The following is a 70,506-nucleotide window of genomic DNA, read 5'->3' as shown; positions in this document are numbered from 1 at the left end:
AAAACGAGCTAAAACGCTTTAATAGACTTAAACTTTTCTGTCAAAGGTTGCAAATATTTCAATCTCATTTAGATCTCTAACTCTTAAGTTAATGAAAAGAATTTGAAGCAGGAGGGAGGGGCTAAGCATTGCTAGTGGCTGACAGCTCTGTGTGTTGGAGCTGAGAGCAGAAGAGAGAGAGCAGAGCAGCTGATGGTTGATAGAAAAACAGAAGGATATGCCTTCATTTCTTACCATTTTCAGTGTAGCACCTTTAAAATCATAAAATAAAATCTGAATAATCTTCTAGAAAAATCCTCATGTTTGAGCATTAAGTTTAAGTTATGATGCTTCACAGATATTTGTTACTCTTTCCTACTTCTAGGTTCTCAGACATCTAGGTCATGGCAAAAACAAACAGGGTTTAAAAGTAGAGAAACTTAACAATTTATCATTTAAATAACTCATAGTTTGAATCAAGACACTGCAACAAATCAATGTTTATGAAGACTGTTTTATTAAAACTTGTTTTTATTTGGTCTTAAAGTTTTGTTGAAGGTGTTGTGCCAGAGATTAGATCAGTAGCACTGACCACAGGAATCTATGAATGCAAACCAAATCCAGATCTAAACACTTACATTTTTATTTGACTTCTGTGAGTCTCAACAGTTCATAATTAGGAAAACAACACCCATGTTTGATGTGCATGCCACTAACTAGTCATTATTGGCCATGCAGATTGAACACATTAAGACCTTTCAAGAGATATGGAACTAATAAGGGACGTCATTTAATAGATAATAATACTAATGTGACCATTAAATACATTTTAGCCATGCCATTTCAACCAGGATAATTACCAGTTATTCATTATATTCTATGCAGTGCTGATAAGCTTCTACCTGCACATTTTATGTTACAATTCGTTGTAATTTGCCAATCCTTCCCCAAAATTGCACTTAAGAAATCTCCTTGTTTATTTTGCCTCCTTTAATGAAATGGAATTTCCTCCCTTGGTTATTGCAGAAAGGACAATTGATTTTTTTTATAAATACAGGAGAACTTTATGGAGGCTCCCAGAGGGAAGAACTGAAGGGTAATGTGACTGACCTTCAGTGATCTGAGAAGCTTTCTTGACCACAGACAGAGACCCAAGACTCAAGGGCACCCCACCCTCCAGAAAAAGCCAGATAGAGCCAAGGGGCCCAGGCCCCGCCAACCAGCCATCGAGAGTGAGCCAACAGACACCTGAGCACCCAGCCCCGGATGCACCCGGTGGGGCCACCAGCCACTGGCAGCAAGTATGAGTCTAAGGCTATGTTCACAATGCAGCCTGAAGTGACACAAATGTGATTTTCTGCCCGTATGCGACCTGTATTTGATCTTTTCATCACAGTTAGAACACAGATAAGATTTTTACAAATGTGACTGAGGTCACTTGGATATGTGGTCCTGAATCCAATCCATATCTGATCTTTACAAATGTGACACGTGTCTGTATGGTCAGGTCACATTGATACTTGACACATGTCCCTATTCTGTGTCCTGATGTGCGCCAGCAGGAAGAAAAACAGCAACCATGGTGATTAAGTTGTTAATGAGCTGGCTCCTGTTGGTCAACAGCTTTAGAATGCAAGATACTCTCCAGCCTTACCATCCATGTTTACTTCCACAAACACTGAGCACGATTGATACATGTGACATTATTGCATCCTGTACTGCACATGAGAGGCACCTTTAGATTGTTTGCAGTTTACATAAGGAGATCACATACAAATTGCATAAATTTGGAAATATGAACAACCACGCAATGAAATTCAGATTTGAACAAAAATCAGAATTGAGCATTAAAGCCTGCAGTGTAATGTAGCAAAAGTCTTGACTTGACAGAGGAATGGGCACACAGAGACACAAATATTCCCACCCTTATACGTACACGCCCACACACACACAACCAACACAAAAACACACAAGAATGGACAGAGGCTGTCTCAATGCTAATATGATCCAACGAAAGAGTTCATACTGACAGTATTTTCATTTTACTAGGTCTTGATGATAGTTTTCTTACATAGAATAGTAAGAACCATGTGAACCGTGTGGGGCTCTCTTGTTCCAAAATGTTCCACACTCCCCATCTGTGACAGCTTACAAAAAGACACACTGATGCAATTATAACCAGCATTGAGGAGTGTGACATTTGATAGCCTTAGGTAACTGGAGACACACATGGAGACACATCTCAATATCAGGTATGAACTGAAATTTTGTTTGCTGGCTACAAAGCTCAGAAAGTAGACTTAAACCCACGACTGACGTTAAGAGTTCCAGGAAATGAGAATGTTTGTGGTGATGACATTTAGACATACGGGGTGGAAGTGAAACTGCAACGTTCATTTCAGCTGTCTCTCTCTGTCACCCAACAGCTACCAATGGATAGGTTTAAGACGATTCTGAATATTGCCAGCAAGCAGACCAACCTTGGTTTTGGGTTGGTTGCTCTGTTGACAGCTGGAGGCGAGCAGATCTTCTCCTCGGTGGCATTCAAATGTCCCTGCAACGAGCTGAACTTCCTGTATGGCTTGGTCTTCCTGTTGGTTCCAGCACTAGCTTTGCTGCTGCTAGGTTATATTCTCAGCAAAAAGATGTGGATATTGTTTACAGGTCTTTGGCACAACAGGGCAAAGTTGTGTTATTGGAAAAACCTGGCCACCACTTGCACAGCTTTCTTACAAATCAGTTCCACAGCCCTGGTGGCACCGTCCAGCTGGTTAGCTGTTGCTCTGCTTAATGGTAACTATTATGAGTGTGCAATGACTGGAACCAATTTGAGTGTTTACAACCAGTATTTGTGCAAAGATATGAATTTTGAGTTGGACTGTGGAAGGAAGCTTCACATGCTTCCTTGTGATAAACGTAATGAGGAGGTTCTGCGTACATTAAGATCTCAGTCTCAGGTAAGCAGTTTTCTGATGTGATCCCACTCTAACATTTATAACAAGTCTTTAGTCATCACAGCATTAAAGACTTCAGCATTCTTAATTTGTTAACTTGGTACTGAGCAGTACAGCAAATCTTTGTCAGAAAACACTGCAAATGTTTGTTAGACTATCAAATAATTAATGATTTGTGTCAAATCAGCATTTGCAGCTATTTTAGGATGAAGAAATCTGGAATTTAAATATTGTTAGTTAAAATTATTCTCCCCACAAGACCTACATTTGTTTTTGTATAAATATAACCTTTAGCTGTGTTGATTTGACGACATGTTTACACTGCAGACTATTTAGTGTCTTTAATAGATGGATGGATAATCAGAGGAGGGTAGTATCTGGCTGAGAAACCTTAAAAAAAACAAAAAGAAAAAACCTCTAGAAGTAGTTTTAAAGGGGCAGAATTATGTTTCTAGACACATAGTACCATTTTATAGCATAATCAAGTAACTATGTCACCTTCAGCTGTCATAAAAATGCTGAATATATCAAATATGACTTTAAAGAAATTTTACTTCCTGATTTGATAGGATTCTGTACTCTTTAAAAACTCCTGCTCTTTCTGAAACTGTGTCTTCAGGAAGTCATCACAACATGACTCCTCTATTAACCTTTTAACAACACTATTACCAGCGTTGCACTGAGAAGTAAGTGGTATGAGATCAGCAGATGTGCAGTTCCACCAGGTGTTTGGCTAGTCTGAAGGAGCAGAGCAGGGAGCCATGAGGGAGGTTCTGCTCTGTGAGGTAGAAGCTTGGAAACTGAAGGTTGATGGTAGACATTATGCACAGCTGAATGGCTGCCCTGTGAGATGAAAGAATTTCTCAAACATGCAAGAAAGAATCAAACACTTCAGGTATGTTTTTGACTAGAGAATGAGATTATAACACAATGTAAAGCTAAAAAATTTGCTTTTACTTGATACTGCTCCTTTAAAATCCAATACTTAATTTAATTTGATGTAGGTGTATTTGATAGGGACAGACACACATCGACATAGTCAAATAGAACAGATCAATAGTCCCATGTTTGCATCACAGTGCTTATAGCTAAAGCTAATTCACAGCACTTGTCCCTGTGGGCTTTTAAAGAGTACATCTAAAAAGTAGTAGAAAATGAAATAATTATCATTTAAAATAATGCAACATGATGTTGACAACTGTAGTGGTTTTACAGTTTTACAATAAAACTGTAAGCTGTGCTCTTTCTCCTGACTGCAATCAGCGAGCAGAGATTTCAAACAGGGCACAGTTTTATAGGAGAGGTTCACTCCATTCACATAGCAGTATGAGAATCTACTTGGTTACAGAACAGACAGCAGAATAGACAGCAAGCACACGTGTCTTCTTTCACTAGAAGGCAGGAGAGATAAAGAAACAACCCAATGACTTCACTGTAATGTTAAGAAACTAAACTTTTTCATGAGCTCATGCATCACACAAGAATCTTAATACTGCTATGCAATGATTCAGCTAATAATCATAAGTAACCTTAAAATGTTCCCACTACACAACACATACACAGTCATGCATATAAAACAGTGAAACATAAAAACATTAAGAGTGGATACAGTTCTGTTTCTGACATAAGCAAAGTTCTGTTTGTTTTTTGAACATATTAAAACTGGTTACAGACTTTAAATTGGCAGGAAGTGAGTTCCAAACTACAGATCCTCTCACAGTCAGAGCACTTTGAGCAAAAGTGTTTCTATGGAATGGAACCTTATAATATCCATGTAAAGCTGCTCTGGTAGATCTGCTGCTGCCCAGCAATTTCTGTATACAATCACTTAATGGGTTAGGCACAAGTCTGTTTAAACATTTCAAAATTAGTTTTAAAAGGTTATGACTTACAAAAGTAGGAAAGTCCAGAATGCCAGATTTAGACATCTGATTGGCTTTTAATATAAAACCTTTCAGGCCTGATTATAGAGACTTTCTAATGGTTTGAGTTTGGCTGGCTCCATAGGACAGATGTGAGAGGGTCATGGAGTTTCTATTCCTACTTGAGTGATACTATTTTGAGCTATCACTACTCTGACTTGAACTCAGTTTCTGGATGCTCTACCTACCTCTAATTACATCACTGGATGAAGAACAATGATATTTTAGTTCAAAATACATCAGACACACAGAAAAACACTTTTCAAGTTGATATTAAAAGAGGAGCTTTTTGTTTTGACCCAAGCTTTATTGTTCTGAAGATAGTTTACATCTGCTTACCTTGCTGTGCCTTTTGGGAACAAACAGCTGATATTGTCAGTAGATGTACTTTGCAGTGTTTTAACATAAATACATTAAGTATTGGTTTCAGTAGGTGGTTTATGTTATGAAAAATTTTGCAATGTTGTTACTGATTTTTACTCATTAACTTATTATTAAAAATACCAGAATTTTCACAAAGCTTAATGAAATTTTTGTCTGCCTATCACTTTGAACGGCTTTGTTGCCGAAATGTGCTATAAAAATAAACTTCATTTGATGATTGATTGATTGATTCATTCATTCATTCATTGATAATATACCAGCTCCTAAACAATTGACATTGAAACCTGCATATGTTCCAGATTATGTTCAAATTAGCCCATTACTTCTTTTATGTGTAATTTGGTGTTTTTTTGCAGTAGACTGTAGTCTTAAATACTAATGGTAAATGGTCATAGTAATAAATAATCTTTTTCTGTTCTCACAACAGATTCTAGGTTGGCTGGTCATCACCTTCATCATGTTGTCCAGTTTACTGATCATCTGCCTGGCTCGCTGCAACTCCCCCATCAGCTATCAGCAACTCAAGTTCTGGAGGGCATATGCTCAGGAGGAAAGTGAGCTCATGGATTTATACACCAATAAACACGCTAAAGATCTTGCTGAGAGAAACCTAAAGAGCTTTTTCAATCAGATGGAACCTGCAAACATCACCACTCCCTCCAACAAAGACTGGGAGAAAATTTCCTTATTATATAAGTTTAGCACCAAAGATCACTTCTACAGCACTTTGCATCGATATGTGGAGACAAACCAGGAGGGTGATGGGATTAGGATGGTTTCAGTAAGATCAAATGAGTCGACTGACAACCCTGCTGTTCTCCATTTCGTGGATGGTGGAATGGTTTCAATGTGAAAAGAATTGAAATTGATAGAAGAATAGACTATATTTCTAAACATGATATAAGTGAATTTTCTTAAATTTAGAAGTAGGTGTGTATGTTTTTGATGCTCATGGCGGCTGTAAGGAGTCATGTTTTGAAGAACTTTGGTTTGTTTTTCAGTTTTGTTATATTTTGTCTCAATTTTGTATTCTTGTGGACTTATGTTCGGAATTTCTACTTACTTTTGAATTTGATCATGTTTTTGCTATTGTTTCACATATTTTTATGTTTTTCTGGTAATTCTGTTAGGCAACCAATTGGTTAATTTCTCACCTCCAGTTCTCTCACCACTGTGAACACCAGAAATCATTCCCCTGTCTTACATCTAGTAATCACTGTCCCTGTGAATATCCTCCCTGTTATTCCCCCTTATTGCCAGATCTGTGAATGTTTCCTACGCCCTTATGTCTTTGGATTACAATGCATGTGTTAATTATTCTCTGTAATTTTGGAGGTTTTCTTCGTCATTAAAGACTCATTTATTTCCACTCTGTTTGCCTGGGTTTTTTGTATGCTTTTTTGGGGGGTGATCTGGCAAAGTAACAGTATCAATGTTTAAATTGTATTATTATATTTATGAATGTTGCTTGACAGTAATTGGAAACTAGATTCTGCTTCATCTGAGTTCATCCAACAGTCCTGACCAACAGCAATATATACAAAAATTGTTTGACACTGACAATGGTTTTTATCAAAACAAAATTATATATCTTACAATATAGATTAAGAGCCTAAATATGTTCTGTAAACAAATACACAAAACTGGTTTTGCAGGAGGGGAGCTTGAGAAATAAAAACTAAGCATCCAAGCATCTACGTTAAGACAGAAAAGCTAATGTACAGATACCACAATTATTCAGTCCTTGGTTATTAAAAGCTTTATATGTAAGAATTTTGAATTGCATTGCAGGTGTAACAGGGAATTAAGAAGTAAATAAGTAGGTGGTGAAATGGCATTACTAGCTAGTTCTTTCAGCAATCTTACTGTCTGTTTTAGAATGAGTTCATAAAGACCATGATCAGTGATGCCAGTAATTCATTCCTTAGTGACACGTTGCTCTAATATGACCACTTTTTTTATATATATAAGGACTAATCTAGTCCATTTCTATTTATAAACCAGTAATGAGATTAAATTAGGTATCCAAATCACTGTGTGTTGCTGTTTTTGTCATTTTTCTTTGTAAAGAGAAATATTGGCTACCTTCTTGCATCACGGTGAGTCACAACAAGTCATGTTCTCAGCATGAGAACAACTCACACGTAATTCAACAACACAAATGTAAACAATGGAGTGAGAAGAGAAATGCATGTTTTCTAGTTGAAAATGTCAACATGAAGCTGTATGCTCTGTGCTGGTGCCAAAAGCTTTTCTAGTTTCAAAAACGCTAGGTTAAATTTAAAGTTTCACAGTATGGTATGGTCAGACATACAGAGGAAGTTTCATCAGGTGGTGAAAAGCAGTGAGCTGCGACTAATGCAGGAAGCCTCCACTGTCCACAAACGCTGGTCACTGCCTTTCTGTGCAACTACACTCCAAAGAAGTTTCACATTCTCTCCTTTTCTTGGATTATCCCTGGTAGATAACAGAACAGAATGAGAAGTTGTAAATGATGACACTGATTTTCTGTGCTGTTTTAGAATTCTTACTCTGCCTGTGGTTTTATGAATGGCAGCAGAGGAAGTGAATGAAGCCGTTCAGTCTGTGTTGGCCATGCCTCCAAATATTGAATTAAAGTTAGCAGCCATCTGGTTTGGATTGATACTTTTCTTTTTGCAGTGCAGGTAATTTACGGTAAGCCATTTACCATACTGGGACATTGCATACATCACAGACAAACGATTTTACTCAACTGGATAAAATTGATTTGTTTCTCAATGGAGAGCCCATGCCTTCTGTACAAAGCAAATAAAGGTGGCGGCGAGGTTTAGGCATTTGTGGATAAAAATTGTCAGTACAGCTTTTGTTTTTAATTTAAGGCAACGATCACCTCCTAGAGCCTTCCTCAGTTTTGCTCGCACAAATAACTCAAAGTGTTCTGGCGAGAAATGCTCAAATAGGTCCTTCAGAAGTTGTGTTCAGCTCTCATCCACTGAGCTTTTTTTCATGTGGGAAGTGATCCAGATTCACTTTTTAAAAAATAATAGTCTAAAATTGACAAAGTGTAATGTTTGCTGTTCCCAAAGTAACTGGTTATCGTGTTATGCTTTCATCATCTGAAACATTTTCAACTGCCTTGTTTAATCCCGCCCACTATCGTCCTCAGCCAGGACTTTCTTAATTATTTTAGGTTGCTTTTCATCACAGACAAAATCTTTAGACATTCCTTGTATTTAGATATTTAGATTAGACCCAGTTTGTCTGTGGTGCTCAGTGTTCAGTTTGTTGCTGCAGAGGATGATTTGGTTTTAAAAGAGGATGTATCTGTGTGATGGACTGCAGTCGAAATGCTCAGTCCTGTGTAACTGGAAGAGTAAACCACAAGGAGGATGTGAGCACTTCCCCCAATGCCTCTTGTTCTCTAAATGTGCTTCTGCTGCAAAGGCATGTTCTACATGTTTAGTCATGTCTTTGCAACAGACTGAACCTCAATGTATTCCCTCAATACATTGAGGGAATTTGTATCAAGAAATTACTAAGGTTATTCAAGAAAAGTTCTTCTTGTATTTTCATTTTCATTTCTTTGTCCTTGATGTTGGTTCTTCTGTCAGAAGTAAATGTAAGACATCACACACTAACAGTACTTATCCCAACATCGCAGCTGGAAAGGAAAACCTATAAAGAATAACTAACCCCAACAATTGTTATTTCTATTAGTTCAAGCACAGCAGACACTTCTTCTCAGGGCAGAAGAATTCAGTGTTGAAGTGAACAAAGGAGGAGCTTGACAACAGACCACCAAAGGGAGGGGCAAAACTGGTTTGGCAGATGAATCTCTGACAAACAACAGAGCAGGAAGTAGTTGATAGAGATTTGGCTAGACTTTTCTCTGGGATAATTTTGGATAGCTCCTGGATACCAACACCATGGATAACTTCCAGACAGTACTGCGTTTCTTCATGAACCAAAAAACCACCATTGGTTACAGTTTTATGGCACTCCTAACTATAGGTGGGGAACGAGTTTTTTCCATGGTTTCATTTCAGTGTCCATGTAACCATGAGCAGAATTTCTCGTATGGGCTGACTTTTCTGCTTGGTCCAGCTGCTGTGCTTTTTGTTTTGGGTCTGTTCTTCAGCAGCAGGCTGTGGAGGCTCTACACTGGCTGCTGTCTTAACCCCATGAAGCTTTGTCCTCGAGGGAACTGCCTTGGCTGTTTCAGGGTCTTATTGAGCATTATTACTGGTGCTTGTGTGGCCCCTGTTATGTGGCTGTGCGTGGCCTTGCTCAATGGGACCTTTTATGAATGTGCCATCAGCGGTCTGGATGATAACCTGGTTGTGAATCTGTTTTGTAAAAACAAGACGTTGCCCGACAAATGTCGGGAGCAGCTGGCCCTGGTTCCCTGTGGTAACTCTAAACTCTCCAGTGATGAACGGATGAAGCTGCTGCTGATGTTCAGGGCTCAGTCACAAGTAAGACACACCAATTCCATCTTTATGTACATTTAGAGGATTGCACTTAATTACCCCTAACCTCCTGTGCATCTGAAAGGGCTTTGTGAAGTCTGAAACTTATTACTCAAATTCTTTCATGGCTTTGAAATTTTGCAAAACAAATGTTGTGCAGCAGTCTAAATGACACTATAGCTTTAAGGGCAGGAGTGTTTTCTAGACAGAGAAGTTATTTTAATTGTAACATCTGCTTTTATTGTGGAAAGTGTAAGGTCTAGTAAAACAACTACGGAATGACTCCAAAAGCCTGTGAGTTCATGGAGATAGTGCTCAGAAAATGACAGATAACAATAAATAAATAAAAAAAAACAAATTACTTATAATTTAACTCCAAATAACCCATCGATTCTGTCAGATGAGCTGGACACGCCCTGCTGTTAAGTGGAAACAGAGAAACTTAAATTACAATATTTATTTATCACAAACCCATGAGATTTATGGATGTACATGATGGAATTCGATAATGTCCTTTTTTTCAAGGCAGTAATAAAGCATAAAGTGAGTTAATAATGTTATATAGAATATTGGCACATAGTCATCAGCTGATCATTATTGGAAAATATGCATGTCACTAATTGACAGAATGTTTTGTTTTCATTACATCTGCAGATTTTGGGCTGGAGTTTCATAATTGTTGCTGCCATTGTAGGTCTTTTGGGCACTTGCTGCAAAAACTGCCGCTCACAGGTCAGTTACCTGCAGCTTACGTTCTGGAAGCGTTATATTGAGAAAGAGAAGGAGCGCTTTGATGCCTTCACTGTGGACTATGCAACAAAGCTGGCTGAGAGAAACCTGCAGAGTTTTTTTGAGAACAAAGAACCTGATCCCATGCCATTTCCAAACCACAAGGCATGGGAGGAGATCTCTGCATACTACACTTTCTCCAGGAGTGAACAGTATTACAGTACTCTGCAGCGCTACGTAGAGCGGGCAGACAGGGATTTCACACCAGAAAATCGACCCGTTCTGGACATGGAGCATGGGATAGAAATGAGCTGAACAACAACCCACTGAAGAGAAAAACGAAGGTCTGCTAACAAAATGGATATTAAAAACACTCATACAATTTACTGATGGTATTTAACTAATACCATATTTGATCATTTTCCACAACCAGCTACAGACAACAACAAATAAACAGTAAGCATCACTGACTGTGTCTTGCTTGAGAGTCTAAATGGTCACATAACTTTATTTATATATATAAAAAAAAGTCCCTAAGTTATTTTAAACAGTTTGGACTTTTTTACATTTAATTTCCACTGTAATTCTATAAAACCTTCTATGAAGCCTTTACATCAGGGGTCAATAACCTTTTTGAGACTGGGAGCTACTTCACCGATACAGAGTAACATGAAGGGCTACTTGTTTGATACACACATACATTTTCTTGGCCCAGCCTTTGTAACAATAATACATTTACATACATATGATTACATGCTGCCTGATCATATTAATGTAAGGGACTACTCACAATCAGTAATGAATTACCATGGCAGATATGGTTAATTGCTATTATGTGATCAGAGTTTTAACTTTGATTCCCTTTTGGAGCTTTTCTGTGTGAATCTAAATTGCCCACAAGTGACTGAGAGTTTGGATTGTTGCAGATGCAGCTGCAGCTGTACGGCTGGACGCACTGTGAGATTTTCTTTTAAATAAACAAAGAAAAGAACATTTATTGTATTTTTTTTATTATCCAACCCTCTTTACTATTAAAAACATTGTGGAGAGAAGAAAAAGATATTTTGTGCCAAACCATCTTGTATGGTGCACACATCAGTGTGAGTGTGTGGGGGCCAAAGGGTATGCCAAAGCCTAAATCTGATTGGTCAGTTTGCTTTTGTTTATTTCACGGCTTGGCGTTTTTCTGTAAGCTAAAAATGATGAGTGGGGCGTGCTGTGGTGGCGTAGGGGTTAGCGCGACCCATATTTGGAGGCCTTGAGTCCTCGACGCGGCCGTCACTGGTTTGACTCCCGGATCTTCCCCCCTCTCCTTCCCTGTTTCCTGTCAGCCTACTGTCATATAAGGGACACTAGAGCCCACAAAAGACCCCCTAGAGGGGTAAAAAAAAAAAAGATGAGTGGAGTTTGAACCTCCCGTAGTTCTAAGAGCTAGCCTGAGCTTTTTACAGTGTGCAGTTCTGCCGGGTCGCCAGTTTATTAGCTTTTTTTGTGGTTTCACAAACTGAAAAGCTGGCGGGTCACCCGTTGGCTGACACCAGCAGATGTCGAGAAAAAAATGTCTGACAGATCGGAAGGTATGTACAAAACTATCACTGCACCTGACCTCCAAGAGCCAGGGGTGATTCTAGGATCTAACCTTTAGGGGGGCTGAGCCCCCAGCAGGGCTAAGACCCATGAAAAGATATTTGTTGGTGTGTTTTCTAAATCTAACTGCTTATTTACATACATTGACAAACAAAATTAAGAGACATGTGAACAAAAGAACAATGTTCATTTTTCTCAAACATATACCTATAAAGTGTAAAATCAGAGAAACTTTTAATTTTTTCCAGAGGTGTATAAACTCAGTTTGAAACAAAATCAGACCACATCATACCTGCCAACATCTGCTAACATTAATGAGACACAAGCAGCCGTGGAGTGGCACAGTCCTAGTGTGGAAATTAAAATAAAATCTACTCAAAACTATTCATTTCCAGGCATTTGAAGAACATTTTGCTAAATGCATAGATTAATAAACCTAAAACCAGTTTATTATAAAGGTAGAAGTTCAGGTTAATGACTATTGAAAATGACTCTTTAACCTGAATTTATTTGAAAATCGTACTTAGAAATTTTTATCTGAACGTTATGCGGCTGTTGGCCTTTTTTACAAGAATGAATGTCCATCTATGGAAAAGTATAAATTATGAGACGGGGTTTTACTGTTTCTGTTCACAGTTCATGAAGTTGGCCTGTTATAGTTTCAGGACAAAACACCTTTTCTTCGCAAAGAAACAGCCTAACATTCTGCACTGTTCTTCAGTTTGACCTTATTTAAGTGACTCCAGAGAGATTTGGGAAATTAATTACAAAACAACACAACAGTCACTAATCAAACTTCAAAAAAGACCAATAAGAGTAATTAACAAGGCTAAGGACCGGGATCAGACTAACCCATTATTTATCCAAATATTTTGCACATATACAACATTTTGTACAGAACTACAAAATACTCTTCAAATAAAGCCAATGCTGTACACAATTTCATTCATAAATGTAAAAATAATTACAAATTAATTAAGTACTGCATTGCCCATTGTAAAAAAAAATCACTAAGCATAATATTTTACATTGCAAACTGCCATCTGAATAAAGGTGCTGATCAATCAATCAATCAATCAAATCAATCAAATTTTATTTGTATAGCACATTTCAGCAGCAAGACATTTCAAAGTGCTTTACATCATTACAAACACAGAATCACAATGCAATATAGAATCAATCATTAAGTCAAGTTACATCAATAAATTTGTAATTGATTACATTTCAAATACAATTCTAAACAGGTGGGTTTTTAGTTGAGATTTAAAAGAAGTCAGTGTTTCAGCTGTTTTACAGTTTTCTGGAAGTTTGTTCCAAATTTGTGGTGCATAGATGCTGAAAGCTGCTTCTCCTCATTTGGTTCTGGTTCTGGGGATGCAGAGCAGAACCAGAACCAGAAGACCTGAGAGGTCTGGAAGGTTGATACAACAACAGCAGATCTTTAATGTATTGTGGTGCTAAGCCGTTCAGTGATTTGTAAACTAACAACAGTATTTTAAAGTCTATTCTTTGAGCTACAGGGAGCCAGTGGAGGGACTTTAAAACTGGTGTTATGTGCTCTATCTTCCTGGTTTTAGTGAGAACGCCAGCAGCAGCATTCTGGATCAGCTGCAGCTGTTTGATTGATTTGTTAGACAGACCTGTGAAGACGCTGTTGCAATAATCAATACGACTGAAGATGAACGCATGGATGAGTTTCTCTAGATCTGGCTGAGACATTAGTCCTTTAATCCTGGAAATGTTCTTCAGGTGATAGAAGGCCGACTTTGTAACAACTGATGATACAAGTCTGGCCCCTTATAGCTGGTTAAATATATATATATATATATATATACACTGCTCAAAAAAATAAAGGGAACACTCAAATAACACATCCTAGATCTGAATGAAAGAAATATTCTCATTGAATACTTTGTTCTGTACAAAGTTGAATGTGCTGACAACAAAATTACACAAAAATCATCAATGGAAATCAAATTTATTAACCAATGGAGGCCTGGATTTGGAACCACACACAAAATTAAAGTGAAATAACACTACACGCTGATCCAACTTTAATGTAATGTCCTTAAAACAAGTCAAAATGAGGCTCAGTATTGTGTGTGGCCTCCACGTCCCTGTATGACCTCCCTACAACGCCTGGGCATGCTCCTGATGAGGTGGCGGATGGTCTCCTGAGGGATCTCCTCCCAGACCTGGACTAAAGCATCCGCCAACTCCTGGACAGTCTGTGGTGCAACGTGACGTTGGTGGATGAAGCGAGACATGATGGCCCAGATGTGCTCAATCGGATTCAGGTCTGGGGAACGGGCTGGCCAGTCCATAGCTTCAATGCCTTCATCTTGCAGGAACTGCTGACACACTCCAGCCACATGAGGTCTAGCATTGTCCTGCATTAAGAGGAACCCAGGGCCAACCGCACTAGCATATGGTCTCACAAGGGGTCTGAGGATCTCATCTCGGTACCTAATGGCAGTCAGGCTACCTCTGGTGAGCACATGGAGGGCTGTGCGGCCCTCCAAAGAAATGCCACCCCACACCATTACTGACCCACTGCCAAACCGGTCATGCTGAAGGATGTTGCAGGCAGCAGACCGCTCTCCACGGCGTCTCCAGACTCTGTCACGTCTGTCACATGTGCTCAGTGTGAACCTGCTTTCATCTGTGAAGAGCACAAGGCGCCAGTGGCGAATTTGCCAATCCTGGTGTTCTCTGGCAAATGCCAAGCGTCCTGCACGGTGTTGGGCTGTGAGCACAACCCCCATCTGTGGACGTCGGGCCCTCATACCATCCTCATGGAGTCGGTTTCTAACCGTTTGTGCAGACACATGCACATTTGTGGCCTGCTGGAGGTCATTTTGCAGGGCTCTGGCAGTGCTCCTCCTGTTCCTTCTTGCACAAAGGCAGAGGTAGCAGTCCTGCTGCTGGGTTGTTGCCCTCCTACGGCCTCCTCCACGTCTCCTGGTGTACTGGCCTGTCTCCTGGTAGCGCCTCCAGCCTCTGGACACTACGCTGACAGACACAGCAAACCTTCTTGCCACAGCTCGCATTGATGTGCCATCCTGGATGAGCTGCACTACCTGAGCCACTTGTGTGGGTTGTGGAGTCCGTCTCATGCTACCACGAGTGTGAAAGCACCACCAACATTCAAAACTGATCAAAACATCAGCCAGACAGCATAGGTACTGAGAAGAGGTCTGTGGTCCCAACTGCAGAACAAAATTGATTGTCAATCAGTGTTGCTTCCTAAGTGGACAGTTTGATTTCACAGAAGTTTGATTTACTTGGAGTTATATTGTGTTGTTTAAGTGTTCCCTTTATTTTTTGAGCAGTGTGTATATATATATATATATATATATATATATATATATATATATATATATATATATATATATATATATATATATATATATATATATATATATATATATATAATGGTCTTTATTGTTTTCTTTAGAGGCTGGTTCTAGACTAAATTTACCACAGGTGCCCGTGCAGACAGTGTTTTTATGGAGTCTCTTAAAAAAGGATTAAACAAAAACAGATTAATATTATTATCATTTGATAATGTGAAAAAAGAGCCACTTGTGTCTCCAGAGATTCAGGTTTCAGAACTCTGATTTAGTAGATGGAAAGTGTGATCCTATCTCCATACAGCAGTTAAAAGAGCAGTACTATAATTTTTAATTCATTAAATTAATTTTAATTAAAAATAACTTTAATGTATTTTTAATAATACCTTAAAAAGAAAATTGTGAAGAAAAAATATCTACCATTGAATATTTAAAAAAGACATTTATTTAGTATAATTTCTTTAGAATCCCTCTTTGCCCCTGTCTAGAACTGGCCGTGGACTGCAAGTCTGGCGCATTTTTGCTTAGCATGTTTTTTCTTCAATGATAGGAAGTCAGATTATCCAAACTGGTAAAAAAAAAAAAAACATTAATAAAATATTAGTGAAGAAATACATTAATTGACCACTGAACAATTATTATGCTGATAGCGACCCCTAAAGTTCCCCTTAGCTGCTGCAAACGTCCCCCAAAGTTCCCCCTTGCTGCCGCCAGCATCCCCCAAAGTTCCCCCTTGCTGCCGCCAGCATCCCCCAAAGTTCCTCCTTGCTCCTGCCAGCGTCCCCCAAAGTTCCCCTTTGCTCCCGCCAGCGTCCCCCAAAGTTCCCCTTTGCTCCTGCCAGAGTCCCCCGAAGTTCCCCTTTGCTCCTGCCAGCATCCCCCAAAATTCTCCTTTGCTGCCGCCAGCGTCCCCCAAAGTTCCTCTTTGCTCCTGCCAGCGTCCCCCAAAGTTCCCCTTTTCTCCTGCCAGCGTCCCCCGAAGTTCCCCTTTGCTCCTGCCAGCATCCCCCAAAGTTCTCCTTTGCTGCCGCCAGCGTCCCCAAAGTTCTCCTTTGCTGCCGCCAGCGTCCCCCAAAGTTCCCCTTTGCTCCCCCCAGCGTCCCCAAAGTTCCCCATTGCTCCCACCAGCATCCCCCAAAGTTCTCCTTTGCTGCCGCCAGCATCCCCCAAAGTTCCCCTTTGCTCCCGCCAGCATCCCCCAAAGTTCCCCCTTGCTGCCACCAGCATCCCGCAAAGTTCCCCTTTGCTCTCGCCAGCGTCCCCCAAAGTTCCCCTTTGCTCCTGCCAGCATCCCCCAAAGTTCTCCTTTGCTGCCACCAGCGTCCCCCAAAGTTCCCCTTTTCTCCCGCCAGCGTCCCCCAAAGTTCCCCTTTTCTCCCGCCAGCGACCCCCAAAGTTCCCCTTTGCTCCCGCCAGCATCCCCTATAGTTCCCCCTTGCTGCCGCCAGCAACCCCCAAAGTTCCCCTTTGCCTAAATTCCTTTTATATAAATAAACTGAATGTAATTTTATTTCAGAGTCAATGTTTATATTTTCAGTCACAATTATATTTTGTAATTCCCATATTTTTCAGATTCATTTTAAGCTGTCATTGCTTTAGCCCTGTACAAGTTTGGGCTGCATATAGTCAATTGTTTTCAACTTTCATTATTAAAAAAAAAATAATAATTTTGCTCTGAGTTTTTACAAAGTGTACCTGTAATTTCTGTAATCAGAAAGCCTATCCTGATTAAAGATGGGGTAGATCAGTCCTGGACAGGTGCTGTCTGTCCCTGACTGTCTGCATCAGTCCTGACGTGTCAGGACTGATGCAGACATGTAGAGAAAATAGTAACTGCACATTTCAATTTGATCCCAATAGGCAAAAGCAGGAGTGATGGGACAACAGAAATTATATATCTATATATCTGCTGAATGCAAGTTAATGATTTATAATGTAAAAGAAAAAAATTTAATATAATTTTCCATGAAAGAATTTTAAACAAACTGATTTTAAGGAAACTGGGTTTGTTGTGTGTTAACATTAACATTGTATTCTGTCTTTTAAATGATGTCTAAATGTTGTAATTAAAAATTCTACTCAACTATCCTCAGAGTCAGTGATCTCTTTGTGTCAAGGTTTTGGGTATACTTTTTACCCACATGCCAAACACTCAGGATGCAGTCTTCAAAATGAAGGAAATTGGTGCAGATAAATGTATCATACATGAAACATGCATTGAGGATAGAATGTAAGAAGCACTGTCAGAGCTGCAAAAACTTTAGGAGGTGTGTGAATGATCTAATTGTTTGACTGTTGATTGGAGCAATTCACATTATTAGTAGAAATAGAGGCCCCCAAAACTAAATTTTGCTTAGGTATTGATTTATAAAAGTGCAGGCATACATGCAAATAAACCTTTATCTTGGCTTTTTTCTATTCTTCCTCTTTCTTTTCTCTCTCCCTGAAGGATAAGTTCTTTTTTGTGACATTGTTTTGATAACTTATCTTCCACCGGCGCTGTGGAGGTTTGGACATGTGCTGCACATTGGAGCTCATATTGCCATGACCTCCGTGGCCACCACGGGGCTCCCAACAGCAATTTATGTTTAATTTTTGTCCATATAGACAATGATTTCTACATACAATATCAAATATATTATTACTGAAACCACAAGTTTATAATGACATGTTGTGTTTTGTTAACATATTCACATAAATCATTACAAAAAATCATAATAAAATTAAATTTGGGTTGGCCTCCATTGGTCCTGGGGCCCTAACCAGCCTCTTAGTTTGCTGGCCCTGAAAAAATGGGCCTATTTCCTGAATCCCAAAATATAGCATCATACCTTTGCTGTTTCATAATTATAATTCATGTTAGAGTATTTTTTTCCCTCTGGGCTGCTATCCTTGCATTACACAGACATGATTCTTATTTTTTAGGCCTTTTTAGTCTCTGAGATACCGCTTTTTAGTCTCTTCTTTGGTGTTTGGCGTCATCAAACACCAAAGAAGAATAAAGTTGCATCCCTGACAGATTTTTTATTATTAAAATGGTAGATTTAGGTTTGCCTGGACTTTTATAAACCAGTATGTTTTCTATGCTTGACTTTTTGCATTAATATTGGTACAGATAATGGGAGACGCTTTACTGTGTTTGCTAGTAGTATAAATTGATTTCAGCTACATAATTTCAAGAAAATATTCATATATTAACATGCATTTTCTAAGTACTAAACATTTTAGTTTAGTCAGCGACTTCTGTGTTTCACCTCTGAAATATTGTTGCAGTTGCCCTTATTGTGATACCAGAACTGTTTCACTTAAATTAAACATTTACTGTACTTTATGTATATATAAATCTATAGATATACTATTTATGTACAGTACAGACCAAATGTTTGGACACACCTTCTAATTAAAATGGGTTTTCTTTATTTTCATGACTATTTATAAGGCAATAAATCCCACTTATTAACCTGACAGGGCACACCTATGAAGTGAAAACCATTTCAGGTGACGACCTCTTGAAGCTCATCAAGAAAATGCAGAGTGTGTGCAAAGCAGTAATCACAGCAAAAGGTTGCTCCTTTGAAGAAACTAGAATATAAGGGCTATTTTCAGTTGTTTTACACTTTTTTGTTTTGTGCATATTTCCACATGTGTTATTCATAGTTTCGATGCCTTCAGTGTGAATCTACAATGTCAATAGTCATGAAAATAAAGGAAACTCATTGAATTAAAAGGTGTGTCCAAACTTTTGGTCTGTACTGTATATATTTACACATTAATTAAATCCCCATGAATCACACTCCATACCAGTAGGTGACGGTAATACTTACCTAACGTTTTTTGAAATTGCCAATAAAACTCAAGAAGAAGAATGTTTACCAACAAGGGGCGCCACTGAGTTCCTGAACGGTTTAGGATCGTCATCAAACACCAAAGAAGAATATGTTAGAGCGGATGAGATAATTTGACTAGCAGTTTTGTTTATGTATTTGAAGATATTAAGTGTTTATCCGTCACTTTTCTATGTAATTTAGTTAGTAGACGTTGTTTAACGCGACCCAATTTTGACAGCAGCCCAATATTTTCTGATTATCCTTAAGACCTCAAGTAGGAATGGCAGAGAACAGCGGTGAGTTTCTCATTTTTTTTCAGGCTAAGTGGTTAGCTATGCTAACTTCAAGTTGGTGACCAGATGACGAAAGCAATTATTTGCCAACGATATTTTAAAGGAACGTTTTGATGCTTGCACTTTGTTTAGCTGTGACCCTGGACGTTTTTCAAACATCAAACATTTCTCTAAATGTTTGATGTATGAACTGTAGACCGGTGTAGCTCTATGCATTGTCTCAGCCACCAAACAGCTTCTGGTTTCCTCAATACCCAGCATAGAGGCAGCTTTACGCTTTTATCTGACGTCTCTGAAAATAGCCCAGAGATAATCCAATGGAGGAGTCGATAATACCCATATTTCGTTTTCTGGGGAGGGAGAACACCGGTCATGAGGATGAGATGCGTACTTTGTGCAGTGCAACATACTCACTGCACTTTTCACAGCCACATTTAGATAGTACTTTGATTAACAATTCTGGGAAAAAATACCTGCAACAAAATGTATACTAACTGAAATATTCCCTGAACTTTTCAACCTGCTACGATTCATCAAATTCAATTCAAATTTAAACATACTAAATTGATCCCAAAGGGAAATTAAGTGTTGTTGCTCATTAATTCAGATTCTTCAAAGAGTTATTGTAGAAAGTGATCGCTGTTGGCAGGAAAGAGCTCCTGTAGCAGTCTGTATTACTGTGAATATGAAGAAGCCTCTGACTGAAGATGCTCTGTTTACCCAAGACAGTCTAATGAAGATGATGGTCAGGGTTGTCCATAACTTTCTTGACCTCATGAAGAATTCTTGTTTGCCTCATCATCTAAAGAGGTCACAGTCGTCCCCAGAACAGAACCAGAACAGAACCAGCCTAATTTATCAGGTTGTTGAGCCTTTTTATGTCCCTGGCTGGTTCTGATGCTGCTGCCCTAACAGATGACAGATGACGAGATGACGCTCTCAACAACAGACTGATACAGTGGTTCCCACTGCACGCCAAATGGTGGTCGCAATGCTATTGCCAGTGGGGGGAGGGGTGTGTGCGGGTAGCGGTATGGATGAATGAATGAAAAAAAGAACAACAGTTACACAAAGGTTTTTCACTGTAAAGATGGTTTGTAGTGTGTTTTGTTGCAACCTGAAGTGTGAAATAAACTTCAGTGGAGTTTGAAAGCAAAGTATGTGTATAGGTTTATGTCTGGTTGAACGATGTGTGTGCCTAGTTGATTTTTTTTTTTTTTTTTGTGGGGGGGTTTGTAATCCACAGGGGTGCCCAGAAGAAAATCTTTGGGAACCACTGGACTGATAGAAAATCTGCAGCATCTTGCTGCAAACCTTGAAGGATCTTAGCTTCCTCAAGAAGTTCAGTCTGCTGTACTCAGCCTCTTGTCCATCTCTGATTCAACCAACAACTGCAGAGTCATCTGAGTATTTCTGCAGATGACAGAAGTCAGACTTGTGCTGGACATCTGAAGTGTAGAGTGAAAAGAAATGGTGAGAGTACAGGGCCCTGTGGTGCTGCTGACCACCTGGTTAGACACACGGTTTCTTGCTGGTTCCATTGCTGACACACATTCATCCTAACGACAAGCTGTGGTCAGGAAGCAGTGTTTTCAAAGGTCACCACATGTCATCAAGTACATGCTGGATTACTGGACACAGAAGGATATATCAACCTTGTTTTTGACCTGGTCCAGAGGAATTGACACAGATCCTAATTCTGTTGTTCCGATACCAGCGTGGGGCCAGCCATGCTCACTGCTTCCTACTGTGGAGAAACAACTCTGGCCATGTGTTCAAGATGCATTCTTTATGAATGTTTTGTGTGTTTCTTTAAGAGTTTAACTGTTTTTTGATTATTCTCTAGCTATGATTAGAGTTATATTTATGCTTTCTTCTTGTCACTAGGTAGGTTATACATTTGGTGAGCTACTTTTAATGCTCCTTATTTTGCCTGTGACTTATTGTAAAGCTGGACAAGCCAGATCTAATTTCGACCCCAATTTTCTACCATAAATATTGTAATGCAGCATTTGGCACATTTTAATCAGTTTGCTTTAATTGAGCAGAATTAAACGAGGCAAAACATAACGGCTCGCCGTCCAGTGGGATGACGGACCAGGAGAAGGAGATGGCAACGAGTGCATATGAAGCTTTTCTGGTAAATATTCTCTTTTGATGTTTTGGGGGATCTTAACATAATCTGTCTGTTTTCAGATTTCCTTTGCCAAATATGTAAAGCTGCAGACATAATAAAAGGAGCAAAAACATGAATTATAGAGACTAATAATATGAGAATGAGTTAGAAATTGATGTTTGTAAACAGTGATAGCCTGACCGTTGCCTTCTTAAGCAGTTCCACTGGATTCTCATCTCCCTTCAGTTCTCCACCTGGGTTTATCCCATTGAGTTTATTTCTCAAGATGCATTTAATCCTGGCCAATCAGCAAACAGAAGGACAAGTTGTGAACGATGACGTTGATTTTCTGTGCTATTTTGAATTGTAATTTGTCTATTATTGTACTTAAGCAATGGCAGCAGAGAAAGTGAATGAAATGTTGAGGTTCTGTTGGCCATCTATCATGATTGAGAAGTTTAAGTCGGAGCAAGAGGAATGCTTCAGACTGTTTATTGCTGGTAAAGACGTTGTGGTTCTACACACTATTAGGTTGTTTCCAGTGTCACAGCCCAACATTAGTGGTCAGGTTAATTCAGAGCCAACTGTTTTAGGATGCATTTACACCTATCACATTTGGTCCAATTAACGGTTTCCTCCGTTGGTCCACACCCATCCTCCATGTGTGGATCCACTCAAGTGAACCCTTAGACCCAGACCCATTTTATGTGGTGGTTTTGGTTCGCTTGTGTGAACACAGACCAGCCTCGACCCAAACAAACTACAAAAAAAAAAAAAAAACTACAAAAAATATAACTTTTTGGACTTTGTGAGCCTCCGTTACTTGACATTATGGTAACCATAAGCCTTTGGTGTTGCTAGTGCTACTCCTGCTATTGGTTGGACTGGAATTGTACCTCACCTTCTGTTTCCTGTTTAATGGCACTGCTGCCAGCAGGTTGTGGGTCAGAACATGCAGAGCATCTCGTCTCATTCATCTGCAGCCGTTACCAACGCCATTCCAAAATTAGAAATGTCTCAGCACAAAACATGTATAGAATGAGCTGTAGGTGTAATACCAATGCATCAAGCAGGACCTACAAGGGAGTTGTCCTGATGGTAATTGATTGATGATGATTGTCAGTGAAAGTTTTTATGGACTTTGCTGTTTGTTTTTTATAGTTTGCTATAACATAACTCCCCCCACCTGCTCCAGATTTGTGAGATTGTCCAACATCCTCTTCATAGGCTGGAAAGTATGACGAGTCTCTGAAACAGCTTGAAGCCTTGCAGGAGCTCAACAAAGAGGACTACAAAATTTCTTTGAATAAAGCTGTTTTAGAGTTCTACAGAAGTGGCCAGACTGCGACAGGTTCATTGAAGCAGACCCTTTCAGCAATGAAGAATCAGGTAAGACTACACATCTGTCTCTTCTCTTCTACACACACGCACACACACACACGCACACACACACACACGCACACACACACACACACACACACACATCTGTGTTTGTTCATGACCATGACCTGAGCTGTGTGTCCCAGCTTCACACAGCCACAGAAGATGTTGATGGCTTGGATGATGTGGAGAATAGTTTGCTGTACTATAACCAGGCCATCATCCACTACCACATGCGCCAGTACTCTGAGGCCATCTCTATAGGAGAGAAGCTCTACCAGTTCCTCGAACCATTTGGTATGTTGTGCTGCTGGTCACAGTCCCTGCTGCTTTTTCACCAGCAACAAGTTTAATGTTTTTGGTTTTGCTTAAGAACCTGATGATGTGTTTTTGAATGATAACTGGAATGTGACTTTTTGCACATGAAGGCTTGGAGTTAATTATTGTATTTGCTCTAGAAGAGAAATTTGCCCAGTCAGTGTGCTTCCTGTTGGTGGATCTCTACCTGCTGACATTCCAGCCAGAGAAGGCGCTCCACCTGCTGGCTATTCTGGACAAGATCGCTGTACAAGGAAGCAACAAGAACGGCAAGGCAGAGGTAGTTGACCGTTCTGCCAAATGGAAAAAAATATTTTTGTTGTTCAGACTAAGACAATTTACACACAGATAGTCCTGTCACCAGAACACATTTTGCTGGACAATAATTCAAATTTAAAAATACTTTATTAATCCCAAAGGGAAATTAAGCACAATATATTTATAAAATATCTATATAAAAATAAACACTGAGATATTTATATTCCTCAACCACCTCCACTTCTTGATGGAGATAGTCTGATCTAACCCTGTTCCTCCTGAAATCAACGATTATCTCATTTGATGATGTTTTTCCCTTAAAGCTGTGTGGGAACCATAAGCTGAGAAATATGTCAGAATATTGTTAATTATAAGTGTTGGCTTTTTTTTAGAGCAACAACTCAGGATCAAACCAAAAGGTGGAGTTTGTAGCAATGATGGAAGCAGCCAAATCCAAAATCCATCAGGTAGGAATGCTGGTCAGTGTAAACATGATCTGCTGTTCATTTTCTCTCCTGATTCACCAGCTGCCTGTTCTTGGCTTCTTTTCCAGTACAAAGTGAGAGCGTACATTCAGATGAAGTCTTCCAAGGCCTGTAAGAGAGAGATTAAATCAGTGATGAACACAGCAGGGAATGTGAGTGTCCATGACAACGCTGCAGCAGGGAACATCTGGGGCAAAGTTGGACTAAGAGAAGAGTTGACCACTAGTAAAATTTTAGTGTTTAAAGTCATACACAGAGCTGTGGGACTTTAGGCAGATCTTTGTCTAAAATGTTGTCTTCTTTGTGAGTGTAGAGCGGAGGGGAGTTTTCAGAGAACGCCTCCCAGCTCCTTCTCTCCTGTCTCTTCTCTTCCAGTCTGCCCCCTCTCTCTTCCTCAAGAGTAACTTTGAGTATCAGAGAGGAAACTACCGCAAAGCGGTGAAGCTGCTGAACAGCTCCAACATGGCAGAGCATCCTGGACCCATTAGAACCGGTGAGATCTGCTGACCTCCAGCCTGCAGTCAGATCTGTGGGATCTCCACTCATCATGTCAAGCTGTTATTTTAAACTCATATGCACAACACTTCACCATGGGAACAAGCAGGAAGTGTTTTGTCAGGTTGAGGGCCGTGTCCATGCTGAGGCTCCGGGCTGACCCGTCTGTTTGATCCAGGTGAATGTGTTCGCTGTATGTTCTGGAACAATCTGGGCTGCATCCACTTTGCAATGGGGAAACACAACCTAGGCATCTTCTACTTCAAGAAGGCGCTGCAGGAGAACGATCACACTAGTGCACAACTGGGAGACGGCGGCAACAATCAGTGTAAGCTCCAGAACCCAGACTGTTTCTTTCCATGGTGACTTTGATTCATCTCGCCATGCTTTATGGATCTACCTCTGACTGCAGTTGTGTTAAGAAAACTGAACCAAAATAGAAGAAGCTGGATGTAGTTTTGTATCTGGTGATTATCTATTAGATTTGAATCCAGTAACAGTCACAGCAGTGCTGAATGCTTACTTTCTGTCTCCAGGTAAAAGACTGTCAGGTGTCCCTATGTGTGCCCTGCTGTTCAACAAGCGCTATGAGCTGCTGTATAACTGCGGCGTCCAGCTGCTGCACGCCGCCAGGCCGCTGGCAGCCTTCGAGTGTCTGATGGAGGCCGTTCAGGTTTACCACTCCAACCCACGCCTGTGGTTGCGCCTGGCTGAATGCTGCATCTCTGCTAACAAAGGGGTATGTTCAGCCTTCATCCACCAGCTGCTGAGTTAAGGATTTTAGAGATCAGCTCTCCGGTGCACCCTTCTTTATAGAAGTACTTTATTCATCCCAGCAGGGAAATTACTTCTACTAGTGCCATAGGAATTGGTGTATGTTAGTGAATCACAACCTAAAACTAAAGCAAACTTTGTTTTCCATCCATCCATTTTCTTACATCCTTTGGGGTCAGGAGGGCTGCTGGTCCCTAACTCCAGCAGCCCCCTGCAGGCGAGAGGCGGGGTCACCTGGACAGGTCGCCAGTCCATCACAGCATATTTTGTTTTATGAAATTCAAATTTAAATATTTCTAGATGGTTTGAATGAAAAAAATTACAATCATTTAAAATATTATTCCAGGCACCTGTGTTCATATCTCCTGCATCAAACCATGTAAAAAGTGAAATAATAAGGAAAGGTGTTTTTGACAACAGACTTGTTTTCATGTTCGAACTGTAAGACTGGAGCTACTGGTTTAATGGAGTAGTTGCTTCCTGCTAGGCCTGTCACAATAACAAATTTTGCTGAGCGATTAATTGTCTCAAAAATTATTGCGATAAACGATAATATTGTTTGAAGACCATTTTAAACTGATTTAATGGTAATGACATAATAATGCAAGCAATATCCTGCCAAAAATGGATGCACTTTATTTTCAAAAGACCTCTTAACACTGGGACTCAAAACAATCAAAAATAAAAATAAACTGGACTCTCAGTCTCCATTAACAAAAATGCACTTGATTAAAAACTAAACAACATAAAACCAAAGTGGAAATAAAAACTACATTCAACCAAGAGTGTAGATTATGAAGTCTGTATACTATATTGCCCTTCAATAATCATTAGATTTAGATAGAGAAGATGAGCATATTCTACTACCTGATTCAATAGTTCACTCCTCCCTTAAGCCTAGTTCAAACAACACAATATTTTATTTTTTTTGCCCCGATTCTCCCCTTTGACAATCTTACGACGTGGTCGTAACACACCGAGTATGGTGTGTTACAACTGATCGGGTCCAATTGGTAGAACATTGTTACCGCTTCGATCTAAATCCAATATATTTGACATGTTGGATTGTCTTAGTCAGTTTATCACTGCAGCGTGTGTGGTTTCCCCCGACTGGGAACGAGATCGCAGCCTGTTGAATGTGACAGGTAGCCAATCAGAAAGCACGGATTCCCCTCCGTGCTTTCTGAGGGGAAAGCACGAAGGGAAACCCAAAGTCCAGCCGACATCCTCTCCAACTCCGAACGTTGTTTATTCAACATTTCGTGCAAAGAATATCCACAAAAATGACAAGGACAGCAATTAGAGCGGAATTGCTACCAATGCCTTTTCTTTTTGTTACATGTTTTATGGCTTAAAATAAGCTCACAAACTATCGCTATTGCGTCTACCTCATTATCCCTGTTTGTTCACTCTAAATTCACGTGTGATATAGTGGGTTTTGACGGAACTTTCTGTCTGAAATCTGAATGTCGGTGAGAGAAATTGTTTCTTGTGTGGTGTGTTGCTCTGCCTTGTGACTGGACATATGGCCCGGTCGGGCCCGATCAAACCCGTTACACCTACGATTTTCTGTCAGTTAATGTCAGGTTTTGAAAATGGGCCAAAATCATGTAGTGTGAACTGGACATTACACTAAGGAAATGAGGAAGGGAGGGGTCAGTGGAGAGCATCGGAGTTGAGCCTTTTTTCATCCATAGAAAGAGAAAAACGCAGAAAGAAACGATGAAGCCGATAAATTAAAATGAGGTCGATAACTTTAATTTATTGTTTATCACGACAGGCCTACTTCCTCCAACACAACTTCACACAGCCCAGCTTTGGATTTTTTTTAAATCAAGATATTTTTATTAAGGTATTTTACACAAACAAAACATTACAAAAAACAACAGGACTACCTGTTGCATAGAAAAAGAAAATCATAAATCTCCAGCACTGAGCAGAGATCTTGACTTGCATGCCTGCCATCTGCTGGCAGAATGTGGCAGAGCAAGACAAAAACTACTGGAAACTAGGCTTCAAAGTAATGAGACAGAAATGAAAACTAAGGCCATTTTCTGTTAATTTTAGTTAGTTTTGTGAATTTGTCATTACAGTTTAATTTTTTTCAGTTCAGTGATTACAGCACTGAACAGAGGCTCAGAGTGCCACTCTGTGCCAATAGCTCAATCTATGAATAAAATTTGAATGGATCCCAAATATTTCCAATAAATAAATCCATTCCATACAGTCAAAAGCTTTTTCCACATGAGTGGAAAAATGCGTTCTGGACTGTTCAGGATATTGTGGAAATGTCGTCAACTGCGGAATTTAACTACATAGGAAATATGTTTATGCTTTGAAATATAATATGTTACAACTGGGCAACATAGTTTGTGAATACGTTGTGATGTTTGCTAATGTTTCCAGGGCTCCGAGCAGGAAAGCAAGAGTTTACCTAGTAAAAAGGGAATAGTCCAGTCTGTAATTGGACAAGGATACCATCGCAAGATTGTTCTGGCATCACAGTCTTCACAGAACACCAACTACAGGTTAGTCAGACATCCTTCAACTCTGAAATTCAAATATGAGAGTACAGGTTGAGATGCTTACGACAGGAAAGGTCAGTGGGAAAGACTTTAACTTGTCATGTAGGAGGCAGTGAGCTGTTGGATTTCAGGAGCTGATCCAGATGCTGACTCTGCGTTCTGCTGTCTCTGTTCAGTGAAGGCCAATCTGCTGCCATCCCTGTAGCCAGTATGGAGTTTGCTGCCATCTGTCTGCGGAACGCCCTGCTGCTGCTGCCTGAACACCAGCAGCCGGAAGCCAAGGCTGAAAGCGGCTCCAAGAACTCCAGCCAATCAGGAAGCACCGAGAGCAGCAGTGAGAACAGTGACCCCTGCAGGTCAGAATAACCCGTGTACCATTACATCTCTATGTGTGTGGGTAATAACGTACTGAACCTTGACATGCTTAGTGTTTCATAGGATGATTTGCATTTATTTGTCATAATATTGTCAGTTTTACTCACTGTTTTTCTGACACTTTTATCAGCCAGTGCCAGCCTGAATCCCACTCATATATAGATGAAGCCAATGAATTTCTTCCTTTGTGGGTGTTTTATTCTTCTTATGGGTCAGACATCGCTTTCCTTAAAAATCACAGGCACATATTATGATGTCTAGGAATGAATTAAAAGGTCAGCTCTTCCAGTCCCAGGGGACACATAGGTCACCATCCTGCATGACAGAGTAAAAGTGGGAGACACAGACATGCAGCCCCTGCAGCAGTGGGGGGTGCTGCTCTATGAGCCTCCTGCAGCAGAATGAATTAAAAGTCTAACTGTAGATTTGTTTTAGCTGAGATGATGTCTGTCAGGTCTGTGACTCACTGGGGATTATGTCCAAAACACAGAAAACTGAGAAGAACGAAGACATGATGGTTTCTGGACAATTACAACGTAAACAGAAAGCAGTCACTATGACAATATCAGTTTTTGGTGGCAGGTTTATGTTACAGTTTGCATTTAGAGACACTGCTGACCACGAAACTACAGCTGCCAAGAAAACGAGCGTTACTTCAGGGCTAAATGTCTCTATGGATATTCACTGGTTTCCAAGCAGTTCTCCAAATATTCATCATTCCATACAGTTTATTATATAACATCATTCCACAACATGGATAATATGGAGGCTTTTTTGCAAAAGAAAGAAAACTTTGATTTATTGCACTTTAAAAGCTTTTCAGTTTTATGCTTTATTCTCACACACACAGACACTTGGCAAAGTGTTGATCTTTCTTGCTTATTTGATCATTTTCAGATTTAGGAGTCCTAGTAATGCTGCATTGAGATGTTCTCCAGGACTGGATGTTGCTGTTGATTGTGACATGGTGTGTTGTTGTTTGCAGTGGAAAAAGTCAGGAAGCTGATAAGTTTTTTTCTGCAACTCCATCGTCTCCACTTCGAAAACAGGAGGTGGAAAACCTCAGGTAAAGACAGTGAGCCATGATGGTGTTAGGATGATGTTTGCTGTGCTGTGACATGTAACCAGAGCTGGTCTGCAGGTGTTCCATCCTGGCTTGTAGTGCCTATGTGGCGCTGGCCCTGGGAGACAACCTGCTGGCTCTGCACCACGCTGACAAACTGCTTCATCAAATCAAGGTGTCTGGCTCCCTCAGGTAAGCATCATCACCATTATCATCATCATTAACTCTGGCTACAATACATGACATAACTTTTTCAATCCAATTCAGACAGCAATTCTGAATTAGGAAGCAAAAAATATATTTTGCAAACTTATTTTGGCCCTCCCTATTTCTTACTCCAAGTAAGGAGGGGCAGGATTGTTGGTAGCCTTACAGTCACACTGGACAGTCTGAATTCTGTCCTAAAGTGAACTGGAAACCAGTGTGGTGTGTGTAGGTTCCCATGTAGCAGAATGTTGGACCAGAGAGGAATTTGAATTACCCCAAACTTTTCATAGAGGATATTTAAGAGACAATGAGAGTAGAGTAGCAGCTATTTATTCAAATCTTTTGGAAAGGAAGAATAGCTTCAAATGAAGGTGAATGTTGTTGGGATGTAAACCAGCTGTTTTTATTGTTTTCCAGTGGTAAAATGAGTCCAGACCGGTTCTGGTTGAAATCACGTTTTTGTTTTCAGTACCTCTGCTGAACGTTTTGCCTCTCTCTGGATGTGAACCTGTTGTGTGATTGATCAGATGTCAGTCGGTGCTAGGAAGTGTTTACTGGCTTCCAGCTGCTTTTACTATGCGTTTTAAAAGTTGTTTTGTTCTTTAAGTCTCCATGGCCTCCATGGTCCCACAGTGTTTGCAGCCGGTCCGTTGTCCCACAGACAGTGAGGAAGCTGAGAGGTGGCTGTGTGTTCCAGGGGACAAGAAACAGGCTGCTGTTGGTCATCTAAAGACCTTCACTATGTCTTCATGTCATACAGGACGATTGGGATTGTCTGATCTGCTGTTTTTGCTAACAAGCAATTGAACGGCTGTCTAAAGTTATCTACATTAGTGTTTTTCCAACCCTGGTCTTCAAGGTACACTGCCCTGCAAGTCCTAGACATTCCCCTGCTTCAGCACTCATGATTTCTACTGATGGCTGATTAACAGGGTTTTACTGAATTGCAATCATCTGAATGGGGTGTTGAAGCAGAGGAACATCTGAAACAGGCAGGTCAGTGTGACTTGAGAACCAGAGTTAGGAAACGCTGATCTATGTGACGTGCTGCTGTGTCTCTTCCCCCTTCAGGTTTCTGGGTCACCTGTATGCTGCTGAAGCTCTCATCTCATTGGACAGAATATCTGATGCAATCACTCACCTGAACCCAGAGAACATCAGCGACGTGTCACTAGGCGTGCTTAGCAGCGAGCAGGACCAGGGTGTGTGGACTCTCACACTTCAGTAAACTATGCCAAACATTTTCCTTTCGTAATAATCGCTTCATTTTTTTATCTGCAGGACATGAGAAAGGAGATGAGCCCATAGAGCCATGTAAGTCATCATCCTAGTGTTTGGTCCCGTCCTGCAGTACTCTAACTAGTGAAATGATTACTGAATGTAGAGTGACGTGGCTCCCTGTTGTGCAGCAGCTAAGAAGATGCCGCTGTTTTACCCCAGCAGTGTGGCAGCAGCACAGGCCATGATGCTCTTCAACCTGGGCAGCGCCTACTGCCTGAGGAGCGAATATGACAAGGCCCGCAAATGCCTGCATCAGGTACCCACCTCCACAGGCCTTTTCACTGTGTGCTTTGCAAACTAACTCTGCAACACAAACATCAGAAGGGAGTGAAGACCACAGTACAGCAGCAGGCTCGGCCTCGTTGTCCTCAGATTGCTCCTGTTCTTCGTTTCCTGGGTGGTTTTCTTGCAGCATGCCGCCCCCTTTTCTCTCCTCCCCATTTCCCGTCTATTCTCCATTCAGTTAGAGTCGGAGAATAAAAATGGATTTAAAAAACACTCATCAACACCACATTTGAGTGAGTGAAGGGAGACCAGTGGTCCTTCCAACCCCCCCCCCCACTCTCTGGTCACCATCTGGGGTAAGAGACCTGCAGGAGTGGGCGGTGGGTGGTCTCCTCCCAGAATGAAGGGACCCCGTCCTGCCTACCCTGTGGTGGGACCCTGCCTTTAGTGTAGAGTGTGACCTGCAGCATCCATAAGGGTCACAGACTGATGGGAGCACGGATGAGACAGACAGGACAGAAAAACATTTTATATCATCAGTGCAATATTTACTCATAATTTCTCCACTGCCAGATTTTCTAATATTTTCAGCTCTAGCAGGATAACACATGCGTCACAAGCTGGCTTGGTGCAGCATGACTTAAGGTGTTATTCAAGTCATCTGTTGAAAATTGTGTTTTTTCATATTGCATTCATATCACAGTATCAGCTTTATCAAATGTTGTGCTGTCCTACTTAAAGCTCTACTGATCACTAAGCACTTCTAGTTTAGGGATCTTTCTTTTGTTACTTGCAAAAATACATCCAATTTTCTGTTTTTCAAAATTGGATATAAATTAAAATTAGGACAATCAAGTTTTGAAATTTGTTGATGGATGGAGAACCGTCCATAAGTACATTCTGGCATCCCAGACTAAACGTAGCTAAAGTTAAACATCCCCACTTCATGTTGTTGTGTAGAACTGTCACATATACTGTGATGCCTTAAGTGACATTTATACTGAAATGTCACGTTTGCATTAAAGCCTCATTTTGCTGATGTTTTAGTTTCTAGGCAGCAAATCTCAACTTATTGCTATATTTCTCCATTTTGATATATTTGTGTTTGTCTCCATCAGGCTGCATCTGTGATGAACTCCAAAGAGATTCCGCCTGAAGCCATCTTGCTGGGCGTCTACCTGGAGCTACAAAACGGTTTGTATTTCTTAAAGCGTCTCAATCTGTTGAAGGATTAAACTTTTTCAAAGTTCTAAAATATACAGCAGCTTATTGCTGTTCTTTGCTGCTTTGCAATTTATTCTCAAAGTGTTTCTACTTAGTTTTTTGTCCATTACATTTTGTTTTGTGCAGCTAGAAAAGGTTTTGCTCTGTTTGAGCAGCAGGTCTACATCTCAGTCGATCACATAGACCAAATGAAGACCATAAATGCTTGTGATTTTTATCAGCTCAATGATTGCTAAGCTGCACACACTACCAGTCAGTTGCAGTAATGTCTGGAGATTTGAATCTAGCTTCAATCTTTGCCAAACTTCAATGTTACAACAGTTTGTCATCTGACAGCTAACCAAATTTGTGTCGTGCAAATTTCAGGTATGCAGACACTTCCTCTGTGAGGTTGGCAAAGCAGATTATGATTTTTCCTTTCTTTGCTTCATGTGTAGAGCTTGTGTTCAGAGGCAACCGTTTGAAGATCCTCTTGAAAACGAGTTGATGTAACTAAGAACTGACTTTAATACTTGTTTTCTCCAGTATTACTGCTTGTGTTGCCATTGTTCTGTTTTTCTTATGTCCATCAGGCATCGTTTTCTCCACTGTGTTCCAGTCTTTGTTTTCAGCTGCACATTTTAAAAGTGTCTGATCCAGTTTTGATCTGGGTTTCCAGTGATCACTGAGCATTTGTCATGTCTCCTTAGGAAACACTCAGCTGGCTCTACAGATCATCAAGAGGAACCAGCTGCTACCCTCAACCCTTAACAGGTCCTCGCCAGACCCTCGCAAGAAACCTTCCCAGCCCCTCCAGCTGCCCTCATCCTTCACACATGTTCAACGGAAATAAACCTCTGCAATCACTTCAGCTGCCTGGAGTCGCCCATCAGCCAGCTGTAAACTTTTTGAAGCTTCAGGGAGTAGAGGACTTGTCCAGCTGAGGTTTAGCTTTAATGTGACTGAGGAGTTTGTGCTGAAATGAAGAGACAATAAATGTATTTACTGTATGTGTGGTGGAATTCGACTAGTCATTTAACTGAATATTCAAATTCGGAAATACTTCATTGATCCCAAAAGGAAATTAACCCTTTCATGCATGAATTATGATCCTTTGTCTAGATTTTCTTAAGGCATAAAAATAAGCTGGGGAAAAAAATTTATAGCTTTGTTTTCCAAATGATCAATTATTTTCTCCAAATACAAAGGTATTTGGAAAATACATCAGTAGTGTCATTCTTTCAGAGTTACTTGATGTCAAAATATGTTTTGCTTTTTTTGGTTGTTTTTTTACCTGCAAGAGTTTTCTACAGTAGAAGGAGGGGCTGGGTTGGTTAGTATGCCCTTTTGTCTGTCTGCCATATTGGATTTAACAAAAAATTTCTTGCACTTGCAGTGGATGGACAGTTGTTGGTGTATTGTGTGATGCACTAGTGTCCACTTCAGGGGTCTGTGTGCATTTATAACATAAAAATCCACAAGAAACACAATAAAATGGCCTTTAGATAACTGTCCACTACAGTGACCACTAAGAATGAAAGGGTTAAGTATTGTAACTCATTAATTCTTCAAAGAGTTATTGTAGACAGTGATCGCTGTTGGCAGGTAAGAGCTCCTGTAGCAGTCTGTATTACAGTGACTCTGAAGAAGCCTCTGACTGAAGATGCTCTGTTTACCCAAGACAAGAAGATAATGGTCAGGGATGTTCATAATTTTCTTGATTTTATGAAGACTCTTTGATTGTCTCATCTTCTCCAGAGGTTCCACAGTCGTCCCCAGAACAGAACCAGAACAGAACCAGCCTTCTTAATCAGGTTGTTGAGCCTTTTTATGTCCCTGGTTCTGATGCTGCTGCCCCAACAGATGAAGAGATGACGATCTCAACAACAGACTGATAGAAGATCTGCAGCATCTTGCTGCAAACCTTGAAGGATCTTAGCTTCCTCAAGTAGCTGACCACCTGGTTAGACACACAGTCCTTCAGGGTTAGGGTCAGCCAGACTCAGTCACAGATCCAGGTGATTGTTCAGAACTCCGCCTGTGTCTCCTGGAGTTTCTCACAGAGAAGATCAGGCTGAATTGTGTTAGATGCTGTGGAGAAATCAAAGAACATGATCCTCACAGTGCTGCCCGCTTTGACCAGGTGACAGTGGGTTTGTTGTGTATGATGGCATCATCAACTCCAGATCCACGGCGATAAGCAACCTGCAGGGGGTCTTGATATGTCTTTGTCTGCTTAGTCAGATGGGCCAGCAGGAGTTTCTTCTTTACCTTCATGATGTTGGTTGTCAGGGCAACAGGTTTATAGTCATTGGTGACTGATGAGTGAGTTTTCTTTGGTACCGGAACCAGGAAGAACATCTTCCATAACAGTGGAACCTTGTCTTGGGTCAGGCTAAAGTTGAAGAGATCCTGCAGAATCCCACAGAGCTGCTGTGCAGCTTCAGGCCTTTAGGACTCTGGGGCTGACACCATCTGGGCCTGCAGCCTTGTTCAGGTTCAGTCTCTTCAGCTGCCTCTTCTCTTTAGCTTCAATCTAAACTTCAATTTTAATAGCTAATCTTACTTTCTAGCATACCACTAGACAGAAAACCTGCAGTACTGTTTCAGTTATATTCAAATCAGCAATTATTAGCACACCTGGGTCACTTATTTTATCGTATCTGAAGTAGCTTTCCTCCTCACCATTGTATTTTAGGAATTGAAGCGTCATATGAAGAGATGTGTATGTTCTTGAAGGATGAGTCCTGCTGGTTTACACTTGAACAGGGTTTCTTCATGCGATAGAACAACCGTGTTTTATTGTTTTCCACATTCTTAACTTAAACATACAGTTTCTGTGGTTTGCTGTGTTTTCTAGTTTTACATTTATCTCTTATTTATAGATTGTGAATGCAAAACATTTCTCGGAGGTGAATCCACAGTAGCCATAAAACACGACTGTATATATATAAATTCTGAAGGATTGTCTCAGCTCTTCCAGTCCCAGGGGACACATAGGTCACCGTCCTGCATGACAGAGTAAAAGTGGGAGACACAGACATGCAGCCCCTGCAGCAGTGGGGGGTGCTGCTCTATGAGCCTCCTGCAGCAGAGAATCATCTGACTGGAGCTCAAGCTGTGCTCCTTGGAGAGGCCCCTCAGAGACAGCCTCTGGACACAGAGCTGCACCACTGCCTCCTCTTCCACCTGCAACCTTTACAAAATACACAGAGAGGAATTTGAATCAGTGACAACATTGATAAACGTGTGTGCTCTTCTAGCACATGGGTCTAAGGTGGGTTCAGAAATCTGATGAGTCCAGATAGAGGGGCTGCCTCATGTGAAGGCTGTTTCCTTTCTCCAGATTTGTGGTCTACTGCATCACCTCTCAGGAATCATTGCAGGTCAAAAAGGACAAATTTGTTCTTGTAATAATGGTGGACAAAGATCAACAGGATGGTACAGTCTAACCCTTAGGGCACCCGGCCTGTTCAAAATGGGACGTCCTGCTTTTTGTAATTCTTAATATCTCAGTCAGATTAAATTACATTACTTACTTTGTCCTTTGGATTGCATGGTATATAGATCAAAAGATATGCACTGTGTGTACACTCTGTCCAATTGATTGCCATCATCTGTCTGTATGTCTGTCACATTTCAGCAACAAGGCAGTTCAAAGTGCTTTACATCATAAAAACACAGAAATAAAAAGTCGTAAAAACATCATATAATCAATAATTTGAGAAACCAGTAAACATTTCATTTTTTTCAAGTGCCATCATCAAAATCATTGGTTAGTGTTCCATTTGAAATGTTTCAAGTGGGTTTTTGAGTTCCTTGATCTAAAGGAACTCAGTGTTTTGACTGTTTTGCAGTTTTCTAAAGTTTGTTCTAGATGTGGGTGTGCATCGAAGCCAAATGCTTCTACTGCAGTCAAATTCATTAGATATAGTTTAACACTGAAAGGTAACAATTCAGCCCAAGAATACTTTATTGGTCCCAAAGGGAAATTAAATGTTCATTACTTAATAAACATTTTGTTAACAGTTTGTGATGGCAATAGCCAGGAAAGATCTGTAGCAGTCTGTATTACAACGAATCTGAAGAAGCCTCTGACTGAAAACACTCTGCTACTGAATAGCAGTTTCATAAAGAGAATGGACAGAGTTGTCCATAATTTTCTTGATTTTATAAAGAATCCTTCCTTGCATTGTGATCCCAAGAAGTTCCATAGTCGTCCCCAGAACAGAACCAGCTTTCTTTATCAGGTTACTGAGCCTTTTTATGTCCCTGGTTCTGATGCTGTTGATTTCAGCCTTGAAGAAAACTGAGTTACAACATTTCATTTCCCTTGTGGGATCAATAAAGTATATTTCAATTCAACTTAATATTTCTAAATACAAAATATGTGGCACAGAAATATCAACTTGGAGCTGAGCTCTTAATTTGTCTGGTCAAGTATAAACATTCAAAATCACGAGGAAGACTTTCATCAGGAAAACTCACTGTCATTGCTGCAAGGCTGGAATTTAGATGGCCAATCAGAGGAACAGGGAATGTAGCCAATTGTGTACAGTAGTGATAGAAGACTGGATGGATCCGACGCGCCTCCACATACACTCTGAATGTAAACCAGAGGAGTCTGACACACAAAACGCTAGGTGTAGAGCAAAATGTCGAAATGTCTGCACACGCATCAAACTTGAAGTGTTGGACACATTTTTGAAACGCGTAACGCGTTTGGTGTGAACACACCATTACGCTCTCACACTTCTCCATTCCGCTTGTGGTGCAATTATGTGCACTGTCTTCATTTACTCTCTCGACTTTTGGCATGATAATGAAGCCATAACCTGTAGATGTTTTTATGTCAACACATAATTCAAGGATTCAGGGATCCAAAAATTTTATTGTCATACCACCTTTGCTTGTTTGTGTTACGAAATTCTGACTCAGGTCCCAGATTAAGAAATTTAATACACAAATAAAATAAATAAATAAAAATAATAAAGTAATTTGTTATTTATAAATTATTATAAACAATAATGAAGTTCTATCTCTGTGCCTCTATCACACAGTGATAGAAGCTCCTCAGGACTGAGTTCCTAAGTCCAGCTCTCCGCAGCTTCCACAGGAAGTAGAGAACGTGACCAGAGGGGAGGTGTTGGCACTGGAGTGTCTTGCTGAGAAGTCGTACGTCAGCAGAGTGAAGAGGAGGAGGCTCGGCACGCAGCATGCAGCCCTACAGTGAGCCAGTGCTAAGGGTGATGGAGGAGGAGATGGTGTTGTGGATCCTGATGGTCTGAGCTCTGTTGGTCAGGAAATCCAGAATTCAGTTCCCCAGTGTGGGACTCAGTCCAAGAGTGCACAGGTTTGTGGGATGATGGTGTTGAAGCCCAAGGAGGAATCCAGAAAGAGCAGACAAATGTAAGAATTTCTGCTCTCCAGGTGTGTGAGGGCTGTGTGGACCATCGATCAGACAATGTCAGAGCTGGAGCAGTTCTACCTGTAGGCATTCTGATGGGGGTCACAGTGACATCAATGGAGTCCTTGATGACTATCCTCTTGTAGCACTTCCTGACTACCGATGTTAAGGCTATATGTTGGTAGTCAATCAGGCCTGTCACTGTGGAGCACTTGGGGACAAGGACAATAGTCTTTAAGCAGGTGAAGACCGCCAGTGACATGGATGTGTTGAAGATGTCTGCCAACACCTCAAACAGCTGTAGTGCACAGTCCCTCAGTACCCGCCCTGGGATGTTGTTGGGGCCTGCAGCCTTATTGGGGTTGATTTCTTGGAGGAACCTCCTCACATCTGCTGTGGTCACATAGACAGGTGTGTTACCAGGTGGTGGTATAAGTCTGGTACTGAGGGTGGTGTTAGGATCCTTAAAGAAGGTGTAGAACTTATTGAGTGAATCTGACAGTGAGCATCTTGGGCATTGTGCATCCCTGATGTTTTAGTCTGTCATGTTCTTGATGCCCTTCCACATCCGCTGGGGGTCGTTGGTGGTGAAGTGGCTTTGAATTTTCTTGGCGTATGTGGCTTTGGCCCTCACAATGCCTGCAGTCAGTTCTTTCCTAATGCAGCGTCCCTAGCTGTCAGCAGAGCTCTCACCTCAGCATTCAGCCAGGGTTTCTGGTTCACATAACACCTTACTGTCCAGGTGGTGGTGACGTTATCAGGACACTTAGAGATGAAGCCCAGAACAGAGGAGGCGTATTCCTCCAGGTCCACCTCTTCTTCATATATATTCGCCTCTCTGAAGGCTTGCCAATCTGTTCTCTGAAAACAGTCCTGGAGCACAAAGGCTGCATCCCTGGGCCACACAGTGACTGTCTTCTTTGTTGGCCTTATACGTCTCATCAGCAAACGATATGCTGGCACCAGCAGGATGGAGATGTGGTCGGAGAGGCCAAAATGGGGGGAGGAAGAGCTCGGTACGTTTTTGACCATAATTCAACATTGAATCATCATCGCTTGCTATCTGGGTTGAGACCATAATCGTGTCATAAATATTTTCCCTTACACATTGGAACACATTGGACTAATTATAAATGTCATTAAGTGTTATTCACTGTCAAAAGCTTTGACAACACAGTCATTAATATTGATTCTTACCTCAACTAAAGTGAAACAAGTAGGACTATTAATAAGGATGTCAATAAGTTTAATTGCACTTTCAAATGCTTTAATAACAGAGTCATTAATATGAACTCTTACCTCAAGCACAGTACCCTTGCTAATGAAGACGAACCATCTTAAGAAAACTGTAAGAGTGTTGTTAACATTGTGTTAGATTATTTAGCAGCATGTCATTCTATAAAAATGCTCCTCCTTAACATAGCAAGCACCCACAGGGGATTTCTTATTGGGCCAGTTATACAGACATACAACAAAAGCTGGTCAGCTAGTGTCAGCTAGTGTCAGCTAACCTCAAGTTTACAACTATAAGCTGCTGGCAGATAGCGGCAGCCATGTTAATAAATTTTAACTGAATATCAAGCTATAGAAATAATCTGTTTCACCAAGAATACTATGCATTCAAGACTTGTGCAACTTGCCTCCTGTTGGTCTGCAATGCTGCTGTCCTAACTCAGCAAATCCCCCTCTTCATCTTCCTCTTCTTCTTCCTCGTCTTCCTGGTAAGACTACCAATCACAGAGGACAAGGAATGTAGCTAATCATATGTAGTAATAGAAGACTAGCTGGATCCACCCACCGATGGCCAAAAACAATAACCGTGAGCGAGCAGAAGCCGGAGCCAGCAAGCAAGTGAGCAGAGAAAATCTTTGCGTGTGAACACAGAGACCTGCATATGTGCGTTCTGATGTCTTGCACATCTATATTCCACTTGCTGAGCAATTCTACGCGTGCGCTATATATGCTTGCACTGGGTTTCAATTTCCTTTACGTGGGGTCTCATTTACTCGTGACTTTTGGCATGATAATGACAACATACAAGTCACTCCAAGCAGTGAAGTGGCCCACCTCCCCTTTTTACACGAGTGGTATGTCCCAACCACACAGCCCCTTTGCTGCTGGCTTGTCTGCAACCTGATTCTTGTTTAATGTCAGGTTGTTATAACAAAGACATTTGAAACTGTCACCCTAAGCACACACACATCAGACAATGGTTCCATGTGGACATCGCTGTCCTCACAGCACTTAAAAGGTTAAATGATGTTCAAATGAAGAACAAATTTGGGCACACTCATTATCTTAGTGAAGTAACTATGAGGGAGGTATCATAGGATGCCTCCCAATCTTACTGATGTCTTTGCAGGGTGCGACTTCTGGCCTCAGGGGCCTGGCTCTGGAGGAACAGCTGGAGCTTGAGAGGGTCACAGTTGATGGGGATAATGAAGTGCCCCATCTCATGGAGATTAGGTGTAGAGCGATCACTGTCAAAAACAGAAACCAGAAAGCTTTTTGAAACAAGCACTTCGTTCAAATCTCAGTACTTTTTTTTACCAGAAATTAGGGAACCCAATCCAGGTAGGTTCCCTATATTAAATGTGATCAGTTTATGATACATTTTGTTTATAATGTTCCAACATGCATCTCCCTAAAGATAGTAATTTGACCCCAAGGTGCAACGATGAGCATAAACCTGATTATCAGTACCAGTTGGTGTTTGGAAAAAAGAAAGTTGGACCTGACTTAGTACAACTTTTCATACCAGATCACAGCTCCACTGAAGAAGTGGAGCTCTGATCCACTTCTTCCACTGAAGAAGACTTCACACTTCTTCCCGTGTGAAGAAGTGTGATCCACTGACTGCTATCCTGACAGTCATTAGTACTTTTCATTCAGTTTTGTAGATTAACTGGAATTTTTCTTGTTATTGTTTTCAATGTGACTTATTTGTAATATGTTTTTCTTCCATATAACAGATTCTTTTTCTAACTTTGCTCGGTGTTTCACTATGGGAACCGCCTCTGCGTGACCCAACTACGGAAGCTCCAATGGCATCACGTCTATCCGTGACAGACAGGTTGAGCCCTGACCGTGGCTCCACCCACCATCCAATATCACGGCCAACCTACCCCTCTCAACTCATTCTCGCTTTCTTTCCGTGTGAAGAACTACAGCAAAGCTTCCTCAGCATATTCAGGCTAGCTTGGCTCTGCTTAACCGTTCGTAGGCGTTCCATAAAGGAAGACGCTGCTGAACGCAGTACCAGGACAGGCCTGGACTGTGCTGGGTAAGTGCTTTGAAAGAAGCCTTTTTTCAGTTATACAGGCCTTTGAAGCAGCTATCGCGTAAAGGAGGACTGCTTTTATAGCTACTCTGTTTTAATTAACGGAGTAACTAATGTTTGTGTTGGCTAAGCTAACGCGTAAAGGCGGGCTTGGTGGCTGCATAGCGGTACATCGCTAGCATAAACAGTTGGTAAAGTTCAGCTAATGTGTCGCGGCGAGTGGACTTTATCTTAAGCTTTAGAGCTAACGTGTTAAGAAGAGCTATAATAAGCTTTCGGCATATCTACAGCTCCCACCCCCACCAAACAGTTGGAACTGACGGTTAAAGAGGCTGTATCCCGCCCGTTCCCAGCATCATGCGGGGCCTCTATTTCGGGCAGGGACCCACACCCTATGTGCATCGCTTGTATGGGCGCTAAACACGCTCAGGCGTCACTGGCTGACCCTCAGGGGTGCCAGCACTGCTCGTGGATGCCAGAAAAAATCCTGGAAAGGCGGCTTAGAGTAGCTGTAGCTAACAGGCAGGACCTGTTCCTCTCATCACCTTCAGCTGTTGCGGCAGGTGAAAACCATCGACCGCGAGCCTCTAAGAGCTGGACGGACATGATGAAGGAAGAGACCTCGCCCATGCCCCCTCTGTTTGAGGGTCTCATGGGGAGCGGGGAACTCAAAACGGGCTTGGAGGAAACGGAGGGTGACGCAAACTCTGACCTCCTCAATCTGGAAGACATGGAAGAAGAGGAAGATGACGTCTTCCCGGCTCAACTGTCCAGGCCACCCAGGGGAGCGGAAATCGCCTCCCCTGGGGACAGTGACCAGTATGATGTGTGCAGAGGGGCTGCTTTAAAGCTGAATATCCCCTGGTCAGCAGCCCAGGATGCAGGCAGTACAGAACGCAACTTGTATGATGGGAAGAGACTGCCACCAGTCTTGCCATCAACAAAACAGCTTTTACCAGCTGTTCCAGCTTGCATGAGAGAAATGAGCCGTTTCTGGTCTAGTCCATTCAAGAGCAAGCTCCCCACTAAGGGCTTCTCTAAGCTGGAGATACAGGTAAGTTGGGGCTGGCCGAACCCCCAACAGTGGAGCCTTCAGTGGCTTACCATCTTCACCCTAACCGCAGATCTGTGTCAGCATCTTCAAGCATCTCACTTCCAGGTAAAATAGATCGCCTCACTTCATCTATTTACCAGCGAATGTACAAATATGCCAGACAATCAGTGTGCTCGCTTAATGCAGTTACACTGTTGTCAGCCTATCAGGGTGAAATCTTGGAGGAGATGGGTCATCAGCTGGACTCGGGGACACCAAACCCCACCCTTTGGGATGAAATATGTGTGGTGAAGGATCTTATCCTACGCTCCTCTAGAGGTGCCGTTCAAGGTTGTGGTCGTGTCATGGGACTGGTAGTCTCAGGGGAGAGGGCCTTATGGCTAAACCTGTCAGACCTAAGAGACGCCCAAAAGGCTGAAATTGTGGATTCGACCTATGACCCATCAAAAGGTCTATTTGGCCCCTCCCTGGAGAAAATGAGGGAAATAAGTACCCTCCGAAAACAGGAGGGAGAGGCTTTCAACCTTTGTTTGCCTCGTAAACCTAGTCAAACTCCCCCACCAGCACCAATACCTGGCTTTGCAGCTGCTGCAGTGAGAGGACGGCAGGGTTTACCTAGGGCTCCAAGAAGGCCTGTCACACAACCTCCTCAGCAAAATAAATCTGAGAACCCAAAGCCATGGGGTAAGCATTCTTTTGCAGCAGTCGCTGCAGAAAATCGTCCATCTTACCCCGGGGAAGGGAAAAAGAAGCGGGCACCCTCTGAACAGAGGGGCCGATCTGTTATCCAGAGGCAACCCCCTTTACGGAGAGTGGAAGCTGCGCCCTCAAGTGGTGGAGCAGATCTGGCATAGATACGGATGGGCTGCCGTAGATCTCTTCAGTTCATGGGAAAACGCTCATTGCCCACTGTTTTTCTCCCTGTCGGACCAAGACACACCACTGGGCGTGGACGCGCTGGCTCACTCATGGCCAAGTGTGTTGCTCTATGCATTCCTGCCTCTGAGTCTGATATCCCCAACTTTGGTCAGAGTGAGGGAACAGGGCCTGTCCTTAATTCTGGTGGCCATCGAAGCCCTAATCCAAGTTCTGTCAGCACAACCATGGCCCCTTCCCATTCGCAGGGACCTTCTGTCTCAAGCTCAGGGGGAGATTTATCATAGACATCCAAATCGTCTGGCTCTCTGGGCCTGGCCCGTGAAAGGTGGAACCTAAATGCAACAGGTCATCCGGAATTCAAGGGCTCCTTCAACTCGCTCACTTTACAGTGGTAAATGGCGAGTTTTTGAGGAGTGGTGTGTGGAGAGACAGGCTATTCCTTTTCGGTGTTCGGTGGTGGAGGTTCTCTGCTTTCTACAGAGCTTGTTGGAAAAAGGCAAAGCCTTTTCAGCTATTAAGGTTTATTTAGCTGCAATCTCAGCTTGTCATGTGGGATTTGGTGATAAACCTATGGGGCAGCACCTCTTGGTGTGCAGTTTCATGAGGAGGGCACGACGTAAGTTGCCCACCTCTATAATGGCATGGCTTTTCATGCCATTATGGGACCTCACTCTGGTACTGGAGGCCCTTTGCCATCATCCCTTTGAGCCTTTGGAGGGTACTGGTATGAAACTTCTTACATTGAAAACTACACTGCTCTTAGCTTTAACTACTGCTAAGAGAGTAGTTGAGTTACACACACAGTCCGTCAGTCCTACTTGCCTACAGTGGGCACCGGGGCTTGGAGCTTCCGTAGTTGGGTCAAGCTGAGGCGATTTCCATAGTGAAACACCGAGCAAAGTTAGAAAAAGAACCAGGGATTACGTTAAGTAACCCAACGTTTCTAAGTGTCTAAGCAGTGATTTGTCAGTATCTGCTGTAAAGCCTCTTAGTTGCTGTGAGGCTTCTCTCCTGTGTTTCTATGACATCACACAACTAGTCGAAGTCAACTTCACTTTCATCATGTTGAGCTTGACTTTAAAAATCTGAAGTCATGGAACCCCACACTACATACTTGTCCAGCACCATGGTAAGGCCATGCAGGCTCCTGGGATGCAGGTGCAGGCATCGGGACATCAGGCTCTTGTGAAAAGCATTTAGCGTGCTGTAGTGCTCAGCGATAGGCTGGACTGGTCCCAGGTGGATTACTTGGGATCCACCCAGAAGGCAACTGATTCTTTCCTTCAACCAGTCTGTTTGCTGCTGGAGACTCCGATAGCTGGGCAGCTGCTGGAATAACTGGAAGCAAATGCAGGGAAGTGTTAAAGAAAATTAAGTTGAAGAAGGAACATAACTCCAGCTGTATTACTTTGGTCCACTGATGGTGAACATCCATGGTTCCCAGCATGACGTCTCCAGAAGCATTCATGTCCGACTGGTCAGCGAACACAACAGTATGGCCTGGTGGGGAGGTGGGACAACATTTAAATGATCCTAGCCATACTACACAACAGCTTTATTTTCTAATTTATTTCATTGTTCTGCTTAATACTAGTAATTATGTTGGACATCAAATGAACACACAATCACTACAATTTACTCCTATTTTTTAAAGCGTTTGTTGCCCTATTTGCAGAAATAGACTATTCTGTCAGAAACAACCAGAGACAGGAGGTGGGTCTTAGCAATGTCAATCAAGCCTGTGTAGCTGCTGCTCATAATTTCCCCCTTGCTTCTGCTACGCTGCAGCTGGTTCACCACAATGGAGCCAGCAAGGAATGTTAAAGCTAGTTAGCATGGCCCACCATGCTAACTAAGGATAAACGGTTTCCCTGGAACAGTAAGTTGTTTCCACACCATTAGCACACTTAGCAGCATGTACATTAGCATGACTGACTATTGGAAGGCCCCCCTACTATCTCTGACTGGTTGTTTTTGACCAAGAGCAGTGCAGTGCATTTCTTCAGATGGCAATAATAGGAGCTTGATTTTTTCTTAGATTACTGTCATGACATGATGATAGTTTTAGCAAATCTGTAAAAAATATTTTTTAATAAAAGTTACATACTGCGGCCTTGGCATATATTTATAAATGACGACCCCATTGACACATTACCTTGTAGATTGATCAGGTCCTCTGGGTTCTGGTGAGACAGTCGGGTCAGGCTCTGAAGCTGAGAGCACTTATGAGCCACTCCCCAGCTGCGCTGCCACCTAAACACAACAATAATATCACTAGTCCATCTTAAGATTAATCAGCTTTTTGCTAGTTCATCTTCACCATTATGTGAAAGTGACACAGCAGGGTGTTGTAATGTAAGAAATCATGTCATTCTGAAGCATTACAAACATCCATCTTTTATGTTACCTATGCAACTCAACATAAAAACTAAACTGTTGATGGAATCATTTAAAGCATAAATGTCCAATAGTCTAGTCACATACAGTAACTGCTAGCCTACCTGCTGGTCTACAGATTAGAGTTCATGAATAGTGCTTTTGTATGAACTAAATAACCAGACTTATTGATTACTCTTATTGCTCATTTTTGCTGTGAAATTTTGAAGATGTTGCCCCATAACTCTGCACAATAACTCAGTTGAGTTAGCAAAGTGTCAATCTAAGTCTCCTACCAAAATAAAAAGAACGCTTACATAAAATTAAATTGAACTTCGATAACCAGCTGAAAGGACCATATATGAACTGTGCTGTTCTGGAACCAGGTTATCCATCTTGTCTCAATTTTTATGTTTCTCATGATATTTTTTTTGTTTTGTTTTCCATTGAATTGTATTGGGTAAATGTAACAATAAAGATAAAAAAAGAGTTGAAAATGACTGATTTTCTTTACTTCACAAAAATAGTGGAACTGTAATAGTGATTTATGTACTTTTTAAGTCTCCTGCAGACTTATTATTTCTGATATTATTTTTCTACACTGATTGGCAGATAGCTGGAGAATAACTGGACATTTTCAGTAAAACTGAATAGTCAATGTTAGAGGGCGCAGAAGAAGCTTACCTGATATCTGCCAAAAGAAACTTTTCACACAGTTCCTTCTTCAGTCTGCTCAGCTCTTCTCTCCGTGGAAGACTAGCATTGTGTTTCTTTGTTGCCTCAGGTTCGCTGTTTCTCAGCCAACCACTGCCAAAAATATGAAAAACAAGAAAACAGGTTTACAAAAACATTAATTCAAATATATACACCATATATATACTGTATATATATATATATATTTTGCAGAAACAGAACCTCGAAAGGCACTTCAATGTTTTTCTTATAAACATATGTCTGACAGACTATACTGATATACTGGATATACACTCAGTGTTACTAACTGGAGTGTAGGTTCCATTCTCTTGGTCTGCTGCAGCTCCTGCTCAGGATCTCTGAACCCAGTGAAGGTATAGTAGCTTTTATCCCATTTTATGGGTCTATGAAAAGATTCTCCTCCGTCAGGCCCAGTTTTCCATGTCCCAAAGCTTTTTTCATGTCTCTCTATGTGCTCCACAGGCAAGCTGCAGGATGTCAGCACGTTCATCACGGTACTCAAAATATCATTTGTGTGTAGAATGAAACTCACAGACCGGAAACCTGTAAAAGTTTGAAATCGATTAAAATGTAGCATTTTCAGTGTCCACAGTAAAATGAATGTAAACAGTACCTGAAGAGACAAAGCCTGGCTGCTTCTCACTGCTCTCCTTAGTGTCCCTGATATAAAAGGTGAGCTTTATTGGCCGAACTAACTTTAAGTCAGGCTTCTGTAAATTTTCCATGTAGCCATTTAATTGCTTCAAAGAATTTTCATTCACTTCCTGGACAAAAAACGCAGTTCAACAATTTTAGTTACAGCAAGATATCAAAATATGATTTGCTATAGACAGTGTACATCCCTACAAAAACTGTAGACATCCAGACTTAAACACTCAGAATTTGTTGCAGAACTGAGGTGTCAATAAGTGCACACACACACACACACACACACACACACACACACACACACACACACAGGCCTACAGTCCCATGGGATGTTTACATAATGAAAGTTGCAAAGCAATCAGTAGAGAGGGGTTTGTTATGGCAAATTTATGACAGAACTATGATCTGAAACTGAAATAACAAGAATGAGCACAAGTCCTGACTTTAAGTGTTTAGTGGTGAGATTTTACAAATACATTTTGTTTATCTTGAATGTTGTGGTCTCTGCTGTTAAATAATGTATAGCTTGAATAAGCAATAAACAAGATTATAAAACAAGTTAATATTTTATTTGTTATCAAGTTAATGTTCAATCTGTTTAGGATTGGGACTTCTAAATTAATAGATTTACCAATCAACATATTCTTCATCTTTTTTAAGTACACAAATTTGAAGAGAACTTGCCCGTTCTCTGGGGAATTGACCAAAGAAGTCTGGATGAACAGCAAAATAAAATGGTCTGAGAGCGTTGACAGCCTCTGCAGCTGACAGAGCTCTCTGCTGGACTAGAAAAGCCATCGCCTGCTGCCTCTGTGACCTGAAACAAGAAAAGACATGAATATTCAGTTCAAGGGTGCTGCTTAGTCTGCCTCCTTATACAGAAATAAAATCTAGTCTTATCAGCATTGTGGATGCACAATGCTGATAAGTGCACACATGACGTAGTGACTCATAGTTCGAGCTTTTTTTCTGCTTGAATGCTTACTTTAAATCAGGAACCCTATCCCCACAATTTTCAATTATTAGACGACTTCCTGCTCCAAAGCACTGGAATCAAATGGCTTCACTTCCACCTCACCATGTCTTTAGGTTTTGCAGAGGCAAAATAATGAGGCCTTCGTTTGTTTCAGGTGTGTTGAAGTAGTTTTAAAAGGATTCAGAAACATGACTCTTCAGGTTCCTCTGCTGTAGAACTTGACAGCAAGCTGAAAATAATTCATTTGACTCAAGTGTATTTTAAAAGTTGGAGGACCTGGGGGCATACAGAACGAGTTATTTTTTTTTTCCAGAGACAGGGACAGAGCAACAGGCTCCAACTGCCAGGCCCTGGACCAGTTGAGTCCCCCTATTCTGAGCAGGCTCAGAGTGGCTGCCGTGGTGCTGCTTAGACCCAGCATTACCGGACCCTCGATCCCACCAATGTCCTGTACCAGACTCACACCCGACTACAAAGCCTCAAGTCTAAATGTAAGGGAAACTCAAAGCATAGTGAATCTTCTTTTTTCATTACAGAATTGATTTGACTCAATATGGACTTGCTGAATTCTTATTTGACAGAAGATTTATGATTTCAAAATGTTGGCAAACTGAAATGTAGGGATTTATAAGGCTTACTGGTTGGCACATTCCATTAAGATAGTGATTCAACAACTTTTCTTCCAACCAGACACAAGCAATCAGAGAAGGCTTCAGGCCATCCAGACAGAGATATTTGAAATCTTAGAATAAAATAAAAGCAGGGTGTGCTAAAAAGCTATTAAACACTATCTACAACAGAGATTGCAGTGTTGCACATACTAAAGGTAAAACAAATGCATTTGCAGACTGTGGTTTGGCGTCATCTGTAAAGACAAAACTTACAAAGATCAAATCCAGAAGGTGTGTGGCTTAGATACAATCATCAAGCAGGACATGCTTGATACACACATATCTTCTTTACATACTTTAAATTAAATGTTACTGATATTGTACTGGTTTTGTAAACAACTGTTTTAGCTGCATGATTGTCAGGACACTTGCAAAGGAGATCTTTGATCTCAAATTGTTTTATCCTGGTTAGATAAAGTCTAAAGGAGAACACATTAAATGTAACTTTTAGTTTATTCTAGAATCTAGAATATAAAGCGGTATATATATAGAAGTTAATGTTTAGACAGATTTAGGGAATAATATGGGAATTGTTTCAATGGACCTTAAATTACAGGTGGGTCCAAAGCAAATTTTTATGTACAAAGCTCAGTGATGCATGTGGGGAGCAAAGGCTGGCTGTACGCCCTGATCACTCAGATTAACTACTTTAGCTCAAATGACTAAAGAAGTCAAATCTGGGGTATTTAACTTTTATAAAACTTTTTCTTTTTTTTTCCATCGGTGGCCATGCTAACTAGCTTTAGCATTCATGACAGGTTCCATTGTGGTGAACCAGCTGTGGCATAGCAGAAAGCAAGGGGGAAATTGTGGGCAGAAGATACACTAGCTGATTGACAGCACTAAGACCCGACTCCTGTCCCTGATTGATTGTTTCTGACAGAGTTATCTATTTCTGCAAATGACAGCAGGACCATAGGGACATGATAATCTGTCTCATACTGTCACAAAATAATGAACATTTTAACAAATATGTAAAAAAAAAATTGTTTTGTTTTTTTAAAGTTCCATATTACACCTTTAACATCATGCTAACATCAAGATGGCACAAACAATAGCATATCTTCAGGAATCTAATGGAGTCCATTTCTCAACAGGTCAACTAGCAGCAGAAGGACAGATGAACACATTATTATCCAGGTGGTCATAATGGAATGACTGCTTGGTATACCTAGCTGCATATTTTGTATTTATACTACACATATGGACATGGCAAGTCACCTGACTGATATATGCACCGTATGTTTCACTGATACATGCAGGGAGTCCTTTAAAATAAGATACTGACAGATTCCCAGAGTCTGGATTTTGAAACAAAGCTGATTTCCTGGAGAGAATCTAGAACCATGCTAAGTATTACCTAGAGGTGCATCGCAGCAGGGCGCTCACAGACATCACTGATGGGCACAGACGGACTTGTAACCAGGTCATGAGTCCTGACTCAGTTTTATCTGCATCTGTCAAATACCTGAAACAACATCCACAAGAGTCTCAAGATTTAACAGAAGCCAGTGTTCAAAATCAACAGGATTTTAAATCAACTGGTGCCAATGTCTGACTGAGAACTGTGTTTCGTAGGCTTAGCTTCTTTAGGATCCTACACCAGGAAACAAAAACTGCAGTTAGAATTTGACTTAATTTGACCACAAATAATTGCAAAATACTGGCCAAGTCTTTTACAATTATTAATATGTCATTTTAGGAAGGCTAGCGTGAACATATGCGAAACAAATGCAAGAAAGTAAATGAAGAATTTATTTTCACATAATTGTTGGATGCAAATTCTGCAGAATTGGAATTCTTCTGCAGAATTTGCAGAAGAATTGGCTGAACAGTTTTACAGGTTTCCATCCTGACTGTGGATCACTGGACCATATCTGCACCCACAGCAGGGTCCTAGAGGGCCAATGGGAGTTCGCCCAATCAGTTTACATGTGCTTTGTGGACTTGGTTGAGAGTGGGGGGTACTCCAGGAGTATGGGGTACCAGGTCTTTTAATACAGGCTGTAACCAGTGTCAGAGCTTGGTCCACATTGCCTGACAGTTAGACTCCATTGGGCCCCCTCTCTTCTGGGGGCTGGCATGAGCCCCCTTTTATCTACCTTACTTTTTTCTGTATAGCAAAATTGTGTTAATTTTCTATTATTTCTGATAGACTTTACACCTTATTTGAAATGCTTGGAGGAAAGGACTGATAAATGCGAGCAGCATGCCTGTGGAACCGTTGTGGACGAGTGTAATGCCAGGCTGGAATAGGTGAGGCACTCTGCCCCTCAAACTGAACGACAAATGCTACACATTGTAGTGCTGCTGTGCTTTTTCTATTTCTGGAAGTACCAATCATTTGAACAATATAATTCAAATGGTTACATATATTTGAACAAACTAAACAAATTAAAACAAAGTAAAAACAGATGTTTTGGTGTCTTCCATTTTCCCCCCCATTCGCATGAGGTAAATATATCAGTACAGGAGATCTAGTTTTCTGCAGGGTGATTTAATTTTGAATGCATACCAGTATAAATGATATCTACAGTACAAATATAGTCCAGAGATGGAGGTACAAGTAGGGTGAGTCAGTGACAGTCTGAGCAACATGTGCAACCTGCAGAATCTTATCTTTCATTTAAACATCTACAGACATTTTATTTAAAGGAATGCTAAGCTGTTAAAATTTAGGCAATAAAATTATTATTTTCTTCTTTAAGAAGGAATTGAATTATTGGTTTATTTGCATCTTTATTTATTTATTTTATTACCCCTCCAGTTGGTCTTTTGTGGGCTCTAGTGTCCCTTATATGAAAGTAGGCTGACAGGAAAGGGGGAAGGAGGAGGGGGAAGACAGGCAGCAAATATTGTCGGGTCCGGGAGTCGAACCCGCGTCGGCCACGTTGAGGACTCAAGGCCTCCAAACGTGGGTCGCGCTAACCCCTACGCCACCCCAGCACGCCCTATTTGCATCTTTTAATGTATTTCTAATATTGTATGAAATTATTTAACTAGTTTAAAGAAAAATCTGCAGAACATGCAATTTTTTTTAGCAGATTAACCTTTGGAATAATTTAATAAATTACTAAAATAATTATTTTTTGTAGCCCCAGCTGAACTGTAGCAAGAAAACAAAAAAATGACCAGAGCAAAACTATCAGCCCTTCTGACATTTAGTGGTCAACAGTGTGGCCTCTCTATCTTCCAGCTTACAAACGCCCCAACCTGCAGTTCTTCACAAGGCTGGCATGTCTCTTGAGGTACATGAGCAACTCTTCAATGGCACATAATTCCAGATCACCTACGCATGTTCTTCAAGCATGAACCTCAGGGATTGCCACAGATTATGAGATATAGGCCCTTGAGGGCCACTCCATGACATGGATTCTTGTGTCCCTCAAATGTTGGACTTCATCTTGTTGAAAGACACAGCCTCGGCCAAAAGTGAGAGTTGTAGCAAATTTCTTTAAGTTATTTTTCCAAATGCCAACTTTCTCTAATTTTTTGTTATGGTTCTATGAAGATGAACAACATTCCCAGGGACTGAAGAAGCAAAATAGACCCATAACATCATGCTGCCACTACCATGTTTAAAGATGGGAACTGGGTATTTAGGGTTGAACATCCCTATGCTCATCAGTTTAGTCTCATCAGACAAAAGAACAGACTTCCAAAACACATCACCATGTTTTAAAATCAACTTTTTTGAGTTTTACAATATTTTATAATGTTATTCCCTCTTCAAAAACATATCTGGAGTGTTGCCTCGATCCTTTCATGCATGTATGAAAAATCCTTTAATCTCCCATGGTAATGATTCGATTCAGCTGTGCAAAACTCCTGGTTGGACCCAGACGTAGCTCCTCCTCAGAGCTGCAGCATCCCAGCTTCCACCTCACAGAGCCCTCCACCGCAACTCCACCACTCAGCTCCTTCAGACTAGCCAGCAGCAGTTAGCAAACACCTGGTGGTTTCACCCTCATTTTAAGTGTCTACTATCCTCTTTTTGAATTCTAGACTATTTTTTTTTTCTTTTTGTATGATAAATTTGCTTCTTACCAGAAGTGTCAGAGTAGTGCCTGGTCCTGCCAACTATGTAAGGGTCAATGCTGATTGGATACTCAGGTGTGGTGTGAGTTAACAGAACTAGTTAACGTGTTCAGGGGGATTTAAAGCTAGTTGAACGGGCAGGTTTGCCTTGAAAGCAAAAAAAAGCAGAGCACTGCTAATAACTGTGGCATTGTCATTTTTCAGTTTTTTTGTTGCAATTCAGCACATCAGAAAAATCTACTGGTCAAACTTTGTGGAGATTTTGTCTTTGTTCATTTAGAAGCAATAAAAGTATGAACAGTTTTTATTATAGTTGTTTCCATGAAAATATTAAGTTTTGTGTGATTTCATCAAGGGGATTAATAATTCTGACCTTAACTGTATATACTAATTTGTATTTTTTAAACCTTTATTATTATTATTATTATTATTTTAGCACCCTTACTTTTTTAATTACTTAAAACTGGCTGCATTTCTCCATCTACATCCTTATTTCAAACAGAAGCTTTGAAATAACAACAAACTGAAAATATTCGGGTTTTGTTCATTTTTGTCATTGTTGTAATGTAATGTAATGTAATGTAATAACTACGGCATTCTGGATTTTAGATTTCTCTTTCCAGGGTGTGTAGCTGTTTTATCTCAGCTTTTGGAGGATTTCTTTTACTGCTTCTGCCCATCTCTGTTTCCTGACATATTTCAGACTTTATGCTAAAGTTATGAGACCTCAAAAGTAAATAAACTAATCATACATTTTACTCTTTTTTTGTTAACACTGGGGTTGCCAACAGGCACAGCTGTAAGCATGGTTGCCTTGGAACAAGGAGGTCCTGGGTTTATACCCTAACCTAGACCGTGCAAAGGGTCTTCCCACAGTCCAATACCATGCATGTCAGGTGTATTGATCACTCTGAATCACCCTGAGCGTGAGGACGCCTCTGCTTATCTCTGCTTTGCCTTTGAGTGAAGGATCTGTCTGCGGTAAACCCAGCATCTCACACACTCTGTCAGGAATAGCCAACCCCACCTTGTTCTTACACAGATTAAGCAGATCTATAAAAACGATGGTTGGCTGATATCCATGTTGAATGGTGGATTGCACACCTTCTACATCAATAACCATTCTACTTTTATAATAAAGGTTGAAAAAATATATTTTATGCCATATATATCCTAATTTGTTTAGAGATATTAATACCAGAGAACACCACCAGATTTATTGGAGGTAAAAACTGTTTTGCAATAATTCAACTAAAAGATTAGTAGCCATTATTATTAAGTACTAGTATTATTAGTAGCATTAATTCACAAGAAACAAAAACAAAAATAATTATCTCAAACAAAAAAAAAAGGTTATAAATCCAATTTCACGAGTAGAATAACGGTTTCACAAATTCAAGAACCAAGCAGGTTCCCATAATGTTTGATTAGTAGATATAATAATTCTGTCCAGATATGACGTGTCTATATTGGTTTAACTACATAAAACTGGCTAACATCTGTTAAGATAGAGTCAGGTCATAAAAATGATTTAAAACTAAATTTCCTAGCCTAAATTTCTCCTAATGTGGTTTTATGCCATAAAAGATCCTAAAATTACTTTTCTAGTCTTAAATAATAGAATGAAGATTTAAAATATGGCTGATCGCAGATTTTAAAGTAGTGAAAAATCATTAAATGAAGCGGGATATATTCAAACTATTATGAATAACTTCAGCGTGAAAAATGACACCAAAACCAAACGTAACTTTACAGATTGATCTAGAAGAGTTGAACTTTGCCTCGGTTCAGCGCTAGCAGTCCAGGACTCAGGTCATTTTAATAGGTACAACAAGGACGTTTTGCAAGTGGTTTGTTGATTTTTAGAGTCATTTTTATCTGACACTATTTTGATCAGACGGTATTTTGAAAATGGGAGACCTCCGTATCGCGAACAGATTCTTGCCAGTTCATTTTAACCTCTGCTGAACTCAAACACCGACCTTAAACAGCTTGTCTTGTGACGTCAGTTGCCACCTTAACTAGCAAAAAACAAACCATTCAGCTCATTCAGCAGCCAGCGGTTCCTTACCTGAAAGTGTCAGCACCTACAAATCATACCTTCATTTCTTCAGCCTTTTCTGTATCTTTTAACTGTTGCTATAGATCATAAATACATCAGTAAGAATGCTTATCAAACTAAAAACCAACCCAAGGTCTCCTCGAACAAATGTTTGTTTACCTGCTTGTTGCTTTTCTTCTTCTTGGCGGATGGCAAACAACTTCATAGGTGCATACCGCCACCTACTGTACATTAGTATGTAACCCCATATACTATAGTTTTTTTTATATCTTTATTGAGACCCCGAATACAAAACAGTACATATGTGATATAATGACAACCGCCAAGGGGCTACAAACATGGAGACAACGCGTCACAATAACATTAAACAAATACATTAAAAAAAGAGCACATAAGGTGCATTTTTTCATTGCTATAGAATAACTTTTTAGTCAATTAAAAAAATATTTTACTAATGGAAAAAAAAAGTTTTTAAATCCAATTTCACGAGTAGAATAACGGTTTCACAAATCCCAAGCAGGTTCCTATAATCTTTGATTAGGAGATATAATAATTCTGTCCAGATATGACGTGTCTATATTGGTTTAACTGCATAAAACTGGCTAACACCTTTGAAGATAGAGTCAGGTCATACAAACTCATTCCCAGGATTCACATGATACACATGAAGAAATGTCTTCTGGAGCAGAGTTTCTTAAATTTACAGATGAAATGAATCAACAGGTTTTACTTGGGACGTCTCTCCTTAGCGCTCACGTAGCAGACCTCACTTCATTTAAGCCACCTGACTAACTTCCCAGAGGATCCATCACTCTGCGTTTCTGAGGTCTGAGGCCGGGGTCCAGATTTTAGCTTTACACCCGTCTTACTCCAGAATGTGTCTGGCCCCCTGGCACTGCAGAACAGGGCATTACCTGTCCGGATCACTACAAGAAAATCTACAAGAAACAGAAACATAAAATACAGCTGTTTTAATTCAAACATCAGACTGTTCCCTTGCCTAAAGGAACCTCAGACTGAAGAACTCTTGGCCTCCAAGTCACTTAAACTAGCTCTTTTAAATACAAGATCTCTCTGTGCTAAAGCTCTATTAATTAATGATTTCATCACTGAGCATTGCTATGTTTCTGACATTGTTATGTCAGAAACATAACAATGTTTCTGACAGAAACATGGCTGAATGACAATAATGAACTGATCATACTAATTGAATCTGTGCCTCCTAACTACAATTTCTTCAGTGAGAATAGAAAACATAAAAAAGGAGGAGGCGTGGCTTCAATATTTAAGAATACCATAAATTGTAGTAAAATCTCTTTGGGTCACTTCACCTCCTTTGAGTATCTTGGAATTGAGGTTAAAGGCCACAAACGAACTTTGACAGTAACTCTATACAAAACTCCAACTTTTGTGGAAAATTTCTTTACTGACTTGAATGAGCTTCTATCTCTTATATGTATTGATTATGATTGTTTAATAATTGTCGGTGATTTCAACATTCATGTTGACAAACCCCAAGACAGAGGGGCAAAAAAGCTCGCTAATATTTTAGAGACGTTTGGTCTAACACAACATGTCAAACAAGCAACACACACTCAAGGACACACACTGGACTTGGTTATCAGTAAGGGTGTGAATATTTCCAATGTCTCTGTAACTGATGTCGCCCTGTCGGATCACTTCCTGTTATTTTTGAAAGTTCTTTATCTTTTAACCCACTTGGACAAACAGCAACCATCACAAAACGTTCTCTCACTGAAAACATAGCAGAAACTTTTAATCAAATCTACTCTTCTTCCTCACCCTTAAGCTGTAATGACGTAGATAAGTTGGTAAATGATTTTCAGTCTAAAGTTTCAGATATTATTGATTCCATTGCCCCAATTAAAATGAAGATTGTGTCTGGTAAAAAGAAATCTCCATGGAGAAATGCACAAACAGTTAGATCTGCAAGACAACTCTGCCGTAGGGCAGAACGAAAATGGCATAAAACTCAACTCCATGTTCATTGTGACATCTATAAAGAAATACTACGTAACTATCATTTAACGCTAAAACATGCAAGAGTGGCTTTCTTAGCATATGTCATAAACAAAAACATTAACAATGCTCGAGCTTTATTTGCAACAGTTGACAGAATCACAAACCCTCCTGTGACGTTACCGCCTGAATTCCAATCTAATGCCGCTTGCAACCAGTTTTCCAGCTTCTTTTCAGAGAAAATTCAAAAAATCAGAGGATTAATATGTACATCCACTATAAAGCCAGTACCAATGCTGTGCCCAAACAAAACAAATACAGGAAAAATGACCCAATTTCAACTACATAATTTTAAAACCTTATAGGAAATTATAAGTCAACTAAGCTCGAGTTCCTGCTGTCTGGATGTTTTACCCTCACATTTCTTTAAGAAAGTTCTGCCTGTTATTGCTGCTGATCTGATCCAAATAGTAAACTCATTGCTCTCATCAAGCGTTTTCCCCCAGGCTTTGAAAACAGCAGTAATCAAACCACTGATAAAAAAGAACAATCTGGACAAATCACTACTGTAGAACTACAGGCTGATCTCCAACCTCCCATTCATCAGCAAAGTTATTGAAAAAGCTGTGTGTAAACAATTAACTAGCTTCCTAACTATAACCAACCTCTTTGACTCCTTCCAGTCTGGTTTTTGTGCTCACCACAGCACAGAGACCGCCCTCGTAAAAGTGTTCAATGACATCCATATAAATACGGACTGTGGCAGAACCACAGTGCTGGTTCTGTTGGACCTCAGTGCAGCTTTTGACACTGTTGACCATGACATATTACTGAATCAACTGGAGAGTTGGGTCGGACTCTCCGGTCCAGTGCTTAACTGGAATGAATCCTACATAAAGAACCGGGATTTCTTTGTTTCAATTGGAAACTTTTCATCAAAGAGGTCAAAGGTCACGTGTGGGGTACCCCAAGGTTCAATCCTAGGGCCCCTTTTATTCAATATTTACAGTATATGCTCCCACTAGCTCAGGTTATAACAGGAAATAATATTAGCTACCATAACTATGCAGATGACACACAGCTCTACATTACGATGTCACCAGGTGACTCAGAGCCCATCCAATCACTGAACAGATGCTTAGAACAGATAAATGTGTGGATGTGCCTAAACTTTCTCCAGCTGAACAGAAACAAAACTGAAGTTATTATTTTTGGACCTAAAGAGGAACGATCTAGAGTCAATGCACAGCTTCAGTTATTACAGCTAAAAACTAGAGATCAGGCCAGAAACCTGGGAGTAGTGATGGACTCTGACCTGAACCTCCAGAGCCACATAAAGACAGTTACAAAGTCGGCCTTCTATCACCTGAAGAACATTTCCAGGATTAAAGGACTAATGTCTCAGCCAGATCTAGAGAAACTCATCCATGCGTTCATCTTCAGTCGTATTGATTATTGCAACAGCGTCTTCACAGGTCTGTCCAACAAATCAATCAAACAGCTGCAGCTGATCCAGAATGCTGCTGCTGGCGTTCTCACTAAAACCAGGAAGATAGAGCACATAACACCAGTTTTAAAGTCCCTCCACTGGCTCCCTGTAGCTCAAAGAATAGACTTTAAAATACTGTTGTTAGTTTACAAATCACTGAACGGCTTAGCACCACAATACATTAAAGATCTGCTGTTGTTGTATCAACCTTCCAGACCTCTCAGGTCTTCTGGTTCTGGTCTGCTCTGCATCCCCAGAACCAGAACCAAATGAGGAGAAGCAGCTTTCAGCATCTATGCACCACAAATTTGGAACAAACTTCCAGAAAACTGTAAAACAGCTGAAACACTGACTTCTTTTAAATCTCAACTAAAAACCCACCTGTTTAGAATTGTATTTGAAATGTAATCAATTACAAATTTATTGATGGAACTTGACTTAATGATTGATTCTATATTGCATTGTGATTCTGTGTTTGTAATGATGTAAAGCACTTTGAAATGCCTTGCTGCTGAAATGTGCTATACAAATAAAATTTGATTTGATTTGATTTGATTTGAAAATGATTTAAAACCTCAGCCTAAATCTCTCCTAATGTGGTTTGTAGAACCATGTAGTTGTATTTGTTACAGCCCCACATTGTTGCTAATACTTTGCCACCACCGTTGAACTAAAATATGAGGCAACATGGCAGGCAAGGTGGGTGAAACGTCTTGCCCAAGGACACAACGACAGGGGCGGGTGGAGAGGGGATCAAACCAGCAATCTGCCGATTGTGGGACAAACTCCTACCACCGATTATTATTTGAGAATGTCTTGCTATCCAATCCCATTCATTTCCTGTCCATCCAAACCTATTCTTTTAATACTTGGAGTATTCCCAGCAAACCTTTTGTTAGTTTGCTTTTTTTAAGGTTTTTTTCTTCACTACTTTTCAGTTTTGTGCGATAAGTTGTAGTTTTTACTTTCCTTGGTTCTAATAGATTCGTATTAGTCTCTACTAAAATAGCATTGATGGAAGTGGTCTTAATTGCTCCAGTACATACTCATAAGGCCTTGCATTGTAATCAACTAGCAATTTGTAATGTTGACTTTGCTGCTGCTCCATGTGCCTTACATCCATATTAGAATGTTGTCCATGAATGGTGAATGTCGGCCCGGTCTCAAGCCTCTGTCTCTGCTCCACAGTGCTCTCTGCTCAGAGTGCCTTGATCTCACATTCTATGAGATTAAGGGTTAGGGTTTGAGCTCATACCCTAACCAACCAGAACCTTCATGACTAAATTATTAGTTAATCATTAGATTGCAGTTTGAATTATTTCAGGTGTTGTTTGGAAATAATACCTCTAGTTTCAGGAAAATAATCTTTGTCACAGTGTGCAAACTGTGACGAATGAAGCTATAAAATTAGCACTAATAGAAATATCAATAATTTTATGTTCCTCATATTTTCTTTACAATAATATTTCTTAAGTATCTCTGCTGATTTTGTGTGTGAGAATATGTGTATTTTATGTTAAGTACGTGGTTCTGTGCCTTTGTCTGAACCTGTGTGGTAAACTACTTGTGAGTGAATAGTGCTCAGTGACAGTGGGTAGGATTAGCACAGGAATAGTGTGGTGCTGCTGAAAGGCCAGTGCTTCAGTTATGTCACTGTGCTGTTCAGGCTCTCTCATTTTTACCAGCAGTTTCTCTAAACACACAGCTGGGGCTCAGCTAATTGCTCACTCTTTGTTTTTGATGACTCTTGTTTACAGGTCCTCACCTGATAACAACATGGAGAATAGCCAAACATTTCTGTACTTTGCATATGGTAGTAACCTTCTAAAGGAGCGTCTCCAGCTCAAGAATCCCTCTGCAACAGTGTACTGCGTGGCAAAGCTCAAGGTATAGTGCTGAAGAAGTACCGTCAGCATCTAGCTCTTATATGCTGGAAAGTAAATCTGATCAATGACTTTCATGTCTTTTTTTAGGATTATAAATTGGTGTTTGGCAACTACAAAGGTCTAGCCAGTGACCGCTGGCATGGTGGAGTGGCCACCATAGAGGACAGCCCAGGGGACGAGGTGTGGGGTGTGGTGTGACGGATGAGCATATCTGATCTAGAGTCACTAGACAAGTAAAATGTTATTTCATTTGCTTTGTTTTTCAATTTTATCTGGACATGTTTGCATGCTTTCATACCTAAAAACATGCGCACTCTTGTATGTGCACCCCTTCAGTCAAGAGAATGTGATGTTAGGTGCTTACCGACCTGTGGAATTATCAGTGAAGACAAAAGGTCAAGATATCAGCTGTCGTACCTACATAATGAACAGCTGTGTGTATGCCCGACCATCACCACAATATCTACAGGTAAGGTCTTTTTAAATCAATTTATGCTGGCTATCATGTAAATCCTGAAGGAGTTTCTATGTGCTTTAATTTACTGGAAGTAGTCATTTTAACTCATGAAAAAGAAAGTTGGCCTTTAGGTTCAGTGATAAAATTTATAATTTATTTATATGAACTGCCCAGATTTCATTTGTTAGTTTGGGATTTGCTTGTGAAAAGTTCAAAATCTTTGTCTTGTCTATATTTTCCTTATGACATTCAGTCTTGACAGCATTCAGTCTTAGTTCATGAGATGAAATTGTCCTACAATATTCTTCAAATACTTATTTATAATTAATATATTTCATTCCAATCCCATCCCTTTTGGGTAATAATGTGACTACTAAAAACACAATTATGTTGTTAAATTGAAAGAGATCTTGTAGTCTCTCCATTTCTAACTTTGGGATTGGTCACTGGACATTCATGTAGCAAAGATAAATTCTTTAAGTACACAACGTATGTAAAATGCTACTTAAAACATATCTGATTCTTCTTCATTATTAATGGCTTTAGAAGTCAGTATTCATCCATCCATCCATCTTCTTTTGCTTATCCGGGGTCGAGTCGGGGGGTAGCAGCTTCAGAAGGGAGGCCTAGACTTCCCTCTCCCCAGCCACTTATTCCAGCTCCTCCGGGGGTATCCCGAGGCATTCCCAGGCCAGCTGAGAGACATAGTCCCTCCAGTGTGTCCTGGGTCTTCCCCGGGGCCTCCTCCCAGTGGGACCGGTACAGCGCCCGCTTGACGGCAGACGCTGCGCCAATCTGCCTGTCGATCTCCCGCTCTCTTCTTCCCCCATTCGTGAACAAGATCCCGAGATACTTGAACTCCTCCACTTGGGGCAGGACACCCTCCCCCCGACCCGGAGAAGGCACTCTACCCTTTTCCAGCTCAAGACCATGGCCTCGGATTTGGAGGCGCTGATCCTCATCCTAGCCGCTTCACACTTGGCTATGAACCGCTCCAGCAAGAGCTGCAGATCACGGCCTGATGAAGCCAATAGGACCACATCATTTGCACAAAGCAGAGATACAATCCTAAGGCCACCAAAATGGATCCCCTCAACACCTTGGCTCTGCCTAGAAATTCTGTCCATGAAAGTAATAAACAGAATCATGACAAAGGGCAGCCCTGGGTCCAACTCTCACCAGAAACAAGTCCGACTTACTGCCGGCAATGCAGACCAGACTCTGACACCGGTCATACAGGGACCTGAGAGCCCGTATCAAAGGGCCCAGGACCCCATACTCCTGGAGGAGCCCCCACAGGGCTCCCTGAGGGACACGGTCGAACGCCTTCTCCAAGTCCACAAAACACATGTATACTGGTTGGGTGAACTCCCATGCACCCTCCAGGACCCTGCTGAGGGTGTAGAGCTGGTCCAGAGTTCCACAACCAGGACGAAAACCACACTGCTCTTCCTGAATCTGAGGTTCGACTATCCAATGGACCCTCCTCTCCAGGACCCCTGAATAGACCTTGCCAGGGAGGCTTAAGAGTGTGACCCCCCTGTAATTGGAGCACACCCTCCGGTCCCCCTGTTTGAACAGGGGGACCACCACCCCAGTCTGCCAATCCAGAAGAACTGCCCCCGATGTCCATGCAATATTGCAGAGTCGCGTCAGCCAACACAACCCTGCAACATCCAGAGCCTTAAGGAACTCCGGCCGGATCTCATCCACCCCCGGGGCCCTGCCACTGAGGAGCTTTTTATCCACCTCGGCGACCTCGTCCCCAGAGATTGGAGAGCCCAACCCAGAGTCCCCAGGCTCAGCTTCCTCAATGGAAGGCAAGTTGGTGGCATTGAGGAGGTCTTCAAAGTATTCTGCCCACCGGCCCACAACGTCCCGAGTAGAGGTCAGAAGCACACCATCCCCACTGTAAACAGTGTTGGTGCTGCACCACTTCCCCCCCGAGATGCCGGATGGTGGACCAGAATCGCCTCGAAGTCGAACGGAAGTCTTTCTCCAGGGCCTCTCCAAACTCCTCCCACGTCTGAGTTTTTGACTCAGCAACCACCCAAGCCGCATGCCTCTTCGTCCGCCAGTACCCATCAGCTGCTTCTTGAGTCCCACAGGCCAAAAATATCTGATAGGACTCCTTCTTCAGCCTGACAGCATCCCTCACCGAAGGCGTCTACCAACGGGTTTGAGGGTTGCCGCCGCGACAGGCACCGACAACCTTGCGGCCACAGCCTCGATAGGCAGCCTCGACAATGGAGGCATGGAACATGGTCCACTCCGACTCCATGTCCCCCTCATCCCCCGGAATGTGTTCAAAGTTCTGCCGGAGATGGGAGTTAAAGTGCCGTCTCACAGGGGATTCCGCCAGACATTCCCAGCAGACCCTCACAACACGTTTGGGCCTGCCAGGTCTGACCGGCATCCTCCCCCACCACCGGAGCCAACTCACCACCAGGTAGTGGTCAGTGGACAGCTCCGCACCTCTCTTCACCCGAGTGTCCAAGATATACGGCGACAGATCCGATGAAACGATGACAAAGTCGATCATTGAACTGCGGCCTAGGGTGTCCAGGTGCCAAGTGCACATATGGACACCCTTAGGCCTGTCGCAATAAACGGTAAATCAAGTAATCGTACGATAAATTAAAACTATGGACTTATCGGCATTATCGTCTCTTCCGGCCTTTTTCTCTTTCTGTTAATGACACAGAATGAAAAAAAGGCTCAACTCCGGTGCTCTCCACTGACCCCCTTCCTCATTTCCTTAGAGTAAAGCCCAGCGCACACGACCCGATCTAAGAGCTGTCGGCCCATTTTCAAAACCTGACAGACCACACATTAGCCGACAGAAATCCTAGGTATAACGGTTCGATCGGTTCGTTCCTGCCATGTGGTGTCCAACAATGGGCACAAAATAATGGCTACAAGTTCAGTGAACTAATTTTAAAACCAGGCATTAATCAATGCTTTACTACAATCTACCTGCAATGCATGTTGCTAGTGTCAGTCCTGACTGAATGAAAGTCATTAGAACCGATTTACGTCACGTTGACGAAGAACAGCTGAAAAGTGCAGTAGCAATTTCACTCAAACTCCTCCCCTTGTCATTTCTATATTCTTTGCATGTTGAATAAACATTAATGTTGTTTCCACATATCATCTCCAATGTCCGCTGGACTTCCGGTTGCGTCGTGCCAGCTGTTTGGGATTCCCCGACGTAATTTCCCCTCAGAGGAGAATCCTCGCTTTCTGATTGGCTACCTGTCACATTCAACAGGCTGCGTTAAGCTCCCAGTCTGGGAAAATCCCTGATTTGGATCGGAGCGGCAATGACGATCTACCGTAACACACCACACAATCTTAGAAAGACCAACGTTCTAAGATTGTTGTAAGGGGAAAAATAGGAGCAAAAAATCGTGTAGTGTGAACTATTGCATCAGGTAGTCGATGTGCCCATCTTCTCTATTTAAATCTAATTATTACTGAAGGGCAACATAATATACAGACTTCATAATCTGCACTCTTTTGGTTGAATGCAGTATTTATTTCCACTTTGGCTTTATGATGTTTAGTTGTTTTTTTCAAGTGAGTTTTTGTTAATGGAGACTGAGAATCCATTTTATTTTTATTTTTGGTTGTTTTGTTTATCAGCTCCAGTGTTAAGTGTTCTTTTGAAAATAAAGTGTATCTATCTTTGGCAGGAAATCGCATGAATTATTACGTCATTTCCATTAAATCAGTGTAAAAAAGTCTTCAAACAATATTATCGTTTATCTCAATAATTTTTGAGACAATTAATCGTTGAGCAAAATTTGCTATTGTGACAGGCCTAGACACCCTTATGCCTGAACATGGTGTTTGTTATGGCCAATCCACGATGAGCACAGAAGTCCAACAACAGAACACCACTCGAATTCAGATCTGGGGGGTCGTCCCTCCAGGTCTCACTGTCATTGCCCACGTGAGTGTTGAAGTCCCCCAGCAGAACAATGGAGTCCCCAGGAGGGGCACTCTCCAGTACCCCCTGTAAGGACTAAAAGAAGGATGGGTCATCTGAACTGTCGTTCAGCCCGTAAGCACAAACAACAGTCAGGACCTGTTCCCCCACCCGTAGGCGGAGGGAGGCTACCCTCGTACAGGCATAGAGGCGCCGAGATGGGGGGCAACACGTATGCCCACTCCTGCCCGGTGCCTCTCACCGTGGGCAACTCCAGAGTGAAAGTATGTCCAGCCCCTCTCAAGGAGACTGGTTCCAGAACCAGAGCCATGCGTCGAGGTGAGACCGACTATTTCTAGCCGGAACCTCTCAACCTCACACACCAGCTCCGGCTCCTTCCCCACCAGAGAGGTGACATTCCACGTTCCAAGAGCCAGCTTCTGCAACCAAGGATCAGACCGCCAGGGTCCCCTCCCTCAGCCGCCACCCATCACACACTGCACCCTACCCCTTTGGCGCCTCTCATGGATGGTGGGCCCATGGGAGAGGGGACCCATGTTTCCTCTTTGGGCTGAGCCCGGTCGGGCTCCATGGGTAAAAGCCCAGCCACCAGGCTTGCCATCGTGCCCCCTCTCCAGGCCTGGCTCCAGAGTGGGGCCCCGGTGACCCGCATCTGGGCGATGGAACACGAAGTCCAATGTTGCCGTTCGTCATCGGGGTCTTCAGGTTGCGCTTTGTCTGGTTCCTCACCTAGGACCTGTCTGCCTTGGGTGACCCTACCAGGGGCATGGAGCCCCAGACAGCATAGCTCCTAGGGTCATTGGGCCCCTCAAACCCCTCCACCACGATAAGGTGGCAGCCCAAGGAGACTGGAGCCCAAGGAGCAGCCCAATATTCAGTGTATTGGAAAATATGAAATAATTTACATTAAAACTATGTGAAAGGAACCACAAATAGCCCTATAGAAAATAACAATTAATGGAAAACTGTTGAGCCTGATGTCCAGACCATTGAAAAAAAATAATCCATCCACCTGTTGTCTTCTATTTGTCCAAGATTAGGTCGCAGGGGCAACAGATCCAAAAGGTATATCCAGCCAAACCTTTCCCTGGTGACACTGAGGCTCATTAAGGAGCTATTCAAGGCATTGCCATGCCAGAAGAGACATCTACTCCCACCCAGCCTTGGGGTCTCCTCCCAGTGAGACAGCCTGGATAGTCTTCAAAGGGAAGAGCTTAAATGCTCTAACCACTTCAACAGACTCATGTAGATGAGAAGCAGAAGCTCCACTATTCAGGTTTCATGACTTTAGGTGAGGTTTGGAATGTAGATGGAAGAGTGAATTAATAGCTTTGCTTTATCACAGCTCTTCTTATACCACAACAAACCAGAGGAGCCCACATTACTGCAGATGAAGACCTAATTCCTCTGTTCATCTCACTCCATCCTACAGTCATTCATTCTCTGCTTGAGCCAGATACTGACTGCAGGACTGTATCAGGATGGGCCCTGGTTTCTTTTAAATAGTCATCAGTTCACTTGTCTCCTTAGCCTGATGACCTCTCACACTTCTGGGGTCCACCAAAAAGTCGTCAGGCTTGCTGTTGCAGCAGGCACCAATAAGCTTCTGGGCACAGCTCTTCTAAACTGCATCGTAAATAAAGTTACTGAACAGAGTCTATTTGGATTCTCCAACCTCCCCTGGAACTTGAGATAAACACTTGTGGAGAAAAGTGAAAGAACTCATGTTACTATGGCTTCTCCCAAATGTTTTTAGTTCACCCTGAACGCTCATTTGGGTTCATCACGTCCAGCAGACTCACCATTAATGGATTCAACAGATGGTGATCAGGAGACAGCTCTGCCCCTCTTTAAACTGCACAGACAAATTTCAGAACATCCACATCCATCCACTAGCATTTCTCTATCAGGGTTTTTTTTATTTTGAACAATCTACCCTAAGTTTGGTTAAATGAATGTTTTCTCATGTGTAGGACAATTATTAGAAACCTAAATGTGGATCAGAAACAAAAAATCCACTAAAAACCAAACAGAAAATCTTGGCTTTGTGACCTGTCAATCACTGGTCCATTTCTTTTTAAACTACAGTATCTCACAATGCACAAAGAGTTGGCTAAATAATATTTTATTTTATAAATTATTATAACTTATTTATATATTTTTTTTAATTTATTGTGAAGGCTCTAGAATCCACCTAGAAACAATAAACCTCTTTTTTTTAGCTCTATTTATTTTTCTTTGTAAATGATCTCAAAGAGTTTACTTCATTGACAATCAGAACAATCGGGCCTCAGTGTGGCATTCTGCAGTCCATTGACCTGACAGCATGTTGTCCAGGATGCCAGACCGCTCTCAGAGCATGACGTTGCCATCACCCCTTTGTGTTTTATAATGCTTCAGCAGTTTTTGATCTCTATTATTTTATGCTTGTTGTTGTGCATATAAATAAGATAGTTGTCCTATTTGCATTCTCAAAGCTATATTTTTAGTTGATCCACATTTTTTTACCTAAACTATAGAAGCAATTTGGAATTTGTAAAGTTAAAACCACAGTTAAAAACAAAATCAAAAGATATGAAAAAATCTTTTTGTATTATCATGTTTAGGACAAAAATCTTATATTAATTGGTTTGAAAATGAGGTTAATGTGATTTTATGCTGACCCTAATAAGACTAACAGAAGTATTGAATAGCTGTTGTTTAGAAATAAGTCCCCACCAGTTTAAAGATTGACTGTTTTTTGTCATTAACATTAGGTGATTGTAATGGGAGCAGAGCAACATGGCTTGCCAACGGAGTACCAGGAGAAACTAAGAGCCATTAAGACCAACATGTATGACGGTCTCCTACCAATGATGGCCGAGCTGGAACAAGCCAGAACAAGAGTTAAAGAAAGAGCCAACCAATGATCTGATGTCTGGTAATACAAAAAAAAGCTTGTCATTAATTTAAATGAAAAAGTTAGAATCTATATTGAATATTATAGTCTGACATAATTTGAAAGAAATGAAAGACAGGTAACAAAAAAACAAGAACGAGAGTCCTATGTTTTTCTCTGAACAACATAGGACATATGACATATGACAGGTGAAGGTGACAGGTGAAGAGATGATCCTCTCAACAACAGACTGATAGAAAATCTGCAGCATCTTGCTGCAAACCTTGAAGGATCTTAGCTTCCTCAAGAAGTTCAGTCTGTTCTGGCTCTTCTTATAGACGCTTCACTGTTGCATCTCCAGTCCAGTCTTTTGTCCAGATGAACACTGATGTATTTATATTCCTCAACCATCTCCACGTCTTCTCCCATGATGGAAATAGGGTTTTATCTAATCCTGTTTCTCCTAAAATCTACAATCATCTATTTTGTTGTGCTTACATTTAGGGTGAGATGATTGTTCCCTCACATAAACATAAACTGAAACTAAGGTCACTGACAGAAGAGCCAGTGGTAGTGGACGGCATCTACCAAACACAACAAAACAAACAAACAAACAAAAAAACTGAAGGCACCAGACACTTGACAAGTCAAGTTCAGCAACCACAGCACACAGAAGAGTTAGACATCAGCAGCAGACCACCAGGACCACAATAAAACAATTATTGGACTTTCAAACCCCAAAGTAAATATAGCAAAAGGAAAATCAAATGGGCAGATTGCAATATAATAATTCAATAAAATATACCAAATCCAGCAGGTAAAAGAGCATCTTTAGAAATATGTTTACAATGAAAAAATAGCTAGTGTGAGAAGATGTTTCCTGCTCTAAAGCTGGGCACATTATTTGAAAGTTGGAGGTCTCTCTGGACATCCTGCAGTGATGAACAGGTTCCACTGGGAAATGGCCACTCTGATGGTCTGTAGCAACGGTTTACCAAAATCTGAAAACAAACACACCATATGAATTTCCATTAATATATGTGCATCACCAACATGCAGTAATTCCATGACTGAAATAAGCTATTCACAAAACCCAGGCTATTTGCCCCTGTAGGGTTACTGCAGGGGCATTCAGTCCAGAAAGACGGTTCTCCTGGTTCTGCCTCTCTCAGCCTCTTTCTATTCTGAGATCTCTCTATAGTTATGCTGCTATAGACTTACTGTTGCATCTCCAGAGAACAAACTGACCACGTTTTCTCACTTTCTTCTACTACTGCTCTCTAAGTTGTATTATTTGTTGTATCTTCAGGTTTTCTCTCAGCTGGTTTTCTCTTCATAGAAGCTCCATCTGGTCTAATGTTCCAGAGCTTTGAAAGGGGTTAAGTTGACTGAGTTAATACCGCCATCAACTAACCATTTTTTCTCTCCTGCTATTAATATTTTACTTTTCATTAGCATAAAAAGGACACCTATAACATTTCTTTTGTTTCTTTTTGTGCTTCTGCTCTGGCCCCAATCAGGCGTGGCAGATGGCTGCTGGTACTGAGCCAGGTTCTGGTTCTGCTGGAGGTTTTTTATTAAAGGAGACTATTTCTTCTTCACTATTGCTATAAGCATGATATGAGGGACTCCTGCAAAGCCAGAGACAACACAAACCATTGTCTCTATGGTCTCATCCAAGACAAGAAGCAATCTGTTGGGTTTCCAGCAGATTGCATCTGATTCTAATATTTAGTTATTAGAATAACTGAATAATGAACTTGATGCCCATAGTGCCCATTTTTGAGTTTATTTTTATTCATTTATTTTCAGTTTTTATCTATGTGTCAGGAGGCCTGCTTGTGCCCCTCAACAATATCCAATAATATTTAGCTAAAAGTAATAATTTAGCTAAATTCATCTGGCTGCCCTCTGTTTAATAATGACTGAGCATTGTCAGTTCCTCTGCCTCCATGTTGTTAGTCACCTTCGGGTCAGCAGGAGGGGCGTGGATCTGCGCCCTCTGTCATATTATGGGCAAGATAATCAGACCAGATGTTGATGTTGATGTTGCAGTTAGGACAGCAGTTTAAAACCCGCCTCGCCCCCAAACACTGAAATGTTTCGGCTGCAGAGAAAACTTCTCATTTGAACTTTATCAGGCTGAGTCAGTCCTACCGCTGTGAGTCAGAATCAGATATCCTGGTAAAAAGAAACGGTACCACGACTGTCACCGTGACGCAGCTCAAAGCCCCGGTACCACCCGGTACCACCTGGTACCACCTGCTCACTGTTCGGTCTCTGCTTCCCCTTAACGTTTCAACCAGGCAGGTTAAAGCTGATGGGATCTGGGCTGGAGGTTCGCGGCTGTAAATAGAAGTTATTGCAGAACCTGAACTGATAAAGAAAGATTCGGCCCAGAGCAATTAGAGCTCACAAAATGTTACATAAACATGTTTAGCAAAAATAGTATGCCAACAATTTGGACTGTAGCATAAACTCAAACGAGCCACAAATAAATAAATTAAGATGTCCCAAAAGCATCGGGGGACTGGCATAAGGGCTACAGGGGGGTTCCAGGTAGATTCCAGGTAGATTCCAGGTAGATTCCAGTAGACAGATGCACAGAGACTCGCTCTTCATGCAGGGCCAGACCAAGGTAATAAGGGGCCTTAGACAGAATCTGATCTAGGGCCCTTGCCCCCCTCCTACTAAGAACATCAGTATCACTAACATGTTTAAATATAGATTTAATAAAGTCTGTCAGAGGGGGCCCATGTTAATTTGCCAAGCTTAAAAATCAATTATTGGACTTTATTTACTGCAATGTATTTGTGAACAAACCCAATTCAAACACAAAGATTACACCATATTGTAGCCATAGTAACACAACAATCAAACTATCAAGATGATTCTTTGCACTTTTACAAAGTAAACTCCCTAATTAAATCCTAAATGTATTTATTTTTAATTTTATCTCTGCTGAATGAATTAAATACATTTAACAGTATTGTGATTCTCAATAAATAAATACTAAAGTTTTAGATCTATGATCTGTGGGACAATTCAGGCATTTATATGGGCCCCTGAGTGTCTGGAGGGGCCCTACCATTGTTTTCCTTGCCTTGATATCTCTCAGTCTAACAATTCTAGATCTATGAGGTGCTAACATAGAAACAATATGTAGAGTTAACCCCTCTGAGTTGTTTTGATCTTTGAAGCTGTCTGCAGCCAAGTTGCTATGGAGATTAAACATCCATCCATCCATTTTCTGTTCACCCTTTGTCCCTAATGGGGTTGGGAGGGTTGCTGGTGCCTCTCCAGCTACGTTCTGGGCGAGAGGCGGGGTACACCCTGGACAGGTCGCCAGTCTGTCGCAGGGCAACACAGAGACATACAGGACAAACAACCATGCACACACACACACTCACACCTAGGGAGAATTTAGAGAGACCAATTAACCTGACAGTCATGTTTTTGGACTGTGGGAGGAAGCCGGAGTACCCGGAGAGAACCCATGCATGCACAGGGAGAACATGCAAACTCCATGCAGAAAGACCCCGGCCAGGAATCGAACCCAGAACCTTCTTGCTGCA

General features: G+C 41.2%; 5 protein-coding genes across 12 annotated transcripts; 4 read left to right on the top strand and 1 right to left on the bottom strand.

Moving 5' to 3' along the window:
• The first annotated feature begins 1,971 nt into the window (after positions 1–1,971).
• On the top strand, positions 1,972–6,608 carry LOC102218831 (calcium homeostasis modulator protein 6-like). 2 transcript variants are annotated; one of them, XM_023330440.1, is made up of 3 exons: positions 1,972–2,231; positions 2,406–2,936; positions 5,667–6,608. In XM_023330440.1, the coding sequence occupies exons 2-3, from the start codon at positions 2,412–2,414 to the stop codon at positions 6,090–6,092; spliced, it is 951 nt and encodes a 316-aa protein (XP_023186208.1). In that variant the 5' UTR covers positions 1,972–2,231; positions 2,406–2,411; the 3' UTR covers positions 6,093–6,608. The 2 variants fall into 2 exon arrangements, with proteins under 2 accessions (XP_023186208.1, XP_005813835.1); XM_005813778.2 differs by lacking the exon at positions 1,972–2,231 and having other exon boundaries at positions 2,268–2,936.
• A 2,459-nt stretch (positions 6,609–9,067) lies between these two features.
• LOC102219606 (calcium homeostasis modulator protein 5-like) lies at positions 9,068–11,626 on the top strand. Its single transcript, XM_005813780.2, has 2 exons — positions 9,068–9,696; positions 10,345–11,626. The coding sequence occupies exons 1-2, from the start codon at positions 9,148–9,150 to the stop codon at positions 10,732–10,734; spliced, it is 939 nt and encodes a 312-aa protein (XP_005813837.1). The 5' UTR covers positions 9,068–9,147; the 3' UTR covers positions 10,735–11,626.
• Positions 11,627–19,261: 7,635 nt separating this feature from the next.
• On the top strand, positions 19,262–33,194 carry cnot10 (CCR4-NOT transcription complex subunit 10). Of its 3 annotated transcripts, none has more exons than XM_023330266.1 (19): positions 19,262–19,482; positions 21,528–21,619; positions 22,823–22,984; positions 23,122–23,272; positions 23,434–23,573; positions 23,944–24,018; positions 24,105–24,188; positions 24,412–24,529; positions 24,710–24,859; positions 25,068–25,270; positions 27,712–27,833; positions 28,007–28,186; positions 29,191–29,271; positions 29,347–29,460; positions 30,547–30,677; positions 30,757–30,789; positions 30,888–31,012; positions 32,100–32,175; positions 32,895–33,194. In XM_023330266.1, the coding sequence occupies exons 1-19, from the start codon at positions 19,467–19,469 to the stop codon at positions 33,035–33,037; spliced, it is 2,196 nt and encodes a 731-aa protein (XP_023186034.1). In that variant the 5' UTR covers positions 19,262–19,466; the 3' UTR covers positions 33,038–33,194. The 3 variants fall into 3 exon arrangements, with proteins under 3 accessions (XP_023186034.1, XP_023186033.1, XP_023186032.1); XM_023330265.1 differs by having other exon boundaries at positions 23,437–23,573; positions 30,885–31,012; positions 32,895–33,037; XM_023330264.1 differs by having other exon boundaries at positions 19,467–19,482; positions 30,885–31,012.
• Positions 28,231–54,501, bottom strand: tcaim (T cell activation inhibitor, mitochondrial). 5 transcript variants are annotated; one of them, XM_023330269.1, is made up of 12 exons: positions 54,299–54,442; positions 49,550–49,657; positions 47,227–47,359; positions 46,508–46,658; positions 46,182–46,437; positions 45,865–45,987; positions 44,960–45,057; positions 44,213–44,304; positions 43,919–44,142; positions 39,940–40,071; positions 35,267–35,380; positions 28,231–28,593 (listed from the first exon to the last, which is right to left on the bottom strand). In XM_023330269.1, the coding sequence occupies exons 2-12, from the start codon at positions 49,618–49,620 to the stop codon at positions 28,482–28,484; spliced, it is 1,506 nt and encodes a 501-aa protein (XP_023186037.1). In that variant the 5' UTR covers positions 49,621–49,657; positions 54,299–54,442; the 3' UTR covers positions 28,231–28,481. The 5 variants fall into 5 exon arrangements, with proteins under 5 accessions (XP_023186037.1, XP_023186036.1, XP_023186038.1 ...); XM_023330268.1 differs by lacking the exon at positions 28,231–28,593 and adding an exon at positions 54,449–54,483 and having other exon boundaries at positions 34,050–35,380; positions 54,299–54,366; XM_023330271.1 differs by lacking the exon at positions 28,231–28,593 and adding an exon at positions 39,232–39,318 and having other exon boundaries at positions 35,296–35,380.
• A 4,996-nt stretch (positions 54,502–59,497) lies between these two features.
• On the top strand, positions 59,498–66,962 carry LOC102218941 (gamma-glutamylcyclotransferase-like). Its single transcript, XM_023330655.1, is given in 4 exon segments — positions 59,498–59,645; positions 59,732–59,877; positions 59,981–60,113; positions 66,810–66,962. Coding segments are annotated over 4 exon segments (579 nt in total). The 5' UTR covers position 59,498.
• The last annotated feature ends 3,544 nt before the right edge of the window (positions 66,963–70,506 follow it).

This window comes from Xiphophorus maculatus, chromosome 3 (genome assembly GCF_002775205.1).
Source record: "Xiphophorus maculatus strain JP 163 A chromosome 3, X_maculatus-5.0-male, whole genome shotgun sequence".
NCBI lineage: Eukaryota > Metazoa > Chordata > Actinopteri > Cyprinodontiformes > Poeciliidae > Xiphophorus > Xiphophorus maculatus.
This window is presented reverse-complemented; position numbering and strand designations above follow the sequence as displayed.

What these genes read in the sequence shown, in the direction of transcription:
- LOC102219606 (XM_005813780.2), top strand. Translation starts at nt 9,148, where the DNA reads ATGGATAACTTCCAGACAGTACTGCGTTTCTTCATGAACCAAAAAACC. An exon ending in TGTTCAGGGCTCAGTCACAA is followed by an intron (nt 9,697 to 10,344) that starts GTAAGACACACC and finishes TTACATCTGCAG; the next exon opens with ATTTTGGGCTGGAGTTTCAT.
- LOC102218831 (XM_023330440.1), top strand. Translation starts at nt 2,412, where the DNA reads ATGGATAGGTTTAAGACGATTCTGAATATTGCCAGCAAGCAGACCAAC. An exon ending in CATTAAGATCTCAGTCTCAG is followed by an intron (nt 2,937 to 5,666) that starts GTAAGCAGTTTT and finishes TTCTCACAACAG; the next exon opens with ATTCTAGGTTGGCTGGTCAT.
- tcaim (XM_023330270.1), bottom strand. Translation starts at nt 49,620, where the DNA reads ATGACCTGGTTACAAGTCCGTCTGTGCCCATCAGTGATGTCTGTGAGC. An exon ending in TTCACCATCAGTGGACCAAA is followed by an intron (nt 44,143 to 44,212) that starts GTAATACAGCTG and finishes ATTTGCTTCCAG; the next exon opens with TTATTCCAGCAGCTGCCCAG. An exon ending in CGCACCCTGCAAAGACATCA is followed by an intron (nt 35,381 to 39,939) that starts GTAAGATTGGGA and finishes TATTTTGTAAAG; the next exon opens with GTTGCAGGTGGAAGAGGAGG.
- cnot10 (XM_023330264.1), top strand. An exon ending in CCAAATCCAAAATCCATCAG is followed by an intron (nt 24,019 to 24,104) that starts GTAGGAATGCTG and finishes CTTCTTTTCCAG; the next exon opens with TACAAAGTGAGAGCGTACAT. An exon ending in CTACCTGGAGCTACAAAACG is followed by an intron (nt 32,176 to 32,894) that starts GTTTGTATTTCT and finishes ATGTCTCCTTAG; the next exon opens with GAAACACTCAGCTGGCTCTA.